The sequence below is a fragment of the Ambystoma mexicanum genome, chromosome 9, assembly GCF_040938575.1.
Source record: "Ambystoma mexicanum isolate Mex_15411 chromosome 9, UKY_AmexF1_1, whole genome shotgun sequence".
NCBI lineage: Eukaryota > Metazoa > Chordata > Amphibia > Caudata > Ambystomatidae > Ambystoma > Ambystoma mexicanum.
In genome coordinates, this window is record NC_090931.1 from 840,878,265 (window position 1) to 840,950,353 (window position 72,089).

Here is a 72,089-nt window from a genome sequence, read left to right on the forward strand (position 1 = left end):
GTGCCTGGGATGGATCGGCACATGGAAATAAGCGTCCTGGAGGTCTAGAGATACCAACCAGTCCTGAAGCTGGAGGGCCTGAAGGATCTGAGAGAGAGTCACCATCTTGAACTTGTCCTTTCGGAGGAATTTGTTCAATTCCCGTAAGTCTAAGATGGGTCTCAGTCCTCCGTCCTTCTTCGGTATTATGAAGTAGGGGGAGTACCAACCCTTGTTCCTTTCCGCTACAGGTACCAGTTCTATGGCACCTTTCTCTAGCAGGTCTAAAACCTCCTGCAAGAGGAGCGGATCTGGAAGCTTCAAAGGGTTGTTCCCCGGTGGATGACTCTGAGGGATATGTAGGAAGGGCAGGCAATAACCTTGGGCTACTGTCTCCAGAGCCCAAGCATCTGACGTAATAGCCTGCCATTCCGTCAGATGGTGAGTTAACCTGCCCCCTACTGGTGTTCTGTGAGGGGAGACCTCAGAGTGGTTTTGAAGCGGCTGATGCAGTTGCCGAAGGTAAAGTGGCTCCTGCTCCTGCGGGTGCGGCTTTCTTTCCCCTACCCCGTCCACCACGGGTAAATCTTCCTTGGCCTCTTTGAGCCGGTCGTCCCCTGCCCCTTCCATATGAGGAATAGTAACGAAAGGACCGTCCTCTCCACGATGATCCCGAAGGACGAAAGGTATTCTGACGGATAGCAGCTCCCAATGACTTGGCTGCTGCCTTGGACGTTTGCAGTTTCTCCAAACTGTCATCCGCCTTCTTTCCAAAGAGGGTAGAACCGTCAAAGGGCATATTCAAAAGCCTGGTCTGCACGTCAGAGGCAAAACCAGACTTCCTCAACCACGCATGCCTGCGGATTGTGGTACTTGCCGCCATGGCCCTGCTGATACTGTCAGCAGAATCTAGGCCAGTTTGTAGGGTCTCGCACATCGCATCTTTACCATCCCTGATGATGTTTAAAAATGCGTCCCTTTCCTCTCCTTCTTGGAGGCAGTCAGCCGCTGATGAAGCGCACTCCCAAAGGGTGTGGCTGAACCTAGCGAGCGTACAGGTCGCGTTAATAGACTTTAACGCTATGCTACAGGCAGAAAAAACCTTCTTAGCCATGGCATCATATTTTTTGTCATCCCTATCCTGCGGAGCAGTGGGGTATGCAGATGTGCTGCCTGATGAGGTTGCAGCCTGTACAACCAAGCTCTCAGGAGTAGGGTGTTTTGACAAATATTCAGGGTCAGAACTAGCCACCCTGTATTTTGTTGACAGTTTTTTATTTACTGCCGGGATAATTTCTGGCGTTTCCCAGTTTGTCAAAATCCTTCTCTGTAGAGCAGAGTGAAATGGAACCACAGGATCCTCCTGTGGGCCCTTGTCCAGTATGTCAGTGAGGTCATCCTGCTGAAAGGCAGGAGAAGGTGCAGACCAACCCATAAATTCTATGATTCTAGACATCAGAGCTCTATATGGAGTCTCCGCATGTTCTCCTGGGTCTGGTTTGATAAATTCTGCTTCAGGAGAAGTGTCCAAGCCACTAGCTTCCTGAAGTGCATCCTGAAGATTTTTTAATCTTCCTTCCTCAGAGGCGAAAGTCTCTGGCTCTGGTGATGTGGTCCTCTGTAAATCAATATCTTGGTCTGAATCCTCCCTTTCCTCAAAAATCGAGGTTAAAGGGGGATACATTGGTTTTTGGAATGGTATAAACCCCATTTCCAATGCAGAAGGAGCCATCATCACAGGCCTTGAAAACGTCGATGTCGTCGACACCGACGTGAAAGTACTCGAAGGCGCCGTGAAAAGCGTCGAGAAATGTGTACTAGGCCTCGAAGAACTCGAAAGGATCGGAGTCTTGCTCGAGAACGACGTCGACGTTCTCGGCGTCGAGTCGGAGGTCTTTTGTCTAACCGTTGGCTGTGGAGTAGCCGTGGTTCTTTCCTTCACCGGCGTCGATATCGGCGTCGACGTCGGCGTCGACTCGATCGACTGATGCGCCGATGAATCCTTCGACAACGGCGTCGATGGCGCCGACCTCTGTTTCGAAGGAGTTTTCGACGATGGCGTCGATGATGCTTTATCTCCCGATGGCTCGAGGCGCTTTCGGGTTGACTTTTCCGCCGGGTACTGCGACTCGCGGCGTTTAGATTTTTTGGGTTTTTTACCCGGGGTATCACCCTCAGCTGTCTTCGAGGGGGACGAGGCCGCTTTCTCGAAGACGCTTAGCATCTTTTTCCTGAATTCCTCCCACTCAGCTTGCGAGCTGCGTTTTGTGGGGCAATGAACTCTCTCAGGAGAACTCGACGAAGATGACGAAGGGGATCTCCTACGTCTCTTCTTCGAGTGTCTCGATGTCGACGAGTGGTGGGAGCCACTTCGTGATCTAGATCGAGAGTGTTTTTTATGGTGAGGAGACGAACGTCTCGACTCTACCGAAGAAGCTTTCGAGGAAGTTAAAGTTGACCTACCTCTCTCGAGCTTCCCCCTACGCTCCTTCAAGGCTTTCGCCGTCATGGAAAGGCATTCCTCACACTCCGAACTCTGGTGCGTGATTCCCAGACACCACAAACAGACCCTGTGAGGGTCCGTCAACGACATTTTCTTCCCGCAGTCTCGGCACTTTTTGAAACCGGACCGAGGGGTCGTCGGGTCGGAGGAGGATGCCATCGATATCGAGGTAAATAGTAGTTATTATATACGTTATCTTTGACGAGAACTGAGCAACGGTGTTCCGAGGCACAACGAAGCGCGGAAAAACGGAACTGAGCAACGGACGCTGCGCGCGGCCTTTATAGGCAGGATGACGTCGACGTCGGCACGGAGGCCGTCGAGGGTCATCGACTTGGCGATCATCGACGCGCAGCGCCCTCTGGCGAAAAAATTTTCCGAGGCCAGCAAAGCTGAAGGATTTCTATCTAAGATAAGGAATACGTCGGAGGACACAATCCCTTCGAATATGCATGTATGCATCCTGAAGGTCTACCACGCTAAGCCAATTGCCCTTCCGGAGAGAGGACTTAATCTGACAGGGCATAATCATATTGAATTTCTCTTGGGGTAGAAAGAGATGGAACTTGGAGAGGTTGAGGATAGTGCGCAGGCCAGCCCGGTTGGGTTTGGGCACTCTAAACAGACGATAGTAATAGCCATCCCCTTGCTCCCGCAAGCGAACAGATTCCACTGCTCTGAGGTCTAGTAGTTTCTGTACCTCGGCTCTGAGGGAGGGCAACCCAATCTGCTGGAGAGGCGGGTTAGAGGGTCGGGTATGGGGGAGGGGTAAGCGTAAACCCGCCCGGGCGACAGACATAACCCATCAGTCTTCTGTGATGGTCTGCCACGGCCTCCAGATGAGACGAAATTCGTCCTCCCACCAGAGTCACATGCGATCAATGGAAAATATCCTTGAGATGTTTTATTGGCGGAGAGACCACCCGTTGCTGAAGAGGAGGCTGTTGGCCAAGAGAAAAACCGGCCACCTTGCTGCTGCTGGTTACGGCGGGGGCCACGAGCTGGAGCCTCTGAGCAGTGCGCACGGCGGTCCTGAAAGCATCTGAAACCAGAGAAGAACCTCGTTTGAGACCCCGACCTCTGTGCCTTTGCTGGGGTTTTCGCAAAGACCAACAATGACTTGGCAGTTGCTTGCCTTGGTCTTTGTGAGTTCCTCATCCGTGGAGGAGTGGAACAGTTCTTTACCCTCGAAGGGGAGATCAAGCACCTTGTCCTGAACTTCCTTCGAAAATTTCATGACGTGCAGCCATCCACGCTTGGCTGGGGATGTCTACTCTGACCATAAGGCCCTGAGCGTAAGTATCTACATAATGGGCAACAGCTTCAAGATCCTGCACCAGAACCCTGCCATCGGATAAGCCACCCTTAAAGTCTTTGAACCTATCAGGAGGAATACATTCCTGAAACTCAGCGAGCTCCTTCCACAGTTTGACATTAGCAGCAGACAGGATAAGTTTGTCATTAGCCTGACGCAGCTGAAGAGCTGAATTGGAAAAACCCTTTTTCCCCAATGGCGTCAAGAAGCTTGTCCTCTTTGGAAAGGATCTGAGACGCTGCAGTGGAGGATGTAGAGGCTGGCTTCGACTGGAGCGTAGCTGCTGCCACTACCGTCGATGAGGGGAGTGGACATGCAGACAAGGATATGTCCTTAGGCTCGTGTAGCTTGTAGCAAGCGTCAATTTTCTTGTATAGGTGTTGCCCGGAATAGAGGTTTTTCCCAGACCTTAGGGGCCTTAGCCAGGACGTCCTTCAAAAGGAACAAGCCGGTGCGTTTGTGTGTCGACAGAGTGAAGCCTCCAGAAAGAACCCCTTCTTGTGGAGCCGGGGGATCGGGTACTGGGATGTCTAGCAACGCCATCATATCCACAACCCGGTCGTGAAAGGCTCCAATAGAGCGGAGCGGGTCATCGCTGTCCTGGTCCGCCTGGTCCTCATTCAATGAGGCGGGAGCAGAAGTCCGATCCGCCGCATGTGGCGCCTCAGGCCCCAAAGGTATGGTTGACTGCGCAACCGGAGTCTATTCCAGAGGCAGAGGGGAAAGTGGAGGCCCCACAGGATGTAGTAGAGGAGGTGGCACTACTGGGACCTGCATAGGGATTGCCGGAGCAGGGGCCGGTTCAGGCGGCTTAGGATACATTTCCTTAAATAAATCCTTAAAGTGTGCCTTTAAAGGATCAGAATGCACAAGCGTCTGAAACTTGCCAAAAGACGCATCCTCAGATGAAGGTCTAGGCGCTGGAGTGGATAGATGCCGCTCGGAAGGGGCATACCCACATTTCGCAAAGAGAATGGTTGCCAGGATGGTCCTCCAACAACTGGATCCACGTAGATCAAAGGCGCGGATATAGGAGGGAGCAAGACTATGCGGCAGCAGAGTGCAAGCAAGCCAATCCATTGGAGGGCAAACGGGTTCTTATACACAAAACATGGAAAAGGCTGCTCTGCCCCAAAAACAGGCCCCTCAGCACCAGCCGTGCGGAAAGTTGGTGTAAGAGAGGTAGTCAAAATGGCCGCCGTGGACCAGAGGGGTTCCACCGCCATTAAGACGAATTGCGTCACAGGTGTAAGTGACGCTGTGGTCCCCACAGGGGAGTCATGGGTCTTATGTTCCATTTAAGTCTCGTGACAAGGAACCTCAGCAGAGATGGTGCAAGTAGATCTAGAGTGTTTCTGAGACACCTTAGAAACTGATGAATTAGCCCCAAGTGAGGGTACCTAGGCAGAGCCGGTACTCGAAGACTTAAGGTTCTTAACCGGCTTCTTTGCCCCCTGAGCGGGATCAGTTCCACGACAGGTCTGAGTGTGGGAAGGCTTAGAGTCACCCCCAATCTTGCTGTGCTTGGATATAGCCCCAAGAAGGGGATCCTTAGGGATAATCCCAGTACATTTAGTCACCTTGAGAGGGACCTCAAGCCGAGACTCGGTACACTTAGTTCCAGATGTGGAAACCGCGGGGATGACCCTGGTGAAAACAGCCCCGGAAGTACTGGGCCTAGCTTTTGTCCCCAAAAGCGGAACCTCAGAAGAAGATCCCCCTCCCAGACCCAGACAACCCCGGAAAGGAGTCGCCTGGCCGGAGTGCCCTAAAAAGGAACAAACATACCAGCCGTTTCCTTTTTTGTTCAATGAACTGCAGTAAATGTGGAGGAACGCATTGAAACACCTCCCCCCACCTGAAAAGCCGACGCATGAGTGCCCGGACAGAGAGGGAGTCGCAGTAGAAACACGAGTCCCAACGGTGTTCGGGCCTAAGCACTCCAGGCAAAGAGAGTTGGGATCCGCCCTCGTGAAACGACGTTTGCACGATGAGCAGGACACGAATCCCAGACGCTCCGGCATAGACGGAGGAAAGATGACCGTGGAACCGGAGCAGGAATGAAGGACATGGGAACAAAACGAAAAATATTCCCTGTGATGAAAGTGTGTCCGACCCTGACCACGTGGAGAAAAGACTGAAGGCTGATGCACGGGGAGGAACCCAGAAAGTTGGGGCTACGGTCACATGCAGTGGCCCCACGTAACAATAAAAGAAAGACAAAAATGTTAATTTTGTGATGCCTTTAAGTGCTCCGGTCCCGTGACAAAGGACAGAATCTCACACAAGTATGGGGGGAAAGGGGACGGACGTAGGAGTAACTCAATTACATTCTTTGGGCCTACAATATTTTTCCAATGCTGATGACACCCAAATTCTGGTAAGAGCCTCTGGTCCTTCTTAGGCCTTTTCTAAACACTAGCATGTCAGAGTGAATGGGTGAAAGCTTAATGCTGCTAAAGTAGAAGTCATGGTCCTGGGACATAGACATCAGTTAAACAATCCAGAGGCTTGTCTCTTTTACGCCCATTCTGCTAGGCCACTAGGTAGCCTTTGCCAAGAAAATTCAAAACTTGGGATTCCTATGGGAATCAGATCTGTCCCTTAACGCCCAATTCGGATCTATTGTTAAAGCCTCCTACTTTGTCCTTACCAATGGAAATGGATACCATTCATCCCCAAACATTTACTTCAACTTGTTGTCAGTGCCCTTGCTAATTACAGGCTAGATTAGGGAAACACCATGTATGTCGAGCAGTCCATAAGCAACTTTGAGTAACAAATGCTGCAGTTCGGTTACTGTATGACCTGACAAAAATTAAATCTGTTTCCCCTTTTTAACGAGAATTGCATTGGCTTTCAGCTGAGAAACACACTGTATTCTAGGTCTGTTGCTTAGATTTAAATGACTTAATTGCCTAGCCACTGAATATTGGTCTAAAAACCCTTCATGTAGGCATCCGTCTCTTACAATCAGATGACAGTCAAAGCATCTACTGGTGGCTCCAACTTTTTAATACTCAACGAGAGGCGGAAGGAGTTTTTCTGAGCAGGGTCCCTGACTTCACACATTCGGTTTGCAGATTCTTGATTTCAGTTTAGGAAGGAATTGAAGACCTATTTACTTAAACCCTCAACCACAAACTTTTTTTCAGCACTCAAGGGCTTAATTAAGTTTGCTTTGCTAGTTCAATCAGCACTCAACAAATAACCCTAATCACACACTCTAACCTAACACTAAAATCTCATCTACCACTGATACTAAATGACCACTGGATTCATTGTCTATATTGCTAATTGCTTTAACATGTACGCACCCCTGCCTTACACCCTCCATTCCAAACACCTCTGCCCTCTCAACACCCTTATGCCCAACACCTCTGCAATTCCCACACATCTATCGAAAATACCTCTTCTCGCCCTCATGGTAAACACTCAATCATATGGAAGTCTCTAAAACTTCCTCCTCTTGCCACCTTCCAGGGATGGAGTGATGGAATGAGGGCTGCTCCACTGGGAGCAACCTAGGTGCAAAAAATGAATAACGTATCAATAAAAGCAACAATGTGAATGGAGGGATTGGGCATCACCCCTAATGTTAACCAGTGTACTCCACAATTAAACAATTACTAGGAGCATGACAGACAACCTAACAAGGCACTGTCATGTAAATCAAACCCCAAATGTGACTAAAGAGAATATCTTTGGTACTGTGTGCTCATCAATTTGGTAATGCCAACTGTCAATTTACATAAAGTTCTTATGATAAATAAAGCAAATTACTACAGTCTCTATGTAGATCCAAAACATCTTTAGTGATGTAATATACAGTCACACAGAAGAAAACAGTCAATCTGGCCAAAGCAGACACATTCAGTTTGGCTAAAAACAGAAATAACAGAGTTGTAACCATAATCAGACTGATACAATTATATGTGCATCATTTCGAGTTGGGCGGTATGCCGAAGGTAAATCCACTGGCATACAGACCAACAAGATTGACGATACCGCCACTTGGCCTGGCAGATTTGCTGCAGTATTACAATTGGTGGTGGAGGTGTTAGTCCTCATTAATTTGGAGTCAGTAGGACTCCAATGGGGGATTTAGGCAGAATTACCGCTGCAGTAATTCTGCTGATTTTTCAGCGGAAAGTGGGAGAATTTACCTCTCCAGCAGGATGCTGGAGATCCCCCAATGCAGGGCTACTACCACTTTTTTCCCGCACTGCCATACTCGTAATTAGCCTCATGTGTGCTGCCTCTTTGCAGACACATATTGGTCATAACATATCTGTCTGCTTGGATTAATAAACTGGCGGCATCTGCACAAAGAATATAAAAAAATGAAGGATAGAATACTCGTGTCAAGAGCGTCACTTAAGTCAACCCTATAAGGTATACAAACATTAATATGAGAAAAGGAATGGCATCTGTATGACTGTATCACGTAATGAATCAGCTAAAAAGACATATTCTGGAGGAATGAAAAGATAAAATAAGTGAACTTAAGAGTGTGATACACAAATAATAAAATTATGTGGTACTTTTGTGCCAAAGACGTGAAAGAACTTGCCCTATGTAGAATCAAAACGGCACTCGAGGTGCAGTGAAACTCAACCGTCTCGTACAAGGAAGCCAAAATGGCATCCCTACTTCTTCTTCTTCTTCTTAATTACCGAATGCGTGGGCGGACCACGCAGGCGCTTCCCCATCCAATAGGATGATGTGCACCAATCCACCAATCAACACATAGCCCACATAAACTCACAACTCCTCCCACCGCCCCGTCTGTCTCACAAAATCCAACAACACACTGCTCCTCCTCCTGCCTCTAACCCCATCACCTCCCAGCAAAGCCTTCCCACTCATCTCAGCCACACCCAGCGCAGACAACCGAACCCTCATCAATTCTCCCTCCATAACATGTCTCTCACACCTAAGCAAAAAATGTCCCACAGTCTCAGGCACCCCACACACTGCACAGTCCCTTGACTCATGCTTCCCCACTCGATGCAGACAGTCATTCCGCCCCACATGCCCTATCCTCAACCGATTCAGCATCACCTCCTCCCCCCTCCTCCATTCCAGACTTCCCGCGTCCACCTTCACCGACACTTTCCCACGGACACCAAACATCCACCTGCCCTTGACCCCACTCACCCACCTCTCCTGCCACTCATCCAAGACCCGTCTCACCACCACAGCCTTCACCTCATCCACACTCAAAGGCAACCTCACATCAACCGTTCCCCTCCTCATACCTTCACCCGCCGCCAGATCCACCAACTCATTACCCAAAATGCCACTGTGACTGGGGACCCACGCCAAATCCAAATCCATTCCCCCACGCACACACCGATCAATCTTCCTCCTGATGTCCAAAATCACATCCTTCCTATCACCATCGCCTGCCACAATCGCCTGCAACCCACTTAATGAATCCGAGAACACCACCACCTTCTCATAGCCCAACTCGCACACCCTATCAATCGCCAATGCAATCGCCACCAACTCAGCCGTACAAATAGACACATAATTCGGCAGACGCCCCACTTTATACTCCCCAGTGCTTTCCAAATAATACGCCATACCCACTCTCCCAGACACAGGATCTTTCGAACCATCCGTGAACACCTTATATCCTTCCTTCCCTGCCACATACGCCTGACCCAAAGCCTTGCTCTCACCCAGCAAACCCCGCTTCTTCGACACCACACTCGCCAACTCTAAACACACCTTTGGAGACCCCATCATCTACATCGGCCATCTCACCAAATCCGTACCCGTCACAGCCAACAACTCGCCTACACCCCACTTCACCCCCTTATCCCACATATGAACCCCCAAAGTGCCCCCCTTGCTCCTCCACCGGTCCCTATAATAGTCAAACCTCCAATTATACTTCAAACATTCGCGCACCGGATGAGCCACACTCTTCGCACTGCACTTCACCCACCACCTCATATTCAACGCATCCCTCCTCAACCCCAACAGCATCTCCCCCACAAGCCCCTGCACCGCATTCACTGGAAAGGACCTCATCACACCCGAACACCCTCAATGCCCTCGCCTGCACCCTATCCAACCGCAACTTCTGACTCACTGTGAAACCCACTGCCACCTGACATCCAAAATCCATCACACTCAAAATCAACCCCTCATACAACATTCGTAAACACTTCTGCTGCGCACCCCACTCTTTCCCAGACACCGCCCGCAACAAATTCAACCTACGTTTACACTTATCCAACACGCCATCCACCTGCACATTCCAGTTCAACTTCCTATCCAATATCACCCCCAAGTACCGAAACTCTTCTACGCTCTTTACCCTCACACCTTCCAAAACAAAGTCCAACTCCTGCTGCACCCTTCTCCTCGAGAAGACCATACTCACACTTTTATCCCCGGCCCCCGAAAAGCCCCATTTCCCCCACCACTCCTCCATACGCACTATCTCAGCTTGCAGCCGACTCTGCACCAACAACAAACTCTGCCCTCTTACCCATACCACACCATCATCTGCAAAGAAATCCACCTGACACCCGTTTCCCGATAAAGCCCGAATCAACCCATCCACCATCACATTAAACAGCATTGCACTAATCACACTCCCCTGCGGCATCCCATTCTCCATCTTCCAAACCTCAGACAGCACCCCCCTCACTCTCTCACCTGAAGGGTCCTATCAGCCAAAAACGCCCTAATCCACTGAAACATCCTCCCCTTCACACCCATCTCCAACAATCTTATCAACAACCTGCTGTTCCATACCATATCATACGCTTTCTCCAAATCCAAAAAGAACGCCCCCACCAACTCCCCATCACACAATGCCTCCTCCACCCCAGTCACCAACCTTACTAACGGATCAGCCACCGACCTATTCCTCCTAAACCCACTCTGAAAATCACTCAAACGCCCATTCGACTCCAAATAAAACCCCAATCGCTCAACCACCATCCGCTCCATTACCTTACACATCACAACAGTCAGCGCAATCGGCCTATACGACTTACACTCCGTAGGAACCTTGCCACCCTTCAAAATCGCCACCACAATCACTCTCTTCCACAACTTCGGCAAAACTCCGCTCTTCCAGATCTCATTGAACAAAGCCAATACCTCCAACTTACATTCCACTGGCAACTTCTCCAAAAATACATACATGACCCCATCCACCCCTGGGCTAGAGCACTTCCCCTTCCGAATCGCCCCATCCAACTCCACCATAGAAAATGGAACCTCATACTGCTCCTCCCAAGGCCCAACATCCGCCAACAACTCCCGCATCTCCTCCTCAACCACACCCATACCTAGCCTCACCGCTTCTGGAAAATTCCCTGAACTGTGCACCTCTGCAAAATACTCCCCCCAACAAATTCGCCTTCTCCCCTTCCTCACTGACCACCTCTTTCCCTTTCAACAACACAGACCCACCACCCTGCGCCTCATCAATCCGGACATCCGCTTGAACTGTTTCCAAACCTCACCCACACCAGAATCATTCCCCAGGGTCCCACAATAGCCCCTCCAATATCCACGCTTTCTTTCCCTAATCACCCTCTGCACCACCGCCTTTGCCTTCTTATCTGCCACCAGATCCACCAACATTCCTGATCTCACCGCCCTGGCCCTAGCCTTCTTACGCGCCACCACAGCTCTCGAACATTCCACTGACCACCAAGGAACCTCAACCTTCCCTCCCTTCCCCTTCTCAATCTACGGAATTGCTGCCACAGACGCTGCTCTCATTCCCGGCACCAGATGCTCATTCCATTCATCCACCCCCCCATCCCTTCCCTGAGGAACAATCAATTCCCGATACACTCCCTTATACACCTCCCAATCAGCCTTCCTAAAATTCAACCGACTCCCAGACATCCGTGGCCTGATCCCTACCTCATCCCTCACAGTCACCAAAATACCAGAATGATCGCTCCCCATGTCCCCATCCTCACGCACCTCCCAATCACATTCACCTGCAATCGCAGCAGACACCCAGGTCAAATCAAAACACGACAACTTCCCAGTCCTGACATCCAACCGAGTACCTGAACCAGACACAATTCATCAGCCATGTCCTCCAACAGTTCCCCATTCGCATTTGTCCGATCACTAACCCACAACGTGTTGGCACTGTTAAAATCACCACACAAAACACAAGGTCCCACATGTCCCCTTAACACTCCAGACAGCACACCCACCTCCACCACCTCACACGGATTATAATAATTCAATACCAATATTTCCAAACCCCCTACCCGAATCCCCACCCCAATCGCCTCCACTGCTCCATCCACCACAATCTCCCTTGCAACCAACCCCTTCCGAACTGCTAAAGCCACACCGCCCCCTCTCCCCTCCAACCTATCCTTACGAAACAACTCAAAACCCGGAATCACAAACCTCAGATCACCCCTTAACCACGTTTCCTGAATGCAAACCACATCAACATTCAATTCCCCACACAACACCGCTTTCAACTCCTGCCCATTCCTCAACAAACTCCTCGCGTTCCACTGCAAAATCCTCATGCCGACACCCCATTCTGCTTCCGCACTTTAGAAACCATCCTAAACACATCCTGTTCCACCACATGCACAACACTCAAAAACCTCCTCCCCGCTTCCACCACTCCTTTCGTAAGATCCGACACACTGACAGACAAATTCCCCTGAACCAGCTCCAGCACACTCACTATAAGGCACATAAACTCAGTTTTCGGGACAACCACCATTTCTACGCCTTTCACCTCACCCACCACTTTCTTCCTTCCCACAGCCTCATCCACCACCGGCTCTTTCCCACTCACCTCACTCACTACCCGTAACGGTTTCACCTTTGCTACAGCCTCTGCATAAGATAAACCTTCTGCCGCCCTTACCTGCACCACCTCTCTCGCCACCCTGTGACTCTCACACCCCCTAAATGCGGTAGAATGTCCCTCCCACAATTCACACACTTCTCCGGGGTCTCCACCTTGCATTCCTTAATATCATGATCCCCACCACACCTCCCACAGTGTCTCTCATTCCTGCATACTCTTGCCACATGTCCAAACTGCTGACACTTATAACATCTCAAAGGCATCGCTACATAAACTTTCACACAAAACCTCTGGTATCCCAACTCCACCACTTCCGGGCACTCTGTCCTCGCAAACCTCACTGCCACAGTCGTAGACACCACATCCCCATGTGCATCTCTCCTCCCCAACCTCCACGCTTCCACCACCCCCACATCCGCCAATTTTTCTTCCATCTCAGACATATTCACAGACACTGGCACTCCATACAGCACCCCCTTCAGGACACACCACTTTGATCAAACACTCGCACCGCATGTCTACCCAGACAACGCACCTCCAGAATCTTAGCCTTGCTACCAGCATCCGTCCCCTCCACCAACAACCGGCCCCCAGCCACCACTGGCACCCGAGTAACATCCCCCACAGCCGCCTTCACCCATCTAGCAATTTCCAATGGATTCACCCCCAGAAAAGTCTTCTCGCGATTATCAGGCTTCAACACCACCTTCCACACACTGTCACCCTGCATCTTCTCCTCCCCAGATACACCGCTCTCTGAGGCTTCCAGCCCTTTCAAAACGCGTTTTTCCTGAGTCACCGTTCCAGAGTGGCCCCGGTCCAGCCCCCCTCCATCATCTCTCTGTGGAGACCTGCTACGATGGCGCTCTTCCCTTTCCTCTTCGTCCCCCTCCACAGGTGTAGACTTCACAGTCGGCGTTCTCTCCCTCTTCGCCTCCTCCTCCACCCCTCCCTTCTTTCCAACCTTCCCTTTCCCCTTACCCATTCTTACCACCTCCTCCAAGCACACTCACTCTTTGCATCCGCCTCGAGAATCTGCTCCACCTCCTCGAGCCCAGCACCCTCCACCCAGTCACCGCTCTGCCCTGCCTGGGTCCGCCCCCCCTGCGTGTCTGTAAGCGCAGCCAGCCCTGGAGTTCAGTTCCGTCAGTGCATCAGTGTCTGGCAGCAGCAACCTGATGACGTATTCCGCAGTGGGGATCCTCCTCACACCTGCTCTGCTCGCACAACACTGGCCTGTCTGTCCAAACATCCCTACTTCTCTAAAAATGCCAAGGCCGACAAGCACGCCGACGTCATGACGTACACCATGATGATGTATTTGCACGCCGTGTGAAAACATTCACGTAAAGTCTGGTAAATACGTGAGTATAGAATAATTTACCCGTATGTACAGTAATCATCAGAAGATATAATACAAAACTTGATGGAAAATTCACAACACCGGTAAAAAAAAAAAGCTCAACTAGCACTGGACTCTTCAAAACCATCGTTCTGCTGTAAAATAAACAAAACGTACACCATAGAAGGTGCCAGTAGAATGCAAAACAGTAAACTGTCATCTATGGAAATGGAGTATAGAAATACGAAGAACCAGCATTTAAAATAAGCAAGGAAATAGAAGGTAAATGTTTCATTTAGTAAACAACAGGGCTAAACATAAAAACGAAATGTTTCATTCAGTAAACAACAGGACTGTACAGGAATAATCTTGAGTGTGTATTGTTGTAACTCCAGGGGGTACCGGCCTGCTTCACAAGGGCTCTCCAGGACATGCCCTCTGCCCCGAGTGTGGTGCTGGCGCACTGTGATAAGTAGGGGGGCGTAGGTCATAGGCCTCTCTCCCACTATACAGGACTCTCAAATCTAGCTGTGTTTGGTATTGTGCTCCATTGCTCTGTTGGGCGTAGGCCTATCTCCCATTATACAGGACTCTCAGATCTAGCTGTGTTTTAGTATTGTACTCCATTGTTCTGTTAGTTGTAGGCCTCTCTCCCACTTTACAGGACTCTCAAATCTAGCTGTGTTTGGTATTGTACTCCATTGCTCTGTTAGGCGTGGGCCTCTCTCCTGCTGTGCGGGACTCTCAAATCTAGCTGTGCTTAGTATTGTACTCCATTGTTCTGTTGGGCGTGGGCCTCTTAAGTCTAGCTGTGTTTAATATTGGACTCCATTATTCTGTTAGACGTGGGCCTCTCTCCCACTATACAGGACTCTCAAATCTAGCTGTGCTTAGTATTGTACTCCATCGTTCTGTTAGGCGTAGGCCTCTCTCCCTCTGTACAGGACTCTCAAAGCTAGCTGTATTTAGTACTGCATCCATATGTTCAATTGACTCTCAGATCTGGCTGTGCTTTGTATTGTACTCCATTGTTCTGTTAGGCGTAGGCCTCTCTCCCACTTTACAGGACTCTCAAATCTAGCTGCGTTTGGTATTGTACTCCATTGCTCTGTTAGGCGTGGGCCTCTCTCCCACTGTGCGGACTCTCAAATCTAGCTGTGTTTAATATTGGACTCCATTGTTCAGTTAGGCGTAGTCCTCTCTCCCATTATACAGGACTCTCAAAGCTACCTGGGTTTAGTACTGCACCCAAATGTTCAATTGACTCTCAAATCTAGCTGTGTTTAGTATTGTACTCTGTGGTTCTGTTTGGCGTGGGCCTCTCTCCTACTATACAGGACGCTCACCTCTAGCTGTGCCCTATGTAAATTGCATTGTTGATTGTAGGCCTCCCTACCACTATACAGGACGCTCATATATGACTGACCAACTCACATCTAGAGAGCATCACTGTGGAGTGAGACAGAGATCACTTGCTAATTATTGTGGAGTGATACTGTGATTAGGTCTATCGCGCCTCATTAGATGACACAGTGATTGTCAGTTACACTGATTAGGACAATTCTGTAGTTACCAGCTATCCATCCTAACCCCACATAGTTGGCTCACTGCAGTGAACCTCGTCCAAGGAGACGCACATTAAGGACAGCCACCGTATACACCCAACAATATAACCCTAACAAACCTCCCCTACCTTACTCAAGACAGTGACTGAACAAGTCGGCAATACCAGCTGACAAGACCACCTACAGATAGAAACCAAACTTGTAGCAGCCAATTCCCTACACCCAGTACTACACCACAAGACAGCCGGACCAAAGCAAAAAAAAAGCAAAAAATCAACTCAGAATCAACAAACAAAACAAAGACCAAAACAACTCTCAATCTCAAAATGCTGCGCAAACGACCTGGACCGAGGGAAAGAAAAAGAGCAGAAAGAACTAATACACCGGAACAGCACCAAAGACTCACACTGCAGAACACACTCCCACAGACAGGAACGACAACCGAACCTACGCCGAGAGACAAGACAAATCCCTCTAATTAACTCCATACCTCGCAAACAACCGGTCACCAGTAAGAACCAACCCAACGCGCATCTCAGCAACAGCAGACAACCAAACACAACCACTTAGAAGAAGAACGGACAACGCTAGAAATAACAATAACATAACTGACGCAATAACACCTTACATCACCAAAACAAGAGGACCTTCCACTTGACACCCACAACCCTTGGAAGAAGAACCTGATGAAAACAAAAACCCAAGACCGAACCTAGAAGAACTTTTTGATGACGCGGACGCACCTGTACCAACACCTCAACTAGGGATCGACCTGAAAGGAAACCTCACACCGATCAGAAGACGACCCCAACAATAAAGGCCAAACAAAACTACACCTATAAACTCCACTGCAACCTAATAAACGCAAGATCCATGTCAAAACACTCAACAGAGATCTTTGACCTTCTCTATGACAACGGCATTGACATCCTATGAATCACAGAAACATGGCTGGACAACAATTACAAAATCACACTCCAAAGCTGCCTCCCAACCAACTGCCTCGCAACCAACTTCAAGTGCCTTCAAGTAAACAGAAAAAATAAAAAAGGAGGAGGCCTCGCAATAGCATTCAAAGGACACCTGAAAATAAAAACAGACAAACCTCTCAACATCATCAACTGCAAAACCATGGTCGTAAACCTATCAACAAACCCAAAAACCAACATCACATTCATCCTGGTGTACAGACCACCGACATATGATGCAACCTTTGTCGATAACTTCATAGAAGCCATCACCAACATAGCCATCAAGCACAAACATCTAATTATCCTGGGAGACTTCAACATCAGGTTTGAAGAAAGTCACGCCAACTCCCAAAACTCACTGATTGGACAACTTACTACCATGAAACTACAACAGCTGGTCAAAAGGGCAACACACTCGGCAGGACACACCATTGACGCAATCTTCGCCAGGGAAAAATGTATCAACACAGCACCACCGATACAAATACTGTGGAGCGACCATCTCATCATCCCATTCGTGATGAAACTAACAACTCAAGTCCGCATCCAGCCCCCCAAACTCACAACCACCACAAAAAGAAACTGGAAAACTGTCAAACCAAGCAACCTATTCAAACAACTGGCGATGACCAAACCCTCAACTACAGAACTAGAGCTGGCTGACCTAGACGGGAAAGCAGAGCTACTTCACAAATGGATTGCTGATAGAATTAAAAACGGCCCAGGAAAAACAATTCACCCCTTCAAAAAAAAGGGCAATGGCAAAATGGTTCACCCCACTACTAAGCACCACGAAAAGGGAAAACAAGAAGATGGAGCTGGAATGGAGGAAAGAATACAACCTAGACAAGAAAATACTGTTCCAGAAACAAATCTGTGCATACAAGAAGGAAATACAAAAGGCGAAGAGAAGGCATTATGATGACAGAATCACCAATGCCACCAACACACAAAAATAAATGTTCAACATCATTAAAGAAATGAGAAACCCACCAGGCTGCAACAACACTCTAACCCCCTCAGAGAAACTTTGCAACGACTTAGCAGACCACTTCAAGAACAAAATCAACGACATCTGACAAATCATACAAAACAGACCAACCAACCATAACATTCAACCAACCGGACCTAACACAGAGCCACAGCACAAACTCCAAAACTTTCCTGAAATATCAGCAGAGGCATTCGTCTTGCTGGTAAAACACAGCAAGAAAGCAGGATCACCCATGGATCCCTTCCCCCCTTGATATCTACAAATCAATCATCGCACAAGGAACGCCATCAGAATACTACAGAAACCTTCTAAATATCTCACTAGCAACAGAAACTGTACCAAGAACCTTCAAATCAGCATATATCAACCACTTTTAAAAAACACAAGTGGCGACGTAGAAGACCTCTCAAACTACAGGCCGATTTCAAACATTCCTTACCCAGCGAAACTCCTCGAATCCTACGTATACAAATTAACCCAAGAACACGTAGAAAAATACCACCTGCTAGAGCAAGCACAAGTCGGTTCCAGACCTGCAAGAGGAACAGAAACAGCACTACTATCCATCTGGGACGACCTAAAAACGAACGGGGACTCCGACACAACCACAGCCCTGATTCTGCTCGACCTCTCCGCAGCCTTCGACACAGTTAGCCATGATACCCAAACCAAAACACTAGAAGACAGGCATTACGGACATGGCACTACTCTGGATTAAATCATTCCTAGCAGACAGAACAGAAACCGTATAGATAAAACCCTTCAAATCCACCCCACGAGTTAACGACTGTGGCGTACCACAAGAGTCCTCACTATAATCACTGTCCTTCAACATCTACCAGACTCCAGTAATCAGAATCTTCAAAAAATACAAAATTACATGCTACAACTACGCAGATGACGCTCAAATCATCTACAAAATCGAAGACACTCAAGCGATCACCCAACCCTAATCGAGTGTCTAAAAGAAGTCTTTAACTGGATGAACGCCAACAACTTGAAAATCAACCCAGGAAAGACAGAAATCCTGATTATATCCAAAAACCAAGAGAAGAACACCTACATTCCATGGCAACGGAAATGGGAACCGCACCAACACCATCTAAGGTAGTAAAATATCTGGTGGACAACACCCTAACCTTAGAACCACAAATAAATGCAATTATAAGAAATGTTTCTTCCTCCTTCACACGTCAAGGAAAATCTTACCTTTCCTCTCCTTCACCCACAAAAGACTCACAATCATCGCCCTCCTCATGTCAAGAATCGACTATGCAAATAGCCTCTTGGGATGCCAGAATACCTCTTGAAGAAACTACAACAGATCCAAAATGCAGCAGCCAGACTGCTCCTCAAACTATCCAGAAAAGACCACATCACTCCAGCACTAGTAACACTGCATTGGCTCCCAGTCAAACATCTCATCACCTTCAAAACAATGTGCATAACACACAGGGCAATCAGCGGACAAGGAGCTGAATTCCTACAAAAGAAAATAACAATCTACAAGCCAACGAGACTCCTCAGATCAAGCAACAAAATCCTCCTGGAACAAAAATAATACCTCAAAAAAAAAACTTGGGGGCTCCTCCTTCTCCCACTTAGCCGCAAAAACCTGTAACAACATCACAAAAGAAATAAGAAACAGCAAAGGCCACCTACAATTCAGAAAATTACTAAAAACCTGGCTCTTCAACATCACAGATTCAAACTGAAAAAACGAAACAATCGAACGGGAAACACAAAGAAAAGGATGACAAAATTTAGGATCAGGCAGACAACATCCAGCACCGACTAAAGGAAACTCCTACTACAACAAGAAAGACGATGCTAGGTCGAATAGGACACAAGCAACACCCATGAGGACAGAAATCAGCATCCCTAGCCAACTCCAGCCAACAACCTCACCCGCTCCATAACTGCTACCAGGTATACTTGTATAGAGTTGTGTGAGTGTTGGGACTTGCCACACTTGAACTAAGTTGTGGACATTGGCATGGGAACTGACCAGATGGAGTTGTCAATGAAAGCAGGTGCCGCCCCTGGACGTAATTGCAAGCGTTGGCATGTGCCACGTTTCGAAGGGGCTGGGAGCGGTAGCCTGCATGAGCAACTGAATAAGATGATGAATGCCGACCAGCTACCACATTTGGATGGAGTAGCCTTGGCTGACCAATGCCGCGCACCGACTGGATTGGAAATGCTCTCTGGGCCAGATTTGAAGGGATGCACAAACGCCTGCCTGCCCCGTATACAGACAGGTATCAAGTAGGTGGCCGGGGCCGAACTTGGGCAAGGTTATGAATGTGAGTGGATGCCATGTGTGAAATGGACTGTGAGTGTCGGATGGTCCCAGATCTGGACCGAGACCCAGAAATGCTTGCGCACCCCACCTGGAGAGAATACAGAAGTTTAGAGCCTTGCTTCCAGACAGCAATGCCAATTAACCAATCCACTAACAATTTCACCCCTCTGCATACACCTCTCAAACTGTAACCAAACCCAACCACAAGCCTACAACAAAACAATCTGCACAAACTTCACTACACAGCAACAACAAAACAAACCACACATAGACTCGCACAACAGCACACAACGACTATGGACTGGAAAACACACCAAGCCCAGCCAACAGAGTTACCGGGCTGAGGCCGCCAACAGCACATCACTGCTCTCTTGCACTTTTCCAGCTTATTCCCACTAACTCACCACCCACCCACTTTCCCTTTTCCAGAGCAGCCAGAGCGCCAAGGGACCACTCTGGTGGTGATAGTACGCGGTACAAATATCCCTTAACATTAACATTAACATAACACACAGTGGTAGGACTGGAGTCTGATGGTAAATGACTGCCGAGTCGGAAGCTTCTCGCCCTTCATTGGGTCAGTCACATGGTGGCGCACCATTTGTATTTAATGTAACACCATGTGACATGGCACGAGCCCTCTTTAAGGAGTCTGGTTATAACATCACATGCCATGGATATAAAAAAAAACAACAATACATTAATAACAATAAAGCAAAATGGCAAACATCCACAATTGCTATATGTCACACTCAATCCATGGGGACATTGGGCATTTCCTTTGGCGAAACTATTAGTCCAGGGAAGTTGATGCAACAATGACATGCACGTTTACTGGATCCATTTTACACGCAGCACCTTAGCGGGATCATAACTTCAGACAAATGTATCTCAGTCCACTTTAAGCCTAGTACCTTTGCGCGGGTCCCAGCTTGCAACTACGGCACACCTCATTGTTCTGAGGTATTCTTGAGCACCATGACCTATCTCCAATTTGCTTTCTTCATTAGTCCATTGTCACAAGGTGGAGGGTGCCCCTTTCAATGCACAGGCAAAGCTGCACCTGCGCACACCAGGGGCCACATCTGCTACCTGGGGCCCTGGCAATGATTGTTCGTCGGGGGCAGTTTATCTGTGTCCTCCACCAGGCAGCGACCTGAACCTGTGGCAAAAGTGGTGTAGGCCGCACAGTGTCTGGGCTCCACCCAGGGGGGAATGAATCCAGTACTGCAGCAGAGCCACTTCCTGTCTCCCCCCAGTCAGGAGTTCATCCTGCTGGGGGCAGGGAAAAGCTACAGGGAGCAGTGTCATCCGTGCCATGATTAGGCCCCACTGGCAGGAGTTTCCTTCCTTGCTGCTAAAGTGGCAGAGGGAGAACCTTCCTCCTCCCAGGTAGGAGGCATTGATGTTTGTGGGCAGGGGCTCCGGAGGGGCAGAAGGACGGTCCACGCCACCTACTCTCCCTCCCACATACAGGGTTAGCACCAGTCAATGTGGCGGCAGAGGCCGCTCCTTCTTTCCCCCTTCTTTCCCCTAGGCCGGAGGACATCAACTTGATTTGGAGGGGTGGGGGAGGGAGTCCGTGCAGCGTCTTCTCTCCCCTTAGGCAGGAGGTGGTTAACGTGATGTAGCATTTTGGTGGAGATCAAGGGGTTGAGGAAGGGGTTGAGGAACGCTGTAGGCACCGTATCTGGGTAGCGCCATGCGGGTTCCCCCCCAAGCAGGAGTTTCATCTTGCAGAGCCTATCGACGCATGGCTGTGCCTGATGGGGCTGAGCAGATGGTGGCCCTACGCCATGGAGGCCGGCCGTGGGCGCCATGCCGGGGAGGCCAACTGATAAGTTGGTTGGCAGGGAGGCCAACGTCCGGGAGGGCTCGATAGGCCTGAGTGTCACTCTAGCTCCGGCAGGATCAAGCTTCACCATGCGCTGGGGAAGCTGGCATCCTGGCTGGGACCAAGGCTGTGACTCCTTTGGCTGGGCGCAAACCCCCCATGTGGGAGCGAGCTTCGCCACGCGGGTCGCATGGCAGGGCTGGCCAGGCCCCTTCATGTTCGGGATTGGCGGGGCGCCACATACCACCTTCGTCGCCAAATGTTGTGGGGCCCGGGTGTACCGTTCCCCGCTTCAGAAGGGCTCGGCAGGGCAGGCCCTCTGCCTACAGTGTGGCGCTGGTGCAGTGCTGTAATAACACACAGAGGCAGGAGTCTGATGGTAAATGACTGCCGAGCAGGCATTTGTGTACTCTATGGCTAGTTCAAATTCGAATGCAACTGCTATGTTATCACCTGTCCTCCCTCTCTCACGAAGTCTGGAAGAAAAAAGTTTTAAAAAGACCTCCTGGCCACTAATACTGGTATAGCCATTGCAGACACCTACGTCAGCACACTTCCAGACAGATTGTTACTGATAGCCTCCTTTCTGTCCCCTCTCCAGATCTTTGAACTCCTCATCTGATCTCCACTCTCTCTCCTTTCGCATCCTCGCCCATTACTGGCGGCACTAGATGGGAAGTGCTCTTGGCAGGCTTCTCATCATCCAAGTGAATCATTAATGTCTATCACAATGGCACTATCTTGGCTCAGGGTCCTTAACCCAACCTCCTCCTCTTTGACCAGTGCCTGCCGTCCCTCATCAACTTCCTTCCTCTCTCTCTGTCCTGCCTCCTCCTCCTTCGACAGGTGTACCACACCCCTGTACTCCTCTTCAGATAACCTTTAAAGGCAGAGACCTGCTTCATCTAGCCAGGCTTAATGCTCGCTCTGCTATCAAACACTCTGCTGACATCTGCCTCCTTCACGAAGTCCTTGTCCTTGATGTCCTCACTCTTACCGAGATGTGGTTCAATGCCAGCTCAGTCACTGCTTTTGACTCCCTTTTCCGAGATGGCTACAAGATCGTCTCCAAGCCTCGCCCTAACCATGCTGGTAGTGGGGTTGCCGTGATCTTCCCTGAGTGGGTCTCCTCCCACTGCAGACTCTACCTCTGACTCTGCTCTCAGCAACCTCCATCTCGCCATCATTAACACTCTCGACATTCTTGCCCCAGTGATGAGAATCCGCCTGTAACATGCCGGCAAGCGTAACACTTGGTATGATTCTGATTTAGGAGGCCTGAAACGCAAGTGCAGTGCTGCTGAACGGAGGTGGCAGACCCCAAGCTCATCCTCTGACAAACTGGCCTGTCGCCTTCTCCAAAGGCAATATCGTCTCAACATTTGTTCAAATAAGAGGGCCCACATCCAGGCTCGCGTCTCTGGAGCATCCAACAACACGGCTGAACTCTTTAAAATCTGCAAGGAACTAGCCATTCCTTCTGCAGTCTCCACCTCGCCTCTTCCCTCCCAGGCCCTTTGCACTACACTGGCCACCCAATTCACTGCAAAAACTCAGGACATCCTGAGTACTCTTTCTTCCTCCCCTCCCACCTCCCCATCTCCCATCCCCCTGTCACCCTTGGCCTCTCATCCTCCCCCACCCATTCTCTCCTCCTTCACCTCTATCACATCAGATGAGGTCACTAGATTGGTCCGCTCTACGAAGGTCTCCTCCAAGCAGGTCTCTCCCTGTTCTTCTAGAACTATTAAGGACAACATTGGCTCCCTTTCCCCTGCACTTGCCGATCCCTGCAATCACTCTCTTTCTACCAGGTCTTTGCCCTCTTCCCTCAAGCACTCCCTTGTGTACCCCCTCCTGAAAAAGTCTTCCGCCGACCCCTTGTGTCGGCTAACTACCGCCCCATCTCTACCACTCCCTTCCTTGGGAAACACCTGGAGAAGTTGGTCTTTCCCCTTTATCCCAGCATAATGAGCTCTTTGGTTGTCTACACAATCATCAATCTGGATTTTCGAGCATCCAGAGGCACAGAAACTGCTCTCCTGAACAACCGTGAAGAACTACTCGCATTTTTGACAATAACTCACCCGCTGTTCTCATTCTACGTAATCTCTCCTCTGCCTTCGATACGGTCAACCACCATCCTCATAAAACGGATCCATGATACCCTTGATATCTCGGAACAAGCACTGGACTGGCTGACCTCCTTCCTCACTCACCGTCCTCCCAGGTTATCCTGTTTTTTTTCTCCTCTCTCACCTCTATCTCTACTTGTGGCGTTCCCCAGGGCTCTAACCTTTGACCTGGCTCATTAACATCTGTCTCGCCCCTCTTGCTCACCTTATCTCCACTTTGTCCCTGCACTTCCAGTGTTATGCAGAGAACACCCAACTCTTCTTCAAACTTCCCTCTGAATCTGTTCTTATTTCCTCTGTAATTCCTGCTATCCAGTCCTGGTGTGCCTCTAATGATCTCTGTCTGAATGCCAGCAAGACTGAGAATATTGGGACCCCTGCTTCTTGCTTCCTCTCTTTACTCTGGCCATCCTCTATTCTATGGACTCTCCCTCTTCTCCTTCATCTGAAGCCAGAAACCTTGGAGTCATCTTGAACTCCTCTCTCTCTTTCGTTCCTCATATTTTGGACCTTGCCAAGAAGGCCCATTTCCAACTCCACCTCCCGAGAGGTATTCTCCCTTTCCTCACTTTTCCCCAGAAGCTTAATGTCTCTAGAGCTCTGGTACTCTCTAGGCTTGACTACTTCAACAACCTCTTCCTTAATTTACATTCTTCCACTCAAAGCCCCCTCCAGCTAATCCAGAATAGGGCTGCAAGACTTATCCTTGCCCTCAAACCCAGGGACCGTATCTCTCCAGCACTAACATTTCTCCACTGGCTCCCTGTGGCTGCAAGGATCAAATTGAAATCCCTCTGCATCATCCATAAGGCAGTCTTGGGCCAGGGACCATGCTATCTACAACTTGCTCTCACTAAATAGTCTCCCTTCAGATCTCTTTGATCTTCCGGCTCCAACTCTCTGTGTGTCAAGCGCTTCTCTAAGCAGCGAGCGGGCAGCCAATCTCTTTCCTTGGCTGGCTCCCCCCTCTGGAACAGCCTCCCCTTTCCCCTCTGTCTTGAGCCGGATCTCCTCAAATTCAACAAGCTCCTCAAGACTTTACTCTTCTCCTCCTTCTTCCCCCTCTCCCTCCCGTGCTAATATCCTGCAGTCTGTGAGACTGGTGGTCTGGGCCATTATGTGTCCTTCTGAGTCCTGGCCTTCGTACAATCGCCCTCAGCCTCCGCCCTCCCCATGCACTTGCATTTGGACTCCCACTGGCCTGTGCTGTCCCACAGGCCTGCACTTATTGTTGCACTTATTTTATTGGCTGGTTTAGGCCGCTAGTTGTTGAGTAGTGATCTAAGGGAGATCCTGAGGACTGTGAATTCTGATCGGTTTCAAGTAGGTATTGTCTGAAGGGAGGCCAGTAGTCCAGCAGGCGGCTGGAGCCTGGGAGTGTTGTCGCATATCTAGTCTCCCACTGTTCGCACATTGGGCCTCAGTACAGGTTTGGCGGTAGCCATGCCATTTTTAGCGGCATGGCTACCCACAAACCGGGTACCGGGTCTGGGTCCCGCAAAAGGGGACTTACCGGGCCATTCCCACCCTGGAGGGCCCGGTAATTCCCTTTCATGGGACCTTGAATGATCTTTCGTGTGTGAGTGGGATCCCAATTACGTTATATAGTGGTAGATCGGGCAGGTCGCTGGGATTGGATTCTACTAGTTGATTCACCCGGTCCCAGGCTTTACAAGTTATCGCTACAGGCTGGACCTTGCATCCCCAGTAGCTTAGAGGGTGCCATACTGGTACATTATTAAATATATGCAGAAGTTTGGGAAGTATTACCATCTTGGACAGGGCTATGCGGGCCGCTTGTGTAATGGGGAGCCGTATCCATGTTTCAACTTTATGTTCTATTGTCTCTAGTGGAGTTATATAGTTATCTTTATATAGACCGTCCCGTGAAGTGGAGACTGTGAAGCTAAGATATCGTACCCCTTGTGGACACCACCAGAATCTGTCGCCCACATATGCCTGCTCCACCACTGGGGTTAGAGGAAGCATTTCAGATTTGTCCCAGTTGATCCTGAGCCCACAGTGTTCCCCAAACCTGACCACCTCCTGCGTCATTGGGGTTAAGTTTTGCTGGTGGTGCTTGATGTACAACAGGATGTCATTGGCGAGTAGGGATATAGTTGAGAGATGTTTGAATACGAATACCGCAGTGAGCATGTAAACAGATGTGACAGGCCAGGGGTTCCATAGCAAGTGCAAATTGGACTGGGGAGAAGGGCCAGCCCTGGCGAGGGCCGCGTGTAGGGTAAATAAATGGCGAGATCAAGCCGTTCGTGTATACTGCTGCACGAGGGGCTGTGTATAGCAGTTTAACCCAGCTGATGTAGGCAAGCCGGAACCCGGAACAGCAAAGCACTTCAAACAGAAAGGGCCACTCAACAGAGTCGAAAGCCTTTTTGGTGTCCAACGCAGCGACCGCCAACGGCACCTCCTGGTTAACATTGTGCATTAGGGTAAAAAGGCGCCGCAGATTATTTTGAGCAGACCTACCAGAGATGAAACCAGATTGATCTGGGAGGACCAGGGCTGGCATGTAGGGCAAAATGCGGTCCGTGAGTATCTTGGCTAATATTTTGTTGTCTGCATTAATTAGGCCAGTAAGACGACATCGATCAGGGTTTTTTGCCAGGTTTTAGTAGGACAATCAGCAATGCAGATCTGGTGGTCTCAGGCAGAGTGCCTGCGGCAAGAGCGCTATCGTTCATACCCACCAGATGAGGGATCACCAGTTCAGCGTAAGCTTTGTAGAATTCTGTAGTGATGCCATCCATACCGGGGGCCCTGCCGCTGGGTAGGGACTTAATAGCAGCACGTACCTCCTCTTCTGTGATAGGGTCGTTGAGGGCGCTTCCTTGGTCCTGGTCTAACCACCCAAGGGCTATTTCATCAAGATATCGTACCAGCTCATCATGGCCGATGGTATATAGCTGTTCATAGTACTCTCTGAATTCGTTGTTGATCCCCTGTAGGACACTGATGAGCACCCCATCTTTATTTTCAATTTCAGCTATGCTGGTGGTCTGGCGTTCTTTGCGGATGGCACACACCAGTGTCTTGCTCGGAATATCGCCCTCCCCCTGTCTCGCTGCTAGTATAGGGTCCCCAATAAACTTTTCCTCGCTATATGCTAGTTGTAAAAGCTCCTCCCTGAGAGACCCGAGTTCAATACGTAGTTCGGGTGTGTCCAGATTGCCCTGCCTGGTTTCCCCTTCACACATTTTTATTTCCAGCGCACGCATGGACTGGCACATGGCCTTCAGGACCCCCCCTTCTTTAGAAATGCAGCATCCCCTTATAAAAACCTTAAAGGCTTCCCGACTGTAATATTACTTTTAAACTATATATACAGTTGTTCATGATCACTTTCCTTAAGATATTTCAACTGCTACATCACACAACATATTTAACAACGTCCTTAAAATTCATAAGTCTCAGGGAAATTTAAAATACATCTCTAGACAGTTTGTCTAAAATCTCTATACATTATTTAAAAAATGTCACCATAAAATATATAAAATTGCTGTCATTGCCTTCCATTAGTTTCTGCCACATGTTAGATGTATCAAGACTGTCGCATTTATTCTCATATGATTTCATCCATTTAGTTCTAATATTGGTTAAGGTTTCAAAATCCATCAGTGTATGCTCAATTGTGTTGTTCCCACACAGGCGACACAAACGTTCTACTCTGTTTAGTTGGAGACGTGCACCTATAATTTCAAGCACAGGGCAACTATTGAATTTTATCAGCAGGTATTGTCTAATTGCTATACTGCTAGGGTAGGCCATGACATAATTCAGCATTTATACATGCTGCATCATATATGTTATAAACCGGCCACTATTCACATTTGTGGCAAGTTTAATCAAGTTTGCTTCATAGCGATACGACTCAAGTTTTTCTTTTAACCATCTTTTACATGGCCACAGATTATTGCTACTACTTTCTCGCCTAAAGCCTGTTAACCACGTCTTATATATCTTCATGATTTTGGCCATTGTACCCATGTATTTGTACGCCTTGATAGATTTATAAGCTGCTAGATAGCTCATTACAGTGGTTCCATTGTGCAGGGATAGTAGTTTTTCGAACCAAAGAGTAACTCTGGATATGTATATTGCTGTTATACTTTTTATACCAAATTTTAGTCACAGATATTCTACAAGCAAACTCTTAGGCATTCTAAACAGTAGTTTAAGCATTTTTGCTTTAAAAAATCATATTTCAATTGTTAGGTTGTGCCCCCACACTTCCACACCATACATAAGTATAGGGATGATCTTTGCCGAATACAGGAGCAATATCGTTTGAACTGAGATCCCTCCTTGGTGACCAATGAAGGAGCTTAGTGCAGATATGGTTTGCATTTGTTTTTTTTTTGTCTCATTGCAATGCATCTTCCAGGATAGAGTGTCATCTACAGTTATACCCAGATATTTGTATTGCTTCACTCGTAGTGCATTATATTTCCATACATAACTTGGTCCAGTTTTAGATTTATTTCCTCTGAAGATCATGAATTTTGTTAAACCATTATCTTTGGCATAGTTTTGCAGACCCACTAACCCATTTTGAAGTCCATTCTGGGTTTGGTCCAACAGTCATAGATCATCCGCAAACCCTAGCCAATTTATTTGTTGCTGGACAATCATGATTGGATGGGATCTCGAGTTTGAGAATGCCATTGGCAGATCAGCTAAGTAGAGGTTTAAATAGGGTTTCTTCCAGGATGCAGCCCTGTCTAACTCCTCTTCCAGTCGGTAAAGACTCTGACAATTTACCTTCAACATCCAAGCGTATTCACAATGCACAATAAATAAATAAATAAAATGGCTCCGCTGCAGTGCACGGATAGATGAGAAGGGAGAAGGGCTGGTATGTAGAGGTGAGAGGCTAGGAAGGGGAGAAGAGTCAATTTGGAAGAGGTTCACACCAGCAGCTGCAGGAGTGTTTTCAATCTGCATAATAATAATGTGTGTGGGCAAGACCATTCTCGGTATGTCTGGCATTTGTTGGATTTGCATGGTGCTATTCTGAATTGTGGTTCTTTGGCTGGCATGTGCTTTGGTTACATGGGTGTGGTGGATTCTGCCAAAGGTGGTTGGCGATTGACTTTGTGAAATATAATCACTCCAAGATACTTGCTGTTAACTGTCGCTAATGATGGTCATATATTAAGGACTGCCTTTTCTATGGTGGACCATTTGTAGGTAATTCCCTTGCTGTGACTCCCATCATAAGGTTTAATGGTGTTGAATGTGTTCAATGTGTATGTTGTGACAAATCTATGGATGTCGTCCTTTCTCCCCTAGAATCTATGGATGTTGTCCCTTCTCCCCTAGGGGGAAGACCTTTTCTATGTTGCCAGGGCGGTGCGACCACAGTCCAACAGTCCAACTGGGAGTGGTACACAGGGGGGGTATTACATGCTAGAGGAAATCCCTTATGGTATTAGGGACGACTCACCCGTAAGATTATGGTTTCCTCGCCCATCACCTGACCCGAGAGCCTAAGAACAACTACTTCCCTAATAAGTTCACAACTTGTATTCAACCTACCATTCCCCTAGAAAGTACTGGCATGAGGAAGAATAGGAGATACCTAAGTGAAGATCCCTTTCCCCAGTACTTAGGAGGAACCCCAATGACTCACAAGGGAGTCCTAAAAATCAGCACTGTAATGAGGGAGAAGTGTGGAGGCATGAGTATTACCTATAGGAACCATGTTGAATGGTCTAGTGTTTTTCCAAGCCTTATTGGCCAGAGCCAGTATAAAGGGAAGACAGACTCAGGAAGTATCAGACAAGTCCTCCATGGAGGAGCAAGAAGCAGAAACGTGTTGCAGCAGGAGAAGAAGCTGTTGACAAGAGCTTCTGCCTGAAGAAGAGGGAACCTTTGCATGCCAGCAAAGTGCTGAGGACCGGGGGGAGCCCAGGAGAATCCCTTTTCAAAGGACCTGACAGCCTAACCCTCACTGGAGGAACCATGGGCACCACATGCTGCAGAGCTGCTGCAGCACATCAGAGAAGGGGGAAAAGACTGTAGAAGCCCAAAACTGAAGCAGAAAGAATCCAAGACCGACTATAGACTACCGGGAGAGACCCCAAAGGTACAGGGGTGACCGGGACGGTTGGTAGGGACAGAAGCGAGCAGTGGGATACCATGACCCAGCTAAATAGGGGAAGAAGGGAAACTAAGGGAAACAAAGTAACCTTCCTTGAGCCGCTACCTGATCCTGACCCTGGGGGTGGCGTTATGAGGGAGGATCACATGGGAGGAAATGTCCGTCGGGGAGAAGTGGTGACTGCCTTAGGAGGGACGTGGTATTATTGTTTTTGTGAAGATGAAAACCCTGTAATCCCTAAATACCTGATGGCATACTATCATTGCGCAAGTCCCTCCCATGTTAAAACCCAGAGGACATTATGTGAAAAAACACCTAAACAGAATAAGCTTTACACTTTAGGGATCCATATGTCACATGTGACATCCCCTGATTATAATGGTTCTGTCCCAAGTAAAAGCCCTGAACACAATATCACTGCACATAATATTCACATCTTCAGTTTCTGACAAACTTAGGTCCAACAAACAATTGAAACAGAATAGCCTTGGAAAGTCTAAAAACATGATGGACTTCAATTCCCATAACACCTATGGTACTAGGATGAGGAAGAGGAGAGAACAGTCAATGTGGAACAGGAACAACTTTAAGCAAAAGATGCAGGCTAGTTGTATGCAGAATCATCAACTGTGCAGGATATTTTAAAATGGTGCGACTTGCCATGCCCAAGAGAGTGGAGAGGAGGAGGTTGTCACAGTTTGAAGGAGGAGAAGGTGCAAAAAACCCTGGAGGACACGGAGCGGGAGACAAGCACTGAGGCAGAGTCACAGAGGCGAGCCGTGCTGAAGGAGGATGCTGCTGGGCACCCACCTGGAGGCATGGCATACCGGAAGAGAGAGACTGTTGTGGAAGTCAGCTGCTACAGGACCCTATGAGACTCGTTCTTGTGGAACGGCAAAGGTTCCATCGCCGGAGGCAGAAGCGACCGACGCAGGAACCAAGAGTGACTCTATGCACTTGGAGAAACGAGCCTGGCAAGGGTTCTTCGCTACTACATGTTAAACCGGTGAGTCATCCAAAAGGGGTTAGAGGCCCGGGACGTGCTATAAAGTTGAAAAACACTTGGGGAGACAAAACCGACCAAGTAGAAAATAAGGGCAAAAAGGATATAATTCTCCTCACGTGAGATGTCAGTTTGGGGGAATCTGGAACCTGCATTGCCACCAGACAAGAGACTTTGAAGAAGAGAAAGAAAGGGCAACAAGGGTACAATTCCCTCTCAAGAGATGTCAGTTTGGGTAAACCTGGAACCCCCATTGCCACCAGCCAAGAGACTTTGAAGAAGAGCTAAAAGGGCAAAAAAAGGTATAATTCACCCTCAAATGAGATGTCATTTTGGGGAAACCGGGAACCCGCATTGCCACCAGCCAAGAGACTTCGAAAAAGAGAGAGAAGGGCAAAGATGGTTCAATTCTCCTCACGTGAGATATCAGTTTGGGAAACCTGGAACCCACATTGGCATAAGCAAAGAAGCAGGCAAACATTCTACAATTCTCCTCATATGACTTGTTAGTGTGGAGAAACCTGGAACAAACATTGCCATAATCAGTGAGATTATGTCATGAACCACCGAATTCGCCCCTTCTGGACTTCATGGTCCATGATGCACCGCCGCATGAACTCAGTGATCCTTCCAACATGGCCGACGGGCCAGAAACGCTGTGCTCTAGCCTTTGCGCGCAACACTCGGCTTCCTAGAAAACAGGCAAGGCTCTCCGCGTCTCAACGCAACTGCTTGGAGTTGCTAGACGTATGTTTCCAGTCTGTTAATCGTGCTATATCCAGTTCCTTATCTTTCCTTTTTCCCTTGTTCCCTGGAACCCCCTTTTAGATTCTTACCAAACCGCTAACCCACATCCTCATCCCGGATTCCGTCTTGTGCTCGATTCCGCGGTGTCCCGGACACTCTCCGAGCATGGGACTCTTACTCCTCCTCCTTCCTGGATTCCTGGCTGACATTCCTGTATACTGAACGCCATCCGGTTTAGGGCAGCTGGCTACCTCACGCTGGAACCCGAAGACTCGCGCTCCGGCCTGTACAAGTCTCGGACAGTGGGAAAGAAGGAAGTTGCATTCAAGAAGGTCACAAGCAAGAAAAAACAGGTGAGAAAGAGAGAAACTTGTGACAGATTGAGACACCAAATACCTGATATAGAAACAGACATGGAAGACGCAGTCCAAGACCTCATGAGAGGTATGCAAGAATTAACCACAGAGGTTCAAAACCGCAAGGCTGAAAATGCAGCATTAAAACAGCTCATCTTATCCCGGGATTCCGCGGTCAAAGAAAGCGCCCTGGTAGAGGAGGTAGTGGACAAATATGATGGATCCTCCAAGTCTCTGCGCCCCTTCCTTGATTCCTGCCTAGTACACTTCACTTTCAAACCCTACTATTTTTCCACACCACGAGCAAAGGTCGGATTCATGATATCTCATCTCACGGGCAATGCCTTAACATGGGCGACTCCCTTAGTCAATTCGGGAGACCCGCTCTTGGATAATTATGATGGGTTTGTGGAAGCCCTTAAGGCCATGTTTGACCGACCAGAACTTGTCTACAGTGCACAAGAAAGACTTCTTGAATTCCAGCAAGGGAGTCAGGATATGCTCACTTACGTAACTCGCTTCAAACAGCTAGCTAAAGAAGCCGATTGGTCTCAAGAAGCTAGTTTCACTCTATTTCGAAGAGGTTTGAATGATGAGATAAAGGACGAACTAGCCAGAGTAGCCCGTCCGAGTTCCTTCCAGGCACTCATGGACCTTTCTCTACAGATAGACTTCCGGATCCAGGAGAGAAAAGCAGAGAAAAGGAAGACTAAGACAACATCCCCAAGGACAACCGCAGATTACCCTTGTCCCAAAGAAGCATCCGCTCCACGTGCCTTGGATCCAGAAGATGTGCAATTGGGTGCCTTCCATGGACCAATTTCTCCGCAAGAAAGGATCTGTCGAATTAATACCGGACTTTGCATGTACTGTGCCTCTGATAAACATCTTGTGAGGGAATGCCCAATAGCGCCACCCCGGCGTTCGGGAAACGCCAGCTCCCGATCCTAAGCGGAGCACAGCTTCGGGAGAAAGATGCCTGCTCTGCATCCATTCCTTCCTTGAATACTCCAGGACAGAACACTTTAGTGATTCTCCAGACATTCTTGTTATCTACCGAAAAAGAATCTTTCCCCATCCTGGCTCTAGTGGACTGCGGTGCCATGGGTATTTTCATAGATCACGACTGGGCTGTCAGTCATCACATCCCTCGAGAACCCAAAGAGATAATTCAACCCGTTGAAGGTATCGACGGAACACCTTTGTCTTCAGGACCCATTACTCACCAAACCAAGGAATTGTTACTATCGATAAACAACCATCAGGAAAGACTCCGATTTGACATCCTAAAGGCTGTTCATTACCCCATGGTTCTAGGCATGCCCTGGCTTCAGAAGCACAATCCTTACATCAACTGGACAGCAGGATCTCGATTTCTAGGTTCTGAATTTTGTATGTCCAACTGCTTGTCTCAAGACACTTTACAAAACCCTCCAGTGAACTCCCAGAACCACAAGCAATCATCCTTAAGTGTATCCAACATAATCCAAGTACCTGAGATCTATCAAACATACTCAGATGTTTTTTCAACAGCCATAGTTCAAGCTCTTCCACCTCATAGGCCTGAGGTTTGTGCCATTGACACAGATGCTTCAGCAGTGATTCCATTCGGGGGGATATTCATATTATCCGAAGGTGAAAAAAGGGCTCTACGGGAATACTTGGATACCAACCTGGCAAATGGGACCATCCGGCCTTCAAAATCTCCAGCTGGTGCTTCCCTACTCTTCGTTCCAAAGAAAGACCCTAAAGAACTTCGGCCTTGTTTGGACTACCGTGGTCTCAACCAATGTACTCTCAAAGACCGCTACCCGCTACCACTCATTTCTGACATCCTGGAAGCAGTTCGAGGTGCTGTCATCTTCACTAAATTTGATCTTAGGGGTGCTTACCATCTCATCCGAATAAAGGAAGGTGATGAATGGAAGACGGCCTTCAGAACTCCCTTTGGCCACTTTGAGTATCTGGTATTGCCATTTGGTCTCGCCAACGCCCCCGCGGTTTTTCAACGGTTCATGGATAGAGTTTTCTCTGATATGCTGTTCCTTTTCGTCATTGTGTACCTGGATGATGTACTGATTTACTCCAATGACCCCCAGATCCATCAAGAACATGTAAAAGCAGTCTTACAACGTTTACATGACCACAAACTCCTAGCCAAACCAGAAAAATGTCTCTTTTCATGTCCAAACCGTTCATTATCTTGGATTTGTGCTAAGCTCCAAAGGAATCGGAATGAATCCTTCCAAGGTCGATGCCATACTTTCTTGGCCAGCACCCACCACTGTGAAACAGATTCAATCCTTCCTGGGACTTGCACATTTCTACAGAAAATTCCTGCATTTTCTGACATAGTGCATCCCATTGTAACGCTCCTAAGGAAGGATACTCCGTTTAAATGGTCTACTGCTCAAGAGACAGCCTTTCAGCAACTGAAACAAGAATTTACTCAAGCTCCAATCCTAGCCCAACCTGACATAGATCGGCCCTTTTTGGTGGAAACAGATGCTTCAGACTAGGCCATTGGAGCGGTTTTAAAACAAGAATTCCAAGACAAGATGGAACATCCTATTGCTTATCTATCCCGCACTTTGACTCCCAGTGAGAGCCATTATTACGTCCTGGAGAAGGAGTTATTGGCCATCCGACAAGCCTTCACCGACTGGCGCCATCTACTCTTGGGTGCTAAACATCCCAGGCAAGTACGAACAGGTCATCGAAACTTGCAAGTCCGCCAGTCCCTGGAATGCAGAAACAGTCGTCAAGCCCGTTGGGCCTTCTTTTTTGCCCAGTATCAATTCCAAATTCATCACTTTCCTGGAACGAATAACATTATCGCAGATGCCTTATCTAGTCGTCCTGATTACGAGTCCGTCGAAGCCCGGACCTTTCCGAAGATGTTCCCTGATACCGTGTTTGTGGCACAAGCCATTTCTCTCCTGGAAGACATCCGTGCAAGAATGTCTTCTTCCGATCTCCGGAAGGAATTCATCAGGAATAATCAATGGAACTTAGTAACAAAAGACAGCTATCTCTTCAAGGACAAACGGCTGGCAATACCCACACAAAAACTGAGGGACAAAATTATGAATCTCTGCCATGACACCTTCCATTCAGGACATGGAGGCATCACTACCACCCTCCATCTCATACAGAGGCAATTCTGGTGGCCAAAAATGATAGCTGACATAAGAACCTACATCCAATCTTGTGCAGTGTGCAATCAGAACAAACATGATAATAGAAAACCTGCAGGTCTCCTTCATCAACCCGCATTACCAACACCGCCTTGGGAAATCATCGCCACTGACTTTATAGTGGAATTACCCCCATCCAGAGGATATACAACCATAATGGTTACCATCGATCTGTTTACCCATATGGCTCACTTCACACCCTTGTTCAAACTACCATCCTCGTTTGAATTAGCTGTAATATTCCTAAAAAACATATTTAGACTTCATAGATTACCTTCCAAGATCATATCCGACAGAGGACCCCAGTCTATATCCAAGTTCTGGAAACAACTATGCCAAATTTTAGGCATCCAGCGTGTATTATCTTCGGGATATCATCCGCAAACTAGTGGGGCAACAGAACGAGTTAATCAGACCCTAGAACAGTAGCTCTGCTATTTTGCAACCAAGGTCCAGGATGATTGGTCGCTTTTGATTCCCATGGCTGAATTTGCTTACAACAATTCACATCATTCGGTCATTAGGACAAGTCCATTCTTTTGCAGTCAGGGATTTCATCCTTCAGTTCTACCATCTGTTCTACCACATCCTACCCCGGTCCCTGCAGTTGATTCCTGGATTGAAACACTGGTAAACGTACACAAAGACATTAAGGAACAAATGGAAAAAGCCAGGAATGAAGTAAAAAAATATGCAGATACCAAACGGAGACCAAGACCTTCATATGCAGTCGGGGATAAGGTTTGGCTATCCTCAAAACTTCTTCCTCGACATCTGCGGCCTAATAAACTAGCTCCCATGTATTATGGACCTTTCTCCATTAAGAAAATCATTAATCCAGTGGCCTTTCGACTCCAGCTTCCAGAATCCTGGAAAAGGATACATCCGGTCTTCCACAGTTCCTTATTGAAACCATATGTACAGTCCAATAGATGTACTCCTAGACCTAACCCTGTAATCATCAATGACCAGATTGAGTTCGAAAGTCTCTAGGATATGTGATTCCAGATACAGGCAGGGTCAACTCCAATATTTGGTAGAATGGAAAGGATACCCCCCAGCGAGCGCACCTGGGAACCAGTCTCAAACATGAATGCCCCCTTCTAATACAAAGATTTCATCGAGTTCACCCAGGCAAACCCGGTGGTTCCGGCTTTAGAAGGAGGCATACTGTCATGAACCACCGAATTCACCCCTTCTGGACTTCATGGTCCATGATGCACCGCGGCATGAACTCAGTTATCCTTCCAACATGGCCGACGGGCCAGAAACGCTGTGTTCTAGCCTTTGCGCGCAACACTCGGCTTCTTAGAAAACAGGCACGCCGCCGCGGCTCTGCACGTCTCAATGCAACTGCTTGGAGTTGCTAGATGTATGTTTCGAGTCCGTTAATCGTGCTATCGCCAGTTCCTTATCTTTCCTTTTTCCCTTGTTTCCTGGAACCCCCCTTTTAGATTCTTACTGAACCACTAACCCACATCCTCATCCCGGATTCCGTCTTGTGCTAGATTCCGCGGTGTCCCGGACACTCTCCGAGCGTGGGACTCTTACTCCTCCTCCTTCCTGGATTCCTGGCTGACATTCTTGGATACTGAACGCCATCCGGCTTAGGGCAGCCGGCTACCTCACGCTGGAACCCGAAGACTCGCGCTCCGGCCTGTACAAGTCTCGGACAGTGAGAAAGAAGGAAGTCGCATCCAAGAAGGTCACAAGCAAGGAAAAACAGGTGAGAAAGAGAGAAACTTGTGACAGATTAACAGTTACGTGACGTAGAAATTATTCCTGGCAGGCGAGTAAACCAGGAAAGGAAAAGTTGTGTGTGGGAGAAGACATTGTCATTACAAACATTGTTGTGGAAAGGAAATACTTGCTTTATTATCCTGACAAACTATTGTACAACAAGAGACATTTGTTTTGTCATTCTGACAAAAATATTCTATGAGGGAAATTCTTACTTTGACCTCCTGAGACAAACCTTCTATGAAAGACACTTGTATTAACATCTTGAGAAAAGTATTCTATGGAACAGACTGTTGTCAACATTTTTGCCATCTTGAAAAAAATATTTTATGAAAGAAACAGTTGCTTTGGTTTTGAACAGTTGTTTTATGGAAGAGACATTTACTTTGCCAATTTTGAGGGACATTTCCCACTGAACTGAATAGAATATTGTTTGAGCAAAACTCTTTCAAAAGTCATCCTGAATTGATTCAGGGCAAGGAAATCAAACCCTGGACACAAGGATTACTTTGTTGGCATTATAATTTTGAACGTTTGCACATTAAGGTTGAACTGGAAACAGATACATTTACCTTACATATTTTGGTTGTATATGTTAGTGTGAGGGTCAGCTATGTTTGGACAAAAGGTCAATTTTCTTTGGCTTTAGTTTGCTAGGAAGGAACTTTCCTTTTAGGATAGGTACATATAGGTGTTTATCCCATCCCCCTTTTATTTGGAATAAATATGTCAACTTTGTGTCAGTCTCTCATTTCTGACCCCTCACACTTCCGACTGCAAAATAACCCCTTAACATCCAAAAGGGAACAAGCAAATGAATCTGAGTCCTTAACTCCCCATAAGGAAGAGAGACCCATTGAAGAAATGGACAGGGAACTTGGTGAGGCTCAGGACCCTTTTCATGGGTACCCTGGGTTTCCCTGGGAAACGACGCAAGAAGAGGAGAAAGATCCTGATGATCTTCTTAGTCTCTTTCCCGTATCTCCCCAGCTGTCATGATGCCTACTCTCGGAGAACCAGTCCAGGACCAGCGTCCCCGGAAGCAGACATCATGTTCCCGGGGAAAAGGCCAGCAACCCCTAGTAGGGGCCCTTTGGACACTGTCCTGGCGCCTTTGGCGCCAGGCTCATTTTGGACCTCAGTCCTGGCGCCATAGGCGCCAGGCTCATAAAGGGAGTGTTTATGTGGTTTATGTGAACTTACCTGATGCAGACGTGCTGCCAGATCCAGACCTCTTTGAGGCCTGAAAGGGACTATTTTACCTGTGGGACTATTTTGCCACTCAGGCGTGGCCGGGGAAGAATACGTACCTGGAACTACTTTGGGGGCTATTTAAGCCACGCCCAGACAGCAGCTCACGCTTCGCGTTGTTCTGCACCTAGCAGCTGGACGCTCACCGTGTCTGGTCCTGCATCCTGACTCCAGCCACACCCGCCTCCATCCTGGAACACCTGAAAGGAAAGAAGAGCAGGGAAAAGGTGAACAGAAGAACATTACCTGCTTCTACCCGGAGTCCGGAGTCATCATGCCGGCGATCCTAAGGGAAGACATTTATTTTAAAGACGCATCGCGTTGCTCGCTGCAGCGCCGCGTTCCACTCACCTGTTCACGAGGCATCTCCGTGCTCCTTAGCGACCATCTGCACGATCCGCCGCATACCTGCGCCTAAGGGGGAAGAGAAGAACAAAAGGTGAGCAAAAGGAACATATTGAGGAAAGCCAGATTTTCACCATAAGACTTACCTGATTATTGTTGGGAGAATCTTTCCTCATCTCGGGTCGGCGCCGCTTCTTCGGCAGTACCGTACCCCGGCCCCTATGGGGAAAAAAGGCACACGCATTAGTGGGTGAATATAAGGACATTAAAGGAACCACCCATCATAAACTTACCTGATTTTACCTTCGGCAAATTATTTCCTCTACACGAAATCTTCACTCAGCACCTGTGATAAAAGGGATAAGAGACGGACTACTGAATATAAAGGCAAATAGAAAAGGAGGCCAACTCTTGAACTTTTACAACAGTATACTTACGGCACCTTGCCAGGAAAGTCAAGTAAGCTTGGATCCTCACCAATCCGAACACCAGTGAAGTAACTGGATATAATCGCACCCCTGCACCAGAAGCAGGATGGAGAGCTCGTCCTTTCAAACCTTAAGGTGAGAGTTAACGGGGAATTTCGGAGGTGGTCTGAGGAGAGTGAAAGAGGGAAGTGGGAGGCCGACGCGCTACTCCGCAAGTAGTTAATCCCCTTTCTCCATCTGCAGAAAGATTCTCCTGCGAGTCAGACAAGCGAGATTTGGGGGTCCTGTCCAGTCGGTCTTCCGAGTTCTGCGCATCACCTTAGAAGAGGCCGCAGCAGTCCAGACCTGGTCAGCGTCTCCGTGGGAGTCAGGTGAGCGTTACAGAACGCGAAGCCTTCCTACAATTTCCCACCCAGGCGCTATGGAGACTTCCGAGACTGATCAGTTGGCCCACCTATTGGGGGAATTATGGGCCGAAGTGCATTCCGCTCGTCAGGAGACTAACGCTCTCAGGAGAGAACTAATTGTATCTAAGGAACGAACTGATGACCTTGCCAGGCAGCTATTGCAAGGTCAGGCTGGACAAACTCCCCTACCAGGTTCAAGGGGTATTCCCGCCCCAGTGGTTTCAAGTAACCCAGTGCAAATTAATCTACCTGGAAATATGCCGTTGGCCCCACCTGAACGTTTTGCCGGGGACCCCAAAAGATTTGCCGTATTCATGAATCAATGCCGTTTGCACTTCCTCTGCAGACCTGGGGCCTTTCCTAACGACCAAACCAAGGTAGCTTTTGTATTATCATATCTCAGCGGCTATGCTGCCGATTGGTCAGTTCTACTGGTTACTCAAGATGACCCAATACTCCGGGATTTTCAAGGCTTTCAGACACGCATGGAAAGATTATTTGCTCGGCACTCTCAGGGACAGGCCCTGGACAACGAACTTCTGTCCCTACGACAGGGTAACCAGGATATCTTAGCCTATATCGCAACCTTCAATAGGTTGGTTGTGAAGACTGGGTGGCCAGAGGATAAAAGAATCACGTTATTTCATCGAGGTCTACGTGGAGAACTTAAGGATGTCCTGGCCCAAGTTGTAAATCCGCCCCAAGACTGCATGGAATATATAGACTTAGTGGTCCAATTAGATCACAGGCTTCAAAACAGAAAGGCAGATCGGTCCAAGTTTGAGACAGGGGTGTTGGTCAAGACTCACGTTAACCCCAAGGGTGCCGATGTTTCAGAACCTATGCAAATTGGACGGGTTAAAGGACCTTTAACTCAAAAAGAACGTGAAAGAAGACGGCAGATGCGATTATGTCTTTATTGTGGGGCTTCTGGACACTTTTTACGAGATTGCCCAGTAAAATCGCCCAAGAAGGCGGTAGGAGCCGCGGATAAGAACCATATGGAACCTGATTCGTGAAAAGACCACGCCCGACAAGCATAGGGGTCCGCTTGCCGAGCCTGAAAACTAACTCTCAGACCTCGCACTTCATCATGCCAATGGTCATCGTAGATCCGGAACAGCCTGGGCGGTTGCATGCAATAAAGGCATACATCGATAGTGGGGCTATAGGAAACTATGTGGATCGTGAATTGGCTTCCAGGATCAACCTCCCTCTTCGTCCTAAAACCAGTAAAGAGGTCATCACCACAGTAGATGGAACCGAAATCGCCTCTGGGCCGGTAACACATTCCACTGCAGAGGTGACACTAGTGGGTCAGGACGGGCATCGGGAGGCTGTTGTGTTTGACGTAATCAAGGCTCCACAGTTTCAGGTAATTCTAGGAATCCCTTGGTTAGAAACACATAATCCTCGAATTGACTGGCGAGCGAAGAGGATAACATTTCCGGATTGTGCATAAACCTGGTATCCAGGAAATCCAAATATAGGCCTGGCTACAGTAACCCCTGCCACTTTGCAAATACTGCCGGAATACCAAGAATTTCAAGACGTCTTCCAAAAGGAACAGGCCAACACGTTACCCCCTCACAGGTCGTACGATTGCCAAATCGATCTGATGCCCGGTGCACAACCCCCTTGTAGCAGGATTTATGCTCTTACTGAACCCGAGAATCTTCATTTGCGACAATATTTAGATCAGTACCTAGCCAATGGTTTCATTCGCCCGTCAAAGTCTCCTGCATCCTCGGCTTTGTTCTTCGTGCCAAAAAAAGAAGGCGACCTCAGAACTTGTATCGACTACCGCGCATTGAACCAGATAACTGTTAAAAACCGTTACCCTTTGCCTCTGATCCCTGAACTTCTTGACCAGGTGAAGGATGCCTGCATATACACCAAGTTAGATCTCCGGGGGGCTTACCATCTGGTGCGAGTAAAGGAAGGCGATGAATGGAAAACTGCCTTCCGCACCAAATATGGACTATTCGAGTACCAGGTGATGCCTTTCGGATTGTGCAACGCACCTGCTGCCTTCCAAAACTTCATGAACGATGTCCTTCGGGAACTCATCGATGTTTGTGTTGTCGTATATATCGATGACATTCTTTTGTACTCCTCTTCGGAATCTGATCACAAAAAGCACGTCAGGGCAGTTCTTGAGAAATTGCGCCAACACAAACTGTTTGCAAAACTTGAAAAGTGTGTTTTCCATACCACAGAAGTCGAGTTTCTTGGTTTCATCCTGACACCTAAAGGAGTCCGAATGGACTCGCGAAAAGTGGATGCCATCCTCAAATGCCATCGCCTAGCTCTGTGAAAGGCGTTCAAAGCATGCTTGGCTTTGCCAATTTCTATCGCAGATTTATCCCGGAATTTTCACGTATTGTGCAACCCATCACTGCACTTGAGGAAAAATAAACGCTTCGAATGGTCTGAGGAAGCCGAACAGGCCTTTCAGGAATTAAAAGCTAAATTTACCTCCGCACCTGTATTGAAACACCCACGTCCAGATCTCCCATACATAGTCGAAACCGACGCATCCAGCTTAGCCATGGGAGCTGTCCTGTCTCAAAGAGATCCCGAAACTAACCAACTGCACCCCGTAGCATTTTGGTCCAGAAAATTCTCGGCACCTGAGGTCAATTATGCAATCACCGACAAAGAGTTATTAGCCATTAAGTCCGCTTTTAAGGCTTGGAGGCATTATCTTCTTGGTGCTAGACATACCATCACGGTGATCACTGACCACCGGAACTTACAATATTTGAAAACTGCCAAAGATCAATCATCACGTAAGCTCTGATGGGCTTTGTTTTTTGCTGAATTCGATTTTGTAATTACCTACCGTCCTGGCAGCAAGAATGGCAAAGCGGACGCTCTATCCCGAATAGGAATGGGAGAAAAAGATACAAACTCAGAACCTGTACCGATAATTCCCGAACAAAGAATTCTGGGCATGACCTCTTTACAAACACTGGAAGACATTCAAGCTAGAGATAAACAACTCCTGGACCCTACAGCCTTGCAGGATTGGATTCAAAAGGGGGTCTTACTTTACTGTTAATGATTGTCTACCTTACTTCCAAGGGCGCTTATTTCTACCACACAAAGAATTACAAGAACTGGTTATTTCTCGTTATCATGATACTCTAATAGTGCCCAGGTATTGCCAAGACGGAAGAAAAGGTTAAACGACAGTTCTGGTGGCCCTCATGGCGAAAGGACATTAAATCCTTTGTGATGCCCTTTGGTGTTTGTGCCCAAAATAAAGGTAAAAAAAAAAAAAACAGCCGGCCTTCTTCAACCCTTAGACATTCCACCGGCACCTTGGCACACCTTGTCACTGGATTTTATTACAGACCTGCCTCCTTGTAATTGGATATAACACTATTCTTGTTATTGTGGATTTATTTTCCAAAATGGCCCACTTCATTCCATTAAAAGGTTTACCTTCAGCTTCTGTCCTAGCCAAGGAATTCCTTGAAAATATCGTTTGTTTACATGGATTCCTGTCCATACTAGTCTCTGACCGGGGAAGCCAATTCATTTCCCATTTTTGGAGAAAGTGTTGTCAGCTGGCACAAATCGACGTAAGATTATCAACCAGCCACCACCCTGAGACCGATGGTCAAACAGAGAGGACTAACCAGACCCTTGAACAATATTTACAGTGTATGTTGCATCAATCTGAATGTAATTGGAAGGATATTCTTTGGATTGCCAAATATGCATACAATAATTCGGTACATTCTGGAACTGGGCAAAGTCCTTTTTATACCTTATATGGGCATCACCCTCGAACCTCAGATCTTGACTCGCCTCAAAGCCTCGAAATGCCCGCAGTAGACCATCTGCATTCTACAATAACTCAAGCTTTCAAAGAAGCAACTACACATTTACAGCAAGCCAAGAGAAAATACAAGAAGAATGTTGATCTCCATCGAAGTGAGGCACCTCTATACCAAATAGGAGACCAAGTATGGCTGGCTACCAGACACTTATCGCTCAAAGGACCTCGAACTTTTAACCCAAAATATTTGGGGCCTTACTCAATTACGGCCATAATCAACCCGTTGGCCGTCAAACTCGACCTACCAGCTAATATGCGGATTCACCCTGTTATTCATGTATCACTTTTGAAACCAGTACAACCTGGAACCCGATTAATGAAGCCACCAGAACCTATCCAAATAAATGGAGAACCTGAATTTGAGGTGAAGAACATTTTAGATTCCAAGGTGTCAAAGTCAAAACTTTTCTATCTAATAGATTGGAAAGGATACGGGCCTCAGGAAAGGTCTTGGGAACCTAGTGACCATGTACATGCACCTCAGTTAATAAAAAAATTCCACGGGAATTTCCCAACAAACCGAAACCCCCGGAGAGAACAATCTTGGGAGGGGCCTTGCGGGGGGAGTGCTGTCATGATGCCTACTACCTGAGAACCAGTCCAGGACCAGCGTCCCCGGAAGCAGACATGTTCCCGGGGAAAAGGCCAGCAACCCCTAGTAGGTGCCCTTTGGACACTGTCCTGGCGCCTTTGGCGCCAGGCTCATTTTGGACCTCAGTCCTGGCGCCATAGGAGCCAGGCTCATAAAGGGAGTGTTTATGTGAACTTACCTGATGCAGACCGTGCTGCCAAATACAGACCTCTTTGAGGCCTGAAAGGGACTATTTTACCTGTGGGACTATTTTGCCACTCGAGCGTGGCCAGGGAAGAATACGTACCTGGAACTACTTTGGGGGCTATTTAAGCCACGGCCAGACAGCAGCTCACGCTTCGCGTTGTTCTGCACCTAGCAGCTGGACGCTCACCGTGTCTGCTCCTGCATCCACACCCGCCTCCATCCTGGAACACCTGAAAGGAAAGAAGAGAAGGGAAAAGGTGAACAGAAGAACATTACCTGCTTCTACCCGGAGTCCGGAGTCATCACGCCGGCGATCCTAAGGGAAGACATTTATTTTAAAGACGCATCGCGTTGCTCGCTGCAGCGCCGCGTTCCACTCACCTGTTCACGAGGCATCTCCGTGCTCCTTAGCGACCATCTGCACGATCCGCTGCATACCTGCGCCTAAGGGGGAAGAGAAGAACAAAAGGTGAGCAAAAGGAATATATTGAGGAAAGCCAGATTTTCGCCATAAGACTTACCTGATTATTGTTGGGAGAATCTTTCCTCATCTCGGGTCGGCGCCGCTTCTTCGGCAGTACCGTACCCCGGCCCCTTTGGGGAAAAAAGACACACGCATTAGTGGGTGAATATAAGGACATTAAAGGAACCACCCATCATAAACTCACCTGAGTTTACCTTCGGCGAATTGTTTCCTCTACGCAAAATCTTCACTCAGCACCTGTGATAAAAGGGATAAGAGACGGACTACTGAATATAAAGGCAAATAGAAAAGGAGGCCAACTCTTGAACCTTTACAACAGTATACTTACGGCACCTTGCCAGGAAAGTCAAGTAAGCTTGGATCCTCACCAATCCGAACACCAGTGAAGTAACTGGATATAATCGCACCCCTGCACCAGAAGCAGGATGGAGAGCTCGTCCTTTCAAACCTTAAGGTGAGAGTTAACGGGGAATTTCGGAGGTGGTCTGAGGAGAGTGAAAGAGGGAAGTGGGAGGCCCACGCGCTACTCCGCAGGTAGTTAATCCCCTTTCTCCATCTGCAGAAGGATTCTCCTGCGAGTCAGACAAGCGAGATTTGGGGGTCCTGTCCAGTCGGTCTTCCGAGTTCTGCGCATCACCTTAGAAGAGGCCGCAGCAGTCCAGACCTGGTCAGCGTCTCTGTGGGAGTCAGGTGAGCATTACACCAGCCAAGTGTGATTTCTCTACAAACCTTTGAATCAATGGAGAACCCTCTCAAAATAAATCAGCAGAAAGAATATAAGGTCCCTTTCCCAAGCCATCTGCCCGCAGATCTTGCCATGTTATGTGCCCATATATAGATCAAAAACTGATCAGGGCGAGTCTGGATATATAGTGACCACTATTTTATTTTAGTTTGTATCTTAACCAACAGCAAATGAAACACATTAAATCACAGGCGAGAGAAAAGCATAACTTCCCTATAGGAAGACAACAAAAAACATTGAGATGAACTAAAACATTTAACATGAATCTAATCTTGACTAAAAACGTTATGCCTTATCTGAGGCACAATATTTATTTTTTCATGCCGAAACAATCGGTTTAGTCAACACTGTTGTATGATGAGCACTGTCTGGTGATGGAATTGTAGAGAAGGTCTGTGTATCGGCCTTGTACCAGGAGTGAGAAGTGATAATTGTATTGGCCTTCACCACGACAGGTAATTGTGTGTCCTACTCAAACATGAGGTATCCTGTAATCTGTGGAATAAAGATAAAATACACTAAGTAATATAAAAGCCTCTCGGCTAGGTGATATTTCAGAATGTCCCTGATGGGTACTTAAGGTGCAGGCGGAAATCAAGCATGTATGGGGCAGATTCGCAGTTGGGTTTTGAAATAATCTGAAAGGCACAACGCGTGTCTAGGCATTAGACATATAATTCAGCGCCTCAAGGTGTAGGTGATAAACGAGCCAGGGAGAATAAATTACCTGGATGAAAGGACCCAAGGATGCAAGGGGTCGTAGAGTCCACTGTAGTTGGCCTCAGTTGTAATGGTGCCAGCTGTGCATGCTGAAGTTAAAAAGAGAAGGGTTCAAGGTGGTCCCTCTGGTGTGTTCTAGCAGTGTAACCCAGGGTAGGGCCTTCTAACCCCAGTGCCTAATGACACCTCATGCACCACAGTGGTGTGCCTGGTGATGGCGGGTCCGAAGATCTAATACTCTGAGTCAGAGCCAGCTAGGTGCGAGCGAACCCCAGTGCACACTGATATGATATGATAGGTTATTTATAACACGCTTAATACCCTGAGGTTTCTAAGCGCAGATCGGGGATGTAACCTGTGTTGCTCTGAGTCGTCTTGCTTCCAAGGCGAGCACGTTGCCACTGAGCTATCCTCCAAAGACACATTGGCGTACTAAAGTAAAAAGACCTAGCGTGTCCAGGATTCCAGTGTCACAACACGAAAGGCGTGTGAGTCACAGTGTGCGCACACAAGTATCATGTTGCTGCCAGGGGGGTGTGGGCCTGAGCTCATGTATAGCAGACATGCACTGCTGAAGCTCCCGCCGAGATCCTGATAACAGATCCTACATGCGGAATTGAACGGCGTAATATGCATAGCTGGAACGCAAATAAGGTGTGCGCACAGAGGACCGAGTTGCCTGCTTAAGACGCTGCAAAACGGTATTGCTGGAGCCCGAAAACCAGTGCCGCAATATCACAGGGGAAACCAAGATGGCGGCCGGACCCTTGTTAGAAGAGCCGAACTGGAAGCGAAGGGGAGGAAAGGCCTGATAGCCCGCGGCAGGAAACCAGAACGGAGCAGGAGGACCAAGGTGCGTTCTGCCCCTCAAGCCCCTGAGCGTCAAGAAGAGCTGACAGGAACTCCTGAATGCAGGACAGTGGAAGCCGACGGAGAGTGAGCCCCGGAAAGTCCTTGACACATCGGGAAGGCCGGCAAACACCATTAAGGGGGCAGCAGCGTATATGGCCTGTGAATGCGGAGGGATGAGGAAGAATGCAATTGTAGAAGATGAGCAGGCAATGGGCATTAATACCTGGATTTGTGCGTAACAAGTGGACATAACTCCAGGAGCTATATGAAAGTTGTGTGAATTCCCGCAACACTGTGCAAAAGAACGGGGTGCTATAGGAAGATGCCATATGCCCTGGTATATGAGGAGGCCGCTTGAGGGTGTACCGCAGAGGGCACTTAATTGGACTGCTTGGCTTGGGTACTGAGATAAGTGCAGCTGCAGATCGCATTTAGCACCACTACTGAACCAAGAGGTGGTTGAGCAATGCTGCAAGTCACTTGGAGCCTGTTTGCTTCCAGGGTCAGCACTGGTGACCATTTTGTGTAACCCAGACCTAAACGCTATAAGTGCCTTCCCAAAGTCCACCATGGGCAATAAGGAATATTGGTGCCCAGAATTACCAGGTTACTCACCGTAGTGACCACCTTACTCCTAGTCATAGTCCCCTTTCCTCCATACTTGTGGACATCTCTCCGTCCTGTGGGACGGGACCGGAGCACTTTGTAAAAAGCATCCATATTTTTTTCAAAAATGTGTCCCTCCTCTCTTTCCTGCGCAGAGCCCGGCACACGGCCGTAACCCCGTCCACCTTGGCTCCGCCCCGCGCATCGCCCATCAGTCCGTTTCTATCGCAAGGTCAAAGACCCATTAGCAATAACAGAGGAACCTTATTAGAGGGGACGGCGGGCAGGCGTATGGAGGAAAGGGACTATGGACTAGGAGTAAGGTGGTCACTACGGTGAGTGACCTGGTAATACTCCTACGTCCCGTCCCCTTTCCGCCATACTTGTGGGAGATTACCAAGCACTCCTTACAGGAACTGCGGGTGGATGGAAATACCCCTTACTGAAACAGGTTCTTCAGCACAGCCTGACCAAACTGAGCGTCAGCTGTTCAGCTCATGTCGAGACAGTAATGCTTACAGAAAGCAGATGGGGAGGCCCAAGTAGCTGCCCTAGCGATGGACTCCCAGGGGACATATTTCTGAAAAGCAACCGCGGCTGCCTTGCCCCGCACCAGGTGTGCATGGATACCCTTAGGAGGTTTTAGCCCTTGGACGGTGAAAGACTCTGTGATGCAGGCGGCAATCCACCTAGAAATAGTTGCCTTAGACGCCGGCTTGCTCTGAGGGTTACCAAAAGTCAACAAAAAGTTGAGAAGAACTCCTGAGCTCGGAAGTCCTGTCCAGGTAGAACCTAAGAGCTCTTCGGACATCAAGACAGTGTAGAACCCTTTCAGCCTCTGAGGCAGGGTTCGGAAAAAAGACCGGAAGGGAGATCGACTGGTTCAGATGGAATTCGGTCACCACCTTCGGTAGAAAAGCCGGGTTTGTCCGAAGGACTACCTTGTCCTTATGAAAGACCAAGAAAGGATGCTCCACCGACAATGCCTGGAGCTAAATCACTCTCCTTGCTGACGTAACGGCGACCAGAAAGGACACTTTCCAAGACAAGTACTTGAGGTCCACCGTAGCCATTGGTTCAAAGGGTTTATGGCACAGCGCTGTCAGGACTACATTTAGGTCCCATGGCGGGTGCGGATTACGAACCGGATGGTAGAGTGGCGTGTCAAGCCAGCAAAATGCCTCTTCACCACTGGGTTAGTTAGAGAATAAGAACACAGGTCTGTAGAAAGATAAGCGGAAACCACTGAGAGATAAGTCCTGCATGACAGGACATGAACCCCTGACTCTGCTAGGGAGGTCACGAAGGACAGCACCGTGTCAATCGTGGCCACCCTCGGATCCAACTTCTTCTCCAAACACCAATGACAGAACCTGAGCCATTTACTCTTGTATTGAGATCTGGTCGAGGGTTTACTGGCTGCCTGGATAATGTGTATGTTATCCGCAGACAAACTCAGATGCTCTAAAGACTTGAACTCAGGCACCATGCCGCCAAGCTGAGCGATTGTGGGGAGGGGTGCCACATCTGTTGTTCCCCTTGGTGAAGAAGATCGGGAGTTACTGGTAACCTGATCGGCAGATACACCGACAGGTGTTGAAGTTTTGAGAACCAAAACTTGGCCGGCCACCACGGGGCTATGAGTAGAAGGGAACAGTTTGCCGAGTTCTTCAACTTCCAAATTGCACGGTGAATTAGAGGCAGAGGCGGGAAGGCGTAAGCTCTCATGTTGTGCCATGGAATCTCGAGAGCATCCCCCAGAGAGGAGGCTCCCAGCCCCCCTCTGGAGGTATACTCGAAAGCTTCTTGTTCGCCGCCGTAGCGAAGAGGTCCACCTCCGATGTGCCCCAACGCGAGAAAATCCATGAGAGGACCTCCGCCTTCAATTCCCACTCGTAGCTGACCACTGTCCGCCGGCTGAGGGCATCCGCTGTGACATTCAGCTGGCCCGGGATGTGCACTGCAAGCAGCCAGACACCATGAAGCACGGCCCACTCTCAAATCTGGATGGACAGGTCCACGAGGGGGGGGAGACTTTGTTCCCCCTTGCTTGTTTATGTAATACATTGACACCACATTGTCCGTTCTTATGCGGACCACCTTGTTGACAATGAGCGGTCTGAACGCCCTGAGCGCTAGGAAGATCGCCAGAAGCTCCAAATGATTTATGTGCAGGAGCTTGTCCTGAGGCGACCAGAGGTCCGAAACCTGAAGAGGATCTAACGTCGCACCCCACCCTAGAAGGGAGGAGTCCGTCGTGAACGTCACCATGGGGACCGGGTTCTGAAACCCCGCGCCCCCAGACAGATTGCTGAGAGATGACCACCAATCCAGGTCCACTCTCATGGAATGGGGAATCATTATCCGCATGGAATCCGGATCCACTGCCTGACGCCATGAACTCCAAAGAGCCATCTGAGTCCGTCTCATTTTGAGACGAGCAAGAGGAAGAGCCAGTACACACGAGTCCATGAGACCCAGAAGCCTCTGGAACCACCAGGCCAACATGCTCTCCGACTGCGCAAACATCTGACACGTGGCTAACAGATCCGCCATTCTGTTCTCGGTCAGATACACTCTGCAGTCGATCGTGTTCCAACGAAAATCCAGGAAGATCAGGTCCTGTGAGACCGCCATGGAGGATTCCGCCAGTTCACTGACAGCCCAAGATAGAACAGGAGCTGAAGGAGAGACTGGAGGTTGCCCGCTGCGTAAGAGCCAGTCGTCCAAATAAGGATACACATGGATACCCTGGAGACGAAGATAGGCCGCAATCACCAACATCATCTTCGTGAAGACATGCAGCGCCGAGCTGAGGCCAAAAGGAAGCACCCGAAACTGGAAGTGTTCCTCTCCCAAAGAGAAGCGGAGATATCTCCTGTGTGGATTCCGAATCAGGATATGCATATACGCATCCTGAAGATCCGCAACGCTGAGCCAATCGCCCATCTTTAAGGAGGAGCGTATCTGGCTGGGCGTGATCATCTTGAATTTCTCTTGGGGTAGGAAAAGAATGAACTGGGAAAGGTCTAGGATGGTGCGCAAGCCGGCCTGGTTGGGTTTGGGCACCGTAAACAGCCGGGAGTAGAAGCCCTCCCCTCGCTCCCCAAGGGGAACGGGTTCCACAGCTCTGAGGTCCAGAAGTTTCTGAACTTCAGCCTAGAGGAAGGGTGAGCCCGACAGCTGAAAAGGAGGGTTGAGGGGTGGCATAGGGGGTAAAGGTAAGCAGAAGCCCGCTCGAGCGACTGACATGACCCATCTGTCTTCTGTGATGGTCCGCCACACCTCCCAATGAGACACAATGCGTCCTCCCACCGGGGTCTAATGCGAGCGCGGAAAACCCTCATTTGGCAGGTTTATCGGTGGCGGTGCCACCTGAACCTGATGAGGAAGCTGAGAAGCGGGAGAAAAAACGTGTGAGTTGTTGTCTACAGCGGTTATTCCCCGCAGGAGTATCCACTCTGCGAGATTTGCGGTCGAGGAAGCCCCTACAACCAGAGGAGGGCCGACTTTGCGACAACGGTCTCTGGGATTTGAAAGGAGCTTTGACCAGAACAGACAATGATTTAGCTGTCTGAGTGCTATCCTTGGTCTTGGTGAGCTCTAAATCGGTAGTAGAATGAAAAAGCTCCTTACCATCGAATGGAAGGTCCAACACCTTGTCTTGCACTTCCTTAGAAAATTTTGTGGCATGCAGCCACGCCTGCCGTGAGGTATCAACCCCAAGCATCAGGCCCCGAGCCAAGGTGTCTACTTGGTGAGCCGCAGCTTCCAGGAGATCCTGGGCCAAGACCCTGGCATCGGAAAGGCCTCCTTTGAAGTCTCCCAACTTCTCGACCGGGATGTGCTCCTCAAACTCCGACAGACCTTTCCACATCCGCATGTTAGCTCCCGCCAATATCAGCTCAGCGTTGGCCTGCCTGAGCTGCAAGGCTGAGTTGGCAAAGATTTTCCTCCCTAGGGAGTCCAGGAGCTTGTTCTCCTTTCCCAAGACCTGAGTAGCCGTCGTGGAAGAGGATGCTGCAGATCTGGAATGTAACGTACCCGCAGCCACCACTGTGGAGAAGGGAGGCGGACAAAGCAACAGGGCCACCTCTTCCGAAGAATGCAGCCTGTACCATCTTCTTATTGACAAAAAGTCCTGAGTGTGGCTTTTCCCAGACTCTTCGGACCTCAGCCAGAACGTCCTTCTGCAGGAACAGGCCGGTACGCTCCAAGGGAGACAGGGTGAACGTCCCAGAAAGCACGCCCTACTGCGGAGCGGGTGCCTCGGGCACCGGAACATCTAAGAAACTCATCATGTCCAGTACCCGGTCATGAAAGGCTCTGATAGAGCAGGGAAGGTCCTCGTTGTCCTGATCGCCTTGAGGGTCATCTGACAGGTCAGGATCCTGCTGAGCCGTGTCAGGCACTGCCTTGTCCACTGGGGACAATGGAGGCACAGGCGGAAGAGCCGGGGGAGGCACCATAGGCAAGGGAAGCGCCGGCGGAACCACCGGAGGAACGGGTGGAGCCGGAGGCGCAGGTGGACATATCTCCTTGAAAAGCCCTTTGAAATATTCCCTCATGGGGCCAGTGCGCATAAGCGCTTGAAAGGTACCGAAAAAAGCATCCTCGGGAGATTGCTTCGGAACCTGAGGAGGCCGCTCATGATTTGGACAAATCCAGGGACGTAACGGGGAAGGGTGCCACACCGGCCCCTCCACCGACGTATCCACATAAATCAAAGGAGCCGCCCCTCCGGGCAACAAAACATTGTGCGGAAGAGGCATCCGGGCGTTCCAATCATAAACCGGCCGGAGGATGCGCACAAGGGACCTTAGGTTCACCCAAGGAACTGCACCCTACACCAGAGGCCGATGGCGTAGTTGGAGTGGTAGCACTTAAAATGTCTGCTGTGGTCGTGGCGGGAACGGGTGCCATTTTGTCCTCATCTGAGGGGAACTGCGGCACGTGAGGAAGTGAGGCAGGGGTCCCCGTCGATGGATCAGGGGTCTTAATCTTAGCCTTAACATAAGGCACCTCGGCCGAGCCGGTACTATGAGGCCTGGAATGTTTTTGTGACATACCAACCGCCAAATTAGCCTTCGAAAGAAGGACCTCGGCACTGCCGGTAAAAGAAGAACTTTGCTTCTTTGCCCCCTCAACAGATCTGGTATCACCACAAGAGCGGGAACGGTGAGCAACCGCTTTCACCGACAAAGCCTTGTCCGGCATCTCAGAACTGTTGGTAGCTTTAGCCTATGAACGAGGGACCTCGGACCCAGGCCCGGTAACAGCCTTATCTGCACGGGCCTTGAACATCCGTTCGGTCACAACCAGCCCAGCCAAGGCCTCGGGGAGCACCCCGGTCTTGTTTGTGAGGGAAGCCGACAGAGAGGCCAAAGCGAGCTTCGGTACCCCACGATTCAGTAGAACTGGGTCTACAAACAGCCCCCACAAGGGGGGCCTTGAAGCATACTCCGGTGTTCACAGGCCCCTTACGGAGACCCTCGGAGAAAACTCCGGTAGAATTAGTAGGCCCAACGGGCACCTCAGGGCGAACCCCGGTGACAGAGCGATCAACGCCCCTCCCGGACCGAGAGGAAGCCAGAAAGGTATCCCCCAGCCGGGGTGCTCTGAAAAGTACAGAACTTACCGGGCGTTTCTTCTTCTTGTCAATGAACGATTGAAAATGCGAAGGAGGAGTTCGTCGGAACACCTCCTCCCACCGCTCCAACTGACGTTGAAGTGCCCGGTCCGAAAGGGAGTCACAGTAAAAACAGGAGTCCCAACGGTGTTCCGGACCCAAACACTCTAAACAAAGAGGATGGGGATCCGCCCTCGTGAAGCGACGGTGACATGATGAACAATCTGGAAAGTCTAATTTGAAAGACATAGAGAGAGTAGTAAACGAACGCTAGCGAGAGCCAGAGAGGAAAAAAGGGAAGAAAATCTTCTGAGGATGCAAGTGCGTCCGGCCCCGATCGAGCGGAAAAAAGGACTGATGGGCGATGCACGGGGCGGAGCCAAGGTGGGCGGGGTTACGGCCGTGTGCCGGGCTCCGCGCAGGAAAGAGAGGAGGGACACATTTTTTAAAACAATTTGGATGCTTTTTACAAAGTGCTCCGGTCCCGTCCCACAGGACGGAGAGATATCCACAAGTATGGAGGAAAGGGGACGGGACGTAGGAGTACAAGTGGTGACACATTCCTGTCCCAGTTTGGGGCAGATACTGAGGAGCCCAATGTGAGGAATGCTTAATAGATCTATATAGCAGCCACAAGCTGGGGCTGAATGAGCAGACTAAGGTGCCACTAGATGCATTCTCCCTTACGATGTTGGTGGACACAGTTGACAACATCACAACCAGTTCACCGCTGGCACAGACTACTAACCGGACTGTGCAAGAAATCACACACTAACTATGGTGGTTGCCGCAAGCAGGGTCAGGGGCGAGCTACCTGAAAATCAGAATCTGTTGGATCAACAATACGATACAGTAGTGCAGCCGCCTCAAACATACTACATATAGAATGCACTTGGATATGTCCCCCAGGAAAAACAAACAGAAGGGCTCGATAATGGACTCCTTTGCAGGACAAGCAAAGACCCAGGATGTGGCGCCCTCAACTGGGCTAACAATGGGCATTGCATTGGTGACACAAGGAGATCCTCAGGAATCCAGGGTATTGCCCGCTAACGCAGATTTGAGAAATTCAATGGAGAGAAAAATAGATGTAGTAAGCATTGATGTGCAGTTACTACGCCAGGATGTACGATCACTTGCAGAGAGGGTTACAACGGCGGAGATGACCTTGAAGGACACAGCCACTGCCGCGAGTGACCCGACAGTGAGAATGAAGGAAATGGAATCGGGGAAAGCCATACTGGAGTCGCAAGTGGAGGAAAGTGAGGGAAGGTCTTGCAGCAATAACATAAGGGTGCTCAGCTTACCTGAGGGCATGGAAGGCCGGGAACCGATGGGATACATTGAAAACGTACTCTTGCAGGAGTTTGGCCCAGGAAAGCTGTCACAGGGGTTAGCAGTGGAAAGGGTGCACAGGTCCCTTCAGAAGAAACCCCCACCTGAATCATATCCAAGGCCGGTCATCGACAAGATCCTAAACTTTAAGAGGCAGAGAAGTGGTGCGTCAATTCTCCAGAGAGGGCGGGACAATACAGCGTGACAAAGCTGCAATAGCAATATACTCGAACTACACACCCATGGTGCAACAGAAGCGTATCAGGTTTGTGCTCATTAAAGCACAGCTCCGACGACTAGGAATAAAATACATGCTGATGTAGCCAACCAGACTGAAGATCATATATAACGGAAGAACGCAATTTTTGGAAACATCTGAGGCAGCGAACATGTGGCTTGAACCCAATAACATGGGAAATAAATAAGGGGAAGTTGCCCGCGGATGCCAGCAGCCACCTTTCTGAGGGGTACTGAATAAAGTACTAGAAGTTCGAGATGTAGTTAGATGAAAGAACCCTTGTTCACTCACCATGAATGTCATAATTATTTGAGGACGCATAGCTGTGTTTTCAACAAATGCTATGCAGGCACTGCGGAGTGGACTCAGGACTTGTCAAAGCTGCAGTACATATCACATGCTCGGCCTGAACGACTGGTGCGGCACACAGATGTCGGAACGTCGCCGCGTGAAAGCTGAAAAAAGCTGAGGTGAACAAGGTCACGGTTGGGTGGCGCTCGGACAACCCCAAACTTAATGTTATTTGTTGCCAGCGTTTGCTGGCCCTCACCTGGTACACAATGGCTAAGTATAGCTTTGGAGGTATGGGTAGGGCCGAACGTGGATTCACTGTTGGGCAATGTTTCTCCCTGGAGTTCAAGGGTTTTTGTATTTGGTTCTGTTAGTTTAGTTTACAGAGCACAATGTAGGTATGCTTGGTAAGAGAACGTGTAAGATCAGTGATAGAAGCCGGGACGGGTTAAAATGCAACTTAATATATGGCAGAAAGGTGGAGTGTTCGATATACAAGACACGGGGGAGTGAAGCATGGGATAACATTGAGTCACGGGCCGTAAGGTTGCTGTACCAGGCCACAGGGGGAAATAGAGTTAAATATCCCTGTGACACAAATAAAGTTTCTGTCTTGGAATGTTAGGGGACTTGGATCTTACATAAGGAGGAAGGAACAAGTTACTTACCTGTAACTGTTGTTCTCCAGCATGGGTCTGGCATGGATTCACATGCTCATGAATATTCCCCGTCGTCAGGCTGGGAATCCTCGGTAAAGAAAAAACCAGTATCAGTTTTGTTTCTGATCTGTCTTTCGTAGTAATAACCAATCACTGGTCTCTGCGTCATACTGACCACAGCCAATGACTGCCCTCTACCTAAGCACCGCCTCTGGCAGCCATCTTCAGATTTGGAAGCACGTAAAGTGGCAGTATGACCAAGTGAAGAGCCGCAGAGGGGTAGGCGGGAGGGTTCGCATGTGAATCCATGCCAGACCCATGCTGGAGAACAACAGTTACAGGTAAGTAACTTGTTCCTTCTCCAGCATGGGGTCTGGCATGGATTCACATGCTCATGAATAAAGAATACATAGCAGTACACACATGCACAACCACGGGAGGTGGCAAAGGCTCAACATTAAGCATTACATCAAACTCAACATTAAGCATCTTACCTCCTCACCAGGCTCACCTCAGGCGAACAGGTTGCGCAGCACTGCTTGGCCGACCCTGGACTCCTCCCTGGAATCCCGGTCGACGCAGTAGAATTTCGTGAAGGTGTGCGTCGACCTCCACGTAGCAGCCCTGCATATGTCCAGCAGGGGCACACCAGAAAGGAACGCCGTGGTAGCTGCGATCGCTCTGGTGGAATGGGCTCTCGGACGGCCAGGCAGCGGTCGGTTTGCCAACCGATGACAGTACATGATACAGCCGGAGAGCCATCTGGAAATGGAAGCCTTCGAGAGAGCCTTCCCCTGATTGACAGGTCCAAAGTTCACAAAGAGTTGTGACGTCTTCCGAAAACACTTCGTGCGGTCCACGTAGAACTTCAGCGCTCTAGCCACATCCAGCGAGTGCAAAGTCCTCTCAGCCGGCGACGAAGGCGACGGGAAGAACACAGGCAACACCAAGGGTTCGTTGAGATGGAAGTCCGACGGTACCTTGGGCATGAAGGAGGGGTGCGTCCTGAGCACTACCCTCGTGTCGTGGAAAGTCAAGTACGGGGCCTTGCAGGAAAGGGCCTGGATCTCTCCCACTCGTCGTGCGGAGGTGATGGCCACAAGAAAAGCTGTTTTCCACGATAGAAACTTCAACGGGGCCGAGTGCAGAGGCTCGAACGGAGGTCCCATGAGCTTGGTCAGCACCACGTTGAGCTCCCACGCCGGGGCCGGAGCCTTCACCGGCGGGAACGATCTGAACAGTCCCTTCATGAACTCTTTCACCAGACGATGAGACCACAAGGATGTCCGCCCCGTGGTTCTGGTGTATCGGGAGATCGCAGCAAGATGAATCTTGATGGACGCGTGTGCCAGACCAGCTTTGGCCAGCGTCAGCAGGTACGGCAGTACTTGGGGAGCCGTAATCCGTAGAGGGTTAATCTTCTGTGCGTGGCACCAGACAGAGAACCTCTTCCATTTGTGTCCGTAGCATTTAAGAGTCGAGGACGCCCTGGCCTTTGCAAGAACCTCTCTGCAATCGGCCGGTATGTCGTATCCTCCAAACTCTAGCGCTGCAGGAGCCAGGCCTGCAAGTTCAGCGACTTCGGGTCGTGGTGGAGGATGGCGCCTCCTTCCCTGGAGAGTAGATCCGCGTCCGCCGGCAGCTTGATCGGCGGGGACGCTGACAAGTCCAGCAAGTCCGGGAACCATATCTGCCTCGGCCACGCAGGTGCGACGAGGATCATCCTGCACCGTGACCTCTTGAGCTGGTTGACGAGCCGGATTAGCAGAGGCAAGGGAGGGAACGCGTAGAGGAACAGGCCCTCCCAGGGGAACGAGAAAGCATCGCCCATGCTCCTCGTCTGGGGAAACCTGCTGGCGAACCTCCGGCACTTGGTGTTCGTCGCCGTCGCAAACAGGTCGATCTGGGGTGTGTCCCACCGTCGGAAGAGGCGATCCACCAGATCCTGCCGTAGTTCCCACTCGTGGCACGAGCGCTGCTCCCTGCTGAGTGAGTCGGCGATGGTGTTTTTTATCCCTGCCAGATGAAACGGCACCAGAAAAATCCCTTGGGCGACGGCCCAATGCCACAGGTCCTGCGCCTCCTTGGACAGCGCTGGGGACCTGGTTCCGCCCTGTTTCCTGATGCAAAACATGTTGGTGGTGTTGTCGGTGAAGATCCTCACCACCTTGCCCTTGAGGGACGGAAGGAAGGACCTGAGGGCCCAAAACACTGCACGGAGCTCCAGGACGTTGATATGCAGGGACTTCAGCGTCGGGAGCCAGAGTACCCTTGCGTGCAGATTTTCGGTGTGCGCTCCCCACCCTTCCAGGGAGGCATCCGTGGTCACAGTCTCCTGGTGGGCTGGGGTCTGGAAGTCCATGCCCGCCGTCAGATGCGCGCGGGTGCCCCACCACCGTATCGCTCGTCGGAAACTCTCGTCGAGCTTGATCCTTTCCTCGAAGCTGCCCGTCGTCTGGATCCAGCGCGCATCCAGGAATTCTTGCAACGGGCGCATCCGGAGCCTGCACATGGGAATGAGGTAGATGCAGGAAGACATCATCCCGAGGAGGGACTTGATGGACCTCACTTTGGCCGCGTCGGCCACCAACATCCGTTGCACCTTGCCCAAGATGGTCCTGGTCCTCTCCTCCGACGGGGAGGCCAGAAGGGACACTGTGTCGAGCCTCGCTCCCAGAAACAGTGCGACTTGCGCGGGCACCAGGTGGGATTTGGCGTAATTCACGGAGAATCCCAGGTCCGTGAGGAGTTGGACGGTCCTTGCCGTGTGGACCACGGCGAGCTCCCTCGTCTTGGCGCGGATGAGCCAGTCGTCCAGGTAGGGGAAGACGTGAATCCCCTCGCGGCGCAGCTGCGCCGCCACCGGTGCGAGGCACTTGGTGAATACCCTGGGTGCCGACCGTAGTCCGAAGGGAAGGGCTTTGAACTGGTAAGGACGCCCCTGGACCACGAACCTGAGGAATTTTCGGTGCCCCTTTAGGATGGGAATGTGGAAGTAGGCATCCTCCAAATCCAACGACGATAGGAAGTCTCCTTCCTCCAGCTGCCCCAGGACGTGCTGGAGGGTGACCATCCGGAACTTCTGCGCCTTGATGAACTTGTTCAGACGTCGCAGGTCTAGGATGGGGCGCCATCCTCCCGTCTTCTTCTTCACGAGGAAGTATCTCGAGTAGACTCCGGAGCCTCGAAGCCTCTTTGGGACGAGTTCGATGGCGCCCTTTCTGAGCATCGCCTTTACCTCCAGGAGAAGTTGAGGGACGTGAAGTTCTTTCCTGGCCACGGGGGGGACGCGCGGGCACCTTCTTTGAAACTCGAGCGCGTGGCCCCGGGCCAGGGCGTCCAGCACCCAACGGTCGGTGGAGATGGACTCCCACACGCTGACGAAGCCCGCCAGCCGGCCTCCCACCGGGGTGCTTCGGTGGGGGCCCGACCCCACGGCCGGTTCAATCCTGCTTGGACGCGGCCTTGCCGCCTTGACCTCCTTGGCGACGACGGCGGGGTCCGCTAGACTTGCCTCGTCCTCTGTAGGCCTCTTGCGACGACGAGCGGGCCGCTTGACGGTAGGAAGCGAAACCGCCGCCGGAACCTTTGGAGGCGCCCTTGCCTCCGCCGCTCCGAAAGGGCGTCCGTCGTTGCTGCAGAACTCCAAGGGCCCGGGCCGTCTCAGTATCCGCCTTGATGGCCTGAAGGGAATCGTCCACTGTCTTCCCAAACAGGTTGTTCCCGTCGAAGGGCATGTCCAGGACTCTGGTCTGGACGTCCTGCCGGAAGTCCGTAGCTTTGAGCCATCCACGACGTCGAAGGCAAACGCCGTTGCCCAGCTGGCGGAACCCAGTGTCGGCGATGTCCGTCGCCACGGTGATGGCGTGGTCCGAGGCCACCTCACCTTCCTGCAGGATCTCCAGGGCCTCCGCCCTCTTGTCGTCCGGCAGAAAATCCAGCAGGGGAGCTATCTTGTACCACAGCTCCCTGTCGTAGCGAGCCACGATAGCCAAGGCGTTGGCCGCTTTAATCGTCGTCGCTGCCGACGAGATGACTCTACGTCCCATAGCATCCAATTTCTTTCCCTCGCCGTCCGGCGGGGAAGTCGATGTGGAGGCCGCACCCCCCCCCGCTTTCTTCCTGGCTGCCGCGGAGACGACGGAATCCGGGGTAGGCTGCGCCCGGAGGCATAGGGGGGCCGTGTCCGGGACCCGGTACTTTTTCTCGTACCGGTCTCTTCTAGCTGGCGTCGTGGAAGGGTTCTTGAGGAGGGAAAGGCCCTCATCCCAAATGTCGTCCAACAGAGGCACTGCGAGGACCGTCTTCCTCTTGGCCTCGCGCCGCTGATAAAGGAAGCCTTCCTTTTTCTTCTCCTCAGGGCAGAGTTGGAAAAGCTCGGAAGCCCTGGAGATCATGGAGTGGAAAGATCCGATCTCGTCGGGCGGAGAAGCCCTGGTGGGAGGCAACGACGGAATATCCTCGTCGTATGCCTCGTCGTCCGTACCCGTCGCTGCCGTGTCAGTCCCCGTATCATCCCCTCGGGTGGACGGGGAGGAGGGCTGGACGGGGCGCGACGGTTGAAAAGGAGGTGGTGGATGGATCCTTCTTTTCTTGGTAGGGGGAACACCAGAAGGTCCCGGTTCTGGATCCCCCGACGGGAGAGGTTCCTCCGTCGGTAACGGTAGCCTCGTCCTTATCTCGGAGCATAAGGACTGTATGGCCAACAAAATGGCCGCCGAGTTGTCTTGCGGCGCTGGCAGAGGGGAATCCGACGGGCGAGCAGGGGCCCCGTCGGTATCCTCGACGATGTCGTCGTCGTCACCTGCGTCGGGGTCCATTCCGACGGGCTGGCCTTCTTCCACGCCTAGGCCGTGGCTTAAGACCTCGATCAGCTCCTCTTCTGAGGTTGAGGCCGAATCTACGACGACGCCCTGCCCCCCCTTCTTCTTCCCCACGGAGGGTTTCACGGGGGTCCTATCGATGGGCACAAAAGAAGACTCCCTCCGAGGAGGCAGGGAGATTCTGGGCCCTGAGGTCGCCACCACTGGTGCAGCCTCCACAGGCTGAGCCAGGGCCGCCGCGACCGTTTCGATAGAGGGCTTGGTCGGATGGATCAAGGCCTTCACCACCTTAGGTGCGCTCACCGCCTTATCCTTGAGGGAGGGGGCACTGCCACGCTCCTCCTCTGCCTTAGAGCTCGACCGGGGCCTCTCCAGGAGCTTCGCCGGGTGCTCGGCCTTCCTCTTACCCGACCCAGAGCGTTGGCTCGTGGTTGATGGTGCCGGGGAGGGTGCGCCCTGCCTGGCGCCCGTAGAGCCCGACCGTTCGGCGCTCCCGGTGCCAGCGGACTCGCGGTGCTTGGCCTTATGTTGGGCCCCCGTCGCCGGGGCGCCCTCAAAGGTCTTAGAAGACCGCTCGGATTTCTTCTTCTTCTCGCCAGACGGGCTCTTACCCTCCAGCCAGTTGGCGAGACGTTGATGGCGGTCCTTCATGGTCCGTTCCGACATGTTGCCGCAAAACGCACAGTCCTTCTCCACGTGCGTCTTGTCCTCATGAAGGCAGTAAAGGCAGAAAGAGTGTTCGTCCTCCTTAAAGACGTTCTGCAGCTGGCATCCAGGGCAGACCCTGAACAGCTTTCCGGGCGTCGAGCTTCCCTTCTCCTGGGCCATCTCCGAGACCGGGCCTGAGAAGCTTCTGGAGTCCTCCGAAGTGTAGCTCGACGAAATCTTCACCCTTGAGGGGCGCAGACGAATCCGACACGGGTCCCCGTTGATCGGATGTAGGATCGGTGGAGCTTGAGGCTCTTTTGACCGAAAGAATCGAAGTTTTTGTGAAAAAAGCGCGAAAAATAGCACTAACGCTCGAGAGCAATAGCACGAGGATCCCAACACATGAACGTGCGGTAAAAATCTGAAGATGGCTGCCAGAGGCGGTGCTTAGGTAGAGGGCAGTCATTGGCTGTGGTCAGTATGACGCAGAGACCAGTGATTGGTTATTACTACGAAAGACAGATCAGAAACGAAACTGATACTGGTTTTTTCTTTACCGAGGATTCCCAGCCTGACGACGGGGAATATTCATGAGCATGTGAATCCATGCCAGACCCCATGCTGGAGAACAGGGTGAGGTCCTGCCTTAGCCAGAAGAAGATCTTCATAGCCTTGCTGCAGGAGACCCACCTGCTTCCTGAAGGGCAGAAGCAACTTGTGTCAAGATGGGGTGGTAAGGGATTTGGCTCTATATTCTCACAATTTGCTAGGGGAGTCCTCATTTGGGTGGACACAACAGTTCCCTTACAAGTATCAGAGGTGGTGGCAGACGGAGGAGAAATATGATCGCCTGTGTGGACACCTGGGCCAAAGGGAAGTGTGTATTGTGAACTCCTACTTTCCTAAAAATGATATTCCGGCACCTGTACGTATGCTCAGCAAGGTGATATTACCAAGACGGATGTGGTGTTACTGTGGGAAGGGGATTTTAACTATGTACAAGATGTGCTTTTGGACAGGTCTTTGCCCTCACCAGGAGGTCCCTCACCCGCCTCCGAGATTCTGAACATAACCCTTTCGGAGCTTGCAATGAGGGACACATGGAGATAAAGAAATCTGAATAATAAAGAATACTCTTATTACTTGTCCCCACATGGTCTGCACACGAGAATTGACTATATGTTCGAGGGGGTGGAATACATGATGGAGTTCATAAGTGTGGAATATGTAGGACGAACTATGTCAGACCACTCACCACTGATGGTCACATGGGAAATAGAGGGACCCAGGACCCCTATCCCGACGTGGCGTATGCCCACAGACGCCTTACTAGATGGGACATTTAGGGAAGTGTTAGACCAAACAATAGAGAAGTACTTTGAGATCAACACTGATAGTGTGGACAGCTGGGGTTCTGTATGGGAATCAATGAAAGAAGTGGTCCGTGGTGACATCATAGCAAGGGTGGGGGCACTCGAAGGCAATTGAGGGCAGACATTGAGACACTGGTGAACAGGATCACACAGATGAAGGCTCAGAGACCAATGACAGAGAGATTAGAAAGAGACCTCTTGGAACTGAGAATGCAGTGCACACAGGCTTTGGGTAAGCTCTCTAAATTTGATTACGAGACACAGAGGGCACATAAACATGCCGAGGTAGATAAGTGCGGTAGGTTGCTCGCGTGGTTATGCAAGCGGGAGCAGCCCATGGTGCTGACCACGCTGTTAGATGAGCGTGGCGCCCCATGGAGGTCACAGACGGCCATAAATGAAATTTTCGATTCATTGTATGCTAAGCTGTATAGACATGACATACAGGTGCCCAATAGGGGATTGAGGAGACTCTTGCCCAGGTTCACCATCCGCAACTAACTAAGGAACAGGTCAAAGCCTTGAACAAGCCTATCTCATTGGAGGAGGTGAGGGAGGCAATAAAAACACTTGCAACGGGCAAATCCCCTGGAAATGACGGACTCCAGTCAGAATTTTACAAGATGTACAGTTCAATGCTAGCTTCCCCGCTGCTAAAGGTTTATGAGGAAGCGCGTGAGAAAGGCATCCTCCCGTTGAGTATGAGAGAGACAATGGTTAAACCAATACCTAAACCAGGGAAATCCATGGAGTGCTAGGATTCACACCGCCCACTGACCATGCTGAATGACAATGCTAAAATCCTTACTACTATATTAGCAGGCTGCCTCCGCAGAGTTATAACCACAATCATACACACTGACCAGACTGGATTTGTGCCTGGCCATAGCATGGCTTCTAACCTGCGCAGGCTGCAACATGTCATAGATCAGACTCAAGGACTGCCAGCGCAGATGGTGGTTGTCACGGCCTTTGATTCAGTCTTTTGGGAGTGGATGTATGCAGCACTAAAAGGTTTTGGCAGATGTGACTCATTCATTTGGTGGGTTAAACTACTATACACCAACCCAGTGGCTAGGGTGAAATCTGGGAAATGTATCTCGGAGATATGGAACATACAAAGGGGTACCCAACAGGGGTGTCCGCTCTCACCAATGCTATACATAAAGGCGCTGGAACCCCTGGCGGCATACCGCAGACAAGAATACCTAGAAGCTTGAATGGACGTAAATGGGACCAGACATCTTATATCACTATATGCAGATGATGTTCTTCTATACATATGTGAACCTTCCCATAACCTCCCCATTCATTCTCTTAGAGGTCCTGGATGATTTCACAAAAATATCAGGGATTATGTTTAGTAAGCAGAAATCGTGCCTTTTCCCTCTCGAGGTACTTATTAGAGAAGTTAAGGAGGACTTGCCAGAACTAGGGCTGAAATGGGAAACAACCACATTTAAATACTTAGGGGTTCAAATAGCACATAGGCCGCAAGACACGCACTGATAAAACACCATTAGAATAGTAGATGGGATAAAGAATTCCATGAAATTCTGGTCCAGTTTACCACTCTCACGTATGGGTAGAGTATCCATAACTAAAATGATCATTCCCCAGAGACTGTTATATGCATTTACAAATGTACACTACTATGTAGAAACAAGGTTCTTTAGGGACCTTGAAGCCAAACATGCACTTCCTATGGGGCAGGGGCCACCGTAGGATTGCGCTTAAGACATTATACTTACTGTACCATGAGGGAGGAGTACAGCTCCCGAATCTGGAACTATACTATCTGGCTGCTCAATTGCGATATGTGACCCCGTGGTTATCAGATGGAGTTACTACTGAATCTGAACTGCTACAGGCGGCAGTACAACCTATGGGTACCGAATTATTGCATGGGATCCCAATATTTGGTAGTGAGATTGGGCAAATAAGTTTGGGCCAAGATACTGAAATTGGTGCATTTGCCATATCCATACTCCCAAAATGTCCCTATTGCAGCGGACACCTGTACAAACCCAGCAGAACTCTGGGTGGCCAGAAACTGGGAAAGACACAGCATCTATACGTGGGAGGATATGTTTGCGAATGGGCAGTTCAGGGAACTGGACGACTTGATGCAAAGTGAAGGACTACCAGGCGGTTAATTCCTGCAATACACAAATGATGAAGGTGGCCAAACAGAAGTGGGCGGGTTGGCCTGCTGAAGCAGTAGAGGATTCACTTTTAACATTACTTTATGATCTTCAAGATGGATGTAGGCCAACAGCTAGAATATATGAATGCCTCATGAGTAAAATCAACACTGCACATGAGAGACTGAATTGTAACTGGAAGGAGGATGTGGGATCGCAGAATCGCAATGGGAGCAGACCTTGATTTTTGTCAAAAATGTGTCCCGGAAAGCTAGATTCCATCTAGTCCAGCTCAACATATGGCACCGTACATATATGGATCCCTGTAGACAGGCCAAATTAAAAAAATTAATAAAGAAGTGATACCCTAGTGTCCTTGGTGTAACAGAGAGGGAGCTGACCTGATGTATATGCTATGGGAGTGCAGTCGGGTGCGGACATTTTGGCAATGTGTGGAATAGGCATGCAGGAGGACTGGTATGGTCAGGTTCAAATGGAGTTCACAGGAGTGTCATTTATGGATTTGGAATGTGTGCTGGCAAAATGACGCATTGCCATGTCTTGGAAGAGTAAGCAAGGCCCCCAATATAACCAATGACACAAGGAATTTGAATGTTGGTACCTTGCAGAGAAAAAAGCGTGGGCTGGGTCCACATGGGGTTGGGACTACGAACACTCAGATACGTTTGAGGCATGGAGAGGACTATATGTATCAATGTTGCCGCCCTCAGATGACAAACTGCCTTGAATGTAACAGAGCATAGTGCTTAAGGTTGCACAATGCAGAGAGATGCTCACTACTGCATTGCCAGCAACTGCTTGCGGGCTCCCGAAGAACACATCCATTCATACCTACACCAGGTACCGCCGTCCTAATGCCCAGTGAGCTCGAGGGAGATGGGTTAACCTGTGCTCTTTTGTTGTTTGTTTTGTTAAATGTTGGTTTATGTGCTGATGTGTAAGTTTGAACAGCACACAGAACATCACGAGGTACATGCATATCAGAATCATTGTTAGTTGCTGTGAAACTGCGCTGTTATTCTATGTGACTAATAAGTGATTGTAATAATTTCTAATGCACCATGGAAACAAGAAAACCAATGAAACAAATTTAAATACAAAAATCATGCTGCCGGTGCGCTATGGATGTTGTTCCATGTTCATCCGCAAGTGTAACGATGTTGCGTCTCTCGTCTAGAAATCCCTGTATCACCTCAAGGCATTCAGTCTGGGGGATCGAGGTATAAAATGCTTCTACCATGGCGACCACATAAACACAAGGGCTAAGCACACACTCAGCTGCACATAAGGACACACCAAGGGATAACCACTCACGCCCCAGGTAAGAGCTTCGACTCGTCCAGCACCACGGGCTGCAACGCAGCGATCACATAAGCACTGCCGGCTTCGCTACACTTGCGGGTGCAAACGGAAAAACACACCTTGTACACTGCTATGCAGGGTCCCCGGGCCCAGCGATCCATAGTGCACCAACAGCAGCATACTTGTGGCGCACACAGTGACACACACGCCTTTCGTGTCGTGACACTGGGCTCCTGGACACGCTAGGTCTTTTTACTTTAGTATGCTGATGTGCACTGGGGTTCGCTCGCACCTAGCAGGGTCTCTGACTCAAAGTATTACATCAACGGACCCGCCATCACCAGGCACACAGTGGTCAATGAGGTGTCATCAGGCACCGGGGTTAGAAGGCCCCACCCCTGGGTTAGACTGCTAGAACACACCAGAGCGACCAACTTGAACCCTTCTCTTTAACTTCACAGCGCGCACAGCTAGCACCGATACAACGGAGGCCAACTACAGTGTACTCTACAACCCCTTGCATCCGTGGGTCCATACATCCAGGTAATTTATTCTCCCTGGTTCATTTATCACCTACACCATGAGGTGCTGAATTATATGTCGAATACCTAGACACGCCTTGTGTGTTTCAGTTTATTTCAACACACAGCTGCTAACCCGTCCCATTCGTGCTTGATTTCCACCTGCACCGAAAGTACCCGTCAGGGACATTCTGAAATACGACCTAGCCAAGAGGCTTTTTATATCCCAGTTCCGGGTACAGACCCCCACTTAGTGTATTTTATCTTTATTCCCCAGATCACAGGATACCTCATGTTTGAATAGGACACACAATTCCATGTCGTGAAGAAGGCCGATACAATTATCACTTTTCACTCCTGGTACAAGGCCGAAACACAGACTTGTCCACAATTCCATCACCAGACAGTGCTCATCATACAACACTGTTGACTAAACCAATTGATTCGGCATGAATATTGTGCCTCAGATAAAGCGTAACGTTTTTAGTCAAGTTTAGATTCATGTTGAATGTATTTGTTCATCTCAATGTTTTTTGTTGTTTTCCTATAGGGAAGTTGTGCTTTTTTTTCACCTGTGTCAACTTGTCTTTGATTTAATGTGTTTCATTTGTTGTTGGTTAAGATAACAATTACAATCAAATAGTGGGTCACTATATATCCGGACTCGCCCTGATCAGTTTTTTTTATCTATATATGTTCTGGAGCGGTCATGGAATAGCCAAGTGCCCCTTACAGTTTTAAATGTTATGCGCCCAGATATCGCCCTTAAAGCCAAAACTAGAAGGCGAGAGAGTACAGATGACTTCTCCTCAGGGAAAGAAAGGGAAAAAGAAGAAAGGTAAAAATCAATGCCATTGGGCAGGAAATAAAACTCCCTATAGGGTCCCTACCATTTTAGAAGGAAAATCTATCTGGGCCCACCTAGATACTGGGAGTAGAAAGTCTGCAATATTCCCTGAATTACCTGTGGGGGTGGAAGAAAATTGGAAAAGGGGAAGTTGGGTGTGTACATGGGCAGACCCGCAAATATCCGGTAGCTAGACTTCCTATCACCATCTTGGGAATGGATACTTGAGTAACAACCACTGTAATTCCCATATTGCTGGTCCCCATCATTCCCCAGTTTTCTCAATGGATCTCATGTATGGCGCAGATAGACCTTAGAGTAAGAACCCAAGGGTTATATCAGTTCTCGGGCCTAGAAACACTTGTGTACAGGCGCGTAATAAATGACTTATCATATCATATCAATATCATATATGAGCTCCCCGTCAAGAAATCATTCTCTATGAAGACACCAGAGATCCTGTTGAAAGCTTTAGAAGAGAAAGCTACTGTGAGAAGGGGAAGGGTATGTGACGAATCTATAGATGTCATCCCTTCTACCCTATGGGGGAGATCTTTTGCATGTTGCCAGGGCGGTGTGACCACAGTCCAACAGTCCCCCTGAGGGCGGTACACAGGAGGAGTATCACATGCTAGAAGAAATCCCTTATGGGAATAGGGACGACCATCCCCTAGGATTCCGGTTTCCTCGTGCATCATCTGACCTGAGAGCCCCTTTCTACAACCATAAGAACAACTACTTCCCTAATAAGTTCATAACTTGTAGTCACCCTAACATTCCCCTAGAAAGCACTGGGACGAGGAAGAATAGGAGTTACCTAAGTAAAGATCCCTTTCCCAGTACTGTGATGAGGAAGAACCCCAATGACTCACAAGATAGTCCTAAGATCAGTACTGTAACAATGAAATAGTGTGGAGGCATGAGGATTACCTTTAGGAACCATGTAGAATGGTCCCGTGTTTTCCCAAGCCTTATTGGCCAGAGCCAGTACAAAAAGGGAAAGCAGATTCAGGAAGTATGAGACAATCCCTCCCTGAAGCAGCAAGAAGCAGGAAAGGTTTGCTGCAGGAGAAGAAGCTATGGCAAGAGGCTATGTCAGAAGGAGGAGGAACCTTTGCATGCCAGCGAAGTGATGAGCACTGGGTAAAGCCCTGGAGAATCCCTTCTCAAAGGACCTGACAGAGAACCTAACCCTCACTGGAGGAACCAGGGGGATTACATGCTGTGGAGCTGCCAGAGCACACCAGAGAAGGGGGCGAAGACTGTACAAGCCCAAACCGAAGCAGAAAGACCTCAAGACTGACCAAAGACTACCGGGAGAGACCCCAAAAGGTATAGTGGTGACCGGGACGGTTGATAGGGGCAGAAGGGCGTAGTGAGATACCCTGACCCAGCTAAACAGGGGAAAAATGGAAACTCAGGGAAACAAAGTAACCTTCTCTAGCCCCCAAGAAAGAAACCAAGGAAGACGGGTCTGGGACCCACACCCAATGAACATTACCATTGTCAGTCACCTTCATAGTCACAGTACTTGGCAGGCTAGTGAACCAGGTCTGCAACACTATCACAAACAAACCTTACAGGTTTGGGACCCCGTAATCCAGAGACTTAAAAACAAAGCGAAACAAGGTGAGAGAAGAAGAGTCTAGGGAAAGGGAAGCATTCTCCCTGGTATTGTGAAGAAGAGACCAGGGCAAAGGAAGTGCCCCCATGGCATTGTGAAGAAGAGGCCAGGGGAAGGGAAGCATCCTCCCTAGTGTTGTGAGAGCTGCACGTGAGAAACCAAGAGAAGGAAGGCCCTCTTTTGACATTGGGCCTCATCACGAGTTGGGTGGGTTCCTGACTGGGATACCAGCCAGCTTTATTTGCGTTAGTGCCCACCCATCCATCAGTATTACCGCAGGATCACGGGTTGGGCGCTAACCGTTACAGCCCATTCCCAATTTGGTCTATTAGATCCAATGGGGAATTTGCAGCGCAATTACTGTATTACCGCAGGATCACGGGTTGGGCGCTAACCGTTACAACCCATTCCCAATTGGGTCCATTAGATCCAATGGGGAATTTTTGGCGCAATTACCGTGCTGTAATACTGCCGGCGGTAATTGCGCCAAATATTGGCATGTTTACCCTCAGCTCTGAGCTGGGGCTAAACACGCCAGACTCGAGACTGGGTGGAGCAGTAAATGCAGCGGTAACACTGTTGCCGCCGCATTTAAGGGCTAAGGCCCAAATTGTGATGTGACCCATTGTAAGGAGCCTAAAGAAAGCCAGGGGAAGGGAGACCATCTCTCTGATGTTTGCAACCACAGTGGGAAGCCTGAGTGAGACTAAGAGAAAGGAGACATTCTCTTGGCGTCAACATTTTGAGTTGGAGCTTCGCTTTCTTTTTGAGCCAGAGAACTTTGCTACTGTTTAACTTTGTCTATTTTTGCACCATTTGGAATTTTGTGTTTTGAACTCTGAGAAGAAGACCAAGCTGAGCAGACAACCCCTTTGCACCTTGTATTTTTATTTTTTATTGTAACATTTAGTTTAGACAAACTTTTATTACATTTCTACACATTTCACTCCAAATCTATTAAGATGAATGATTCAACATCATGATTCTTCACTGATCTTCTTTACACTCCTTCAAACCAGCGTCTCACAGTTGTTTCGGTGATTCATCGCATTGTATGCAGTTATTAGAATCTTGTCCACCCACCAGCTGACTACCGTCTTCTTCCCTCACTTCCACTGGACTCGCCCCCCCTGCACCAACACCATGGCCAAGTCTTTGAAAAACCCCAAATCGGCGGACATATCCACCATGCTTCTACCAGCCGAAAAGGGGAAGAAAGCGGATCCCGTCAAATTCACGCCCCCAAAAGCATCGGAAGAGAAAGGCTCCCTCGCCACTAAGGAGCACCTCCAAGCCTTTATGTCCGAAATCAAATCAGAATTTAGGGCCTGTATGTCGGAGCTCACCACAAAGCTCGAACAAACGGAGCAAAGGATCAGCGAAGTTGAACACAGGATGTGGGAATCAGAAGTCCTGGCCCAAGAACACTCCAACGCACTGGCGGAAATACAACGCACCGTCAGGTCCCTAATGAACAGAACCAATATTTTTTAACACAAGCAGGAGGATCTGGAAAATTGCTCCCGCCGCCATAAGCTGCACATCCGAGGTGTGCCCACTTCCATCCCTGACAAGGACCTCCCCGAATACGTGAGCAACTTGTTCCAGACGCTGCTCCCGAACCTAGAGGAATCCCAACTCCTACTGGATTGCACCCATAGACTGCGTCCACGTCGAGGAACCGCCTCGGACCCCCCCCAGATGTTTTCACAAGGTTCCACTTCTACACTACCAAAGAGGCCATCTCCAAAATAGGCCATTCACGCGACGAACTATCATTCCAGGCCGCCATCTCCACATTTTCCAAGATCTCTCTCCCATGACCCTGCAGAAGTGCAGAACGCTGCGCCCGCCCTGGCTCTTTCTCCGAGACCAACAAATCCGCTACCTGTGGCTGTTCACGACAGCCCTACAATTCTCATACAAGGGCACCACACGGACCATCAGCCACCTAGATGATGCAGCGTCAATCTTACACCCGGGCTCCCTGGGGCACCCGGGATCCACCTCTCCAGGCCGAAGGAGTCCCGATCCCAGCACAGCTTCCCCTAAGCCTGGACGCGCCCCCTGGACAAGGGTCCAGAGAAGCCGTGAACCCAAATGAAGGTCATGAAAAACCCAGAGGAATACTTAGCAATGGAACCATGCTTAGCAACGCCTGCTGCCGGACCCATGCGGTCCATACCCTCCTCCAAGGTGGATGTCATCACTTTACCCTTGGAGCGCACCTCAACACGGGCTGGTGTCAGCACGGGTGACTAGGGGACCCTCTGACAGTTCAAATTTGGTCCCCCTGGTCACAGTTTGGGCCCCCCGTTGGAGGCTGATGTTCAAAGTTCGTGGCTCCTGTTGGAGTCCATTTAAATAACGTCAGCCACAGGAGTACCCAAAGCAGCTAGCCTCTTACGGCTATGGCTGATATGAGCAACCCCTACCCCCTCCCCCGCGGCAAGAGAGCTCGGGGAGCCAGCCCCCGCACCAGAAGCTAAAATTCACCACCCTGTATGTTAGGGGCCTACACTCCCCGCCGAAAAGGAAATCCATCCTGCAAAGGCTACTAGATCCTGGTACCTCAGTCGCCTTCTTACATGAAACCCATCTAATCCCGGCGGACTTCCACCGCATGCGAAGCAGACTTTTTCCCCTACAACTTCTGGCATCCAATGGCACCAAGAAAGGAGGCACTGCTATTCTCTTCGCAGGTCCTGGATACGCTGAGATGCCAGGAGGGTCGCTTCATCGCGGTCAAATGCGTCATCCTTGGCCAACTTTATACCCTCATATCAGCCTATGCAGCGAACGAGCACCAGGAAGGGTTCTACCAAGACCTAGAAGAATCCCTCCTACCATTTATTGAGGGGCAAGTCGTTATTGGAGGAGACTTTAACAGTGCCCCAGACCCCAACAAAGATAGATCGCACACCCAAACATCCAGGTACCTGAAGCTGGCAAAGGCCCTGCTCCATCTTTTCCGTACACTGAACGTTGTGGATACCTGGAGAGTGCTATCTTCGGAAGAGAAAGACTTTACCTTCTACTCGTATGTGCACCGCACCTTCTCTAGAATAGACTTGCTGTTGGCTTCCCCGCAGATATTGACATTTACTGACGACATCATCATTGTCCCCTGGATCCTCTCTGACCACGCTCCAGTCTCACTCACCCTGCGATCTCACAACTCAGATCCTCCCCCTCGCCATCAATGGATTTTATAAGACCCTATCCTGG